General features: G+C 55.3%; 2 long non-coding RNA genes across 3 annotated transcripts; both read right to left on the reverse strand.

Moving 5' to 3' along the window:
* Positions 1–23,029: 23,029 nt before the first annotated feature.
* Positions 23,030–59,649, reverse strand: LOC141371076 (uncharacterized). Its single transcript, XR_012375702.1, has 4 exons — positions 59,220–59,649; positions 57,389–57,486; positions 23,874–24,073; positions 23,030–23,212 (listed from the first exon to the last, which is right to left on the reverse strand). It is a non-coding gene; the product is annotated as an uncharacterized lncRNA (long non-coding RNA).
* Positions 30,259–34,115, reverse strand: LOC141371075 (uncharacterized). 2 transcript variants are annotated; one of them, XR_012375701.1, is made up of 3 exons: positions 34,005–34,115; positions 32,797–33,031; positions 30,259–30,310 (listed from the first exon to the last, which is right to left on the reverse strand). It is a non-coding gene; the product is annotated as an uncharacterized lncRNA (long non-coding RNA). The 2 variants fall into 2 exon arrangements; XR_012375700.1 differs by lacking the exon at positions 30,259–30,310 and adding an exon at positions 32,149–32,310.
* Positions 59,650–70,435: the final 10,786 nt, after the last annotated feature.

Here is a 70,435-nt window from a genome sequence, read left to right on the forward strand (position 1 = left end):
TCCTGCTTCCCTGCCCAGTGGGAAAGTTCTCTGTAAACTATAAAGTCCCTAACAATGGACGTGGGTATTAAAACACTCAAGTCAAGGAGCACCTGGGTGGCTCAGTTGGTGAAGCATCTGCCTTTGGCTCAGGTCATGATCCCAGGGTTCTGGGATTGAGCTCCGCAATAGGCTCCCTGCTCAGCTGGAAGTCTGCTTCTCCCTCTCCTTCTGCCCCTCCCTCCTGCTCATGCTCTCTCTCTCTCTCTCTCTCAAATAAATAAATGAAATCCTAAAAAGAAAAACCCACACACTCAAGTCAAATGTATAGGCATAGTACAGTTTCCCAAAATCACATGGCACATGGAGATGGTTGTAGTCAACATTTCACAAAGGAAGTGACCTACTGTGTCTGGCAACTGTTATGTGCAGCCTGCCATGCTGAGTGGATCTCAGCTCTTAGCTATGACTGCCCCCACCTTACAGGTGAGGAACTTGACCCTCAAGCAAAGGAGTGCTGCAGTGGTGAGGGACAGCAACATCAGAGATCAGCTCTTTCTTCGATGCCTCCTGAATTAGCTTTCTATTGCTGCATAAAACATAACCATAGATTTAGTGACTTAACTAACACACACGTTTCCACAGGACGGGAGTCTGGACAGCTGAGTTACCTGCTCAGCGACTCCTAGTCAGGCTATCGGCCGCGCTGTGCTCTCATCTGAAGGTTTGATCGGGGAAGAGTCTGCTCCCAAGTGTCTTCAGGTGGCTGCAGAATTCATCCCATTTCTGTGACTGTGTGACTGAGGGCTTTGTGTGGCTGACTGCTGGCTGTTGCCTCAGGGCCTAGAGACCCCTGCAGTCCCTCGCCCTGTGGCCTCCCCCAACATAGCCATTTACTGCATCAAACCAGCAATGAGAGTCTCTCCCCAGCCTGCTAAGATGGAGTCATATAAAACATAACAATCATGGGAGTGACATTCCATCCCTTTGGCCATATTTTCTTGGTTAGAAGCAAGTCACAGGTCCCCCCACACTCAAAGGGTACGGATTATACAAAAGCACAAACAACAGGAGGCAGAAGTCATTGGATGTCACCTTAGGGTCTATGACTGATATACCCCAGGAGGGGTGAAGGGCACACCCAAGCCCAGTGGGATCGTCCCAGGCCAGGCTTCCAGAAGCAGACACCGAGACCAAGTTTGTGATGCAAGAGGCTTATTAAGGATCATGTCTATGAAGGGAGGGGGGCAAAGCAGGATTGGGCAGGTCTGACAAATCCTCGGCCATTCCGACAGGATGTGCTGTAGCAAGGAGGGCCAACTGAAGTCTCCCACGTGGGGCCGAGGTGGCCAGACCCTAGTCCCTTGCCTCGCTTGGTCTCCAGATGTGGATTGCCCCAGGAGACCATGAGCTTAGGAGGGCAGACCCTGATGGCAGCACATTCTCCCTCGTGCAGGATTGGGAGGCACCCCCCCAGCTGGGCCCCAGGAACCTTCCAGAGAGACTATCCACTAAAGGCAGAACTGCTTTTGCTTTTGGAGCTCATCTGTTTCTAAGAAATGCTGCTCTTCTTGGAAGAGCACTAGGTAATGTCCAGTTTCTCGGCCCCCACCCCAATACACACATCTCCCCCCAGCAACTTCCCCCAAGTGAGACTACATTCAGAGCTGGAGATTTTAAAGAGGCAGGAAAGGTTAAATGGGGTCATAAAGGTGGGGCCTGGATCTGGTTGGACTGGCATCCTTAAGAGAGGAACAGGCTCCAGGAGCGAGTCCACAGAGGAAAGGCCATGTCAGGACACAGGGAGAAGGCAGCTATCTGCAAGCCAAGGGCAGGCCTCAGGAGATGCCAACCCTGCCCACACCTTGCCTTGGACTTCCAGCCTCCAAAACTGTGAGCAATAATGTCCTGTTGTCTAAGCCCCCCACTCAGGGGGTCTTTGTTATGGCGGCCCTGAGCAGACCAACAGAGGACTCAAGGGAGGCAAAATGTCTGGTGAGGAGCAGGCCCTCAGCCCCATCCCTGGGAGCCTGAGTGGGAAGTGGCCAATAGCTCTGGTGAATGGCTGGTGCTGAGAGGCCCCGGGTGCAGAGTAAGGAGTGGGGAGGGGAGAGGAGGTCTGAGGCCAGGTCGCCCCTGGTTGTGACAGGGCTGCAAGCACCCCTCCTCTCTTTCTCTTCCTCAGGTCTCAGTTTCCCGGCCACAGGACCAGGGGAAGGGACCAGAAGTTCACAGAGGCCTTTTGAGCTCTCACTTGTGGTGGCAGAACCCAACCTGAAGCTTGGCCCGTGGCTCAGAGAAAGCTCCTGAGATAAGAGTCCAGGAAAGGAAGAGCATGTTATCGGGCCTTTGACGCATACCCAGGCAGAAAGTGGCCGGGGGAGAGGGTGTGCACTGGGGTGGGGGCCGGGAACCTGGGCATTTCCAAGTGTTCTTCCAAGAAAAGTACATCACATGTCCTGATCTCAAGCTATATTACAAAGCTATAGTAATCAAAACAGGATGGTACCAGCATAAAAACAGATGCATAAACCAATGGGACAGAATTGCGAGCCCCCCAAAACGAATAATCAACAACATAAAAAGACAACCTACAGAATAGAAAAAAAAAAACATTTGCTAATCAGAAGTCTGATAAGGGGTTGATACCCAAAATATATAAAGAACTCCTACCACTCAATAACAAAAAGACAACAAACAATCCGATTAAAAAATGCACAAAGGACCCAAATAGACATTTTTCCTAAGATCTATAAAAGGCCAACAAGTCGGTGAGAAGGTGCTCAGCAGCTCTGATCATCAGGAAATGCGAACCAAAACCACGAGATCTCACTTCACCCCTGTCCTCAAAAAGACAAGGAATCAGAAGCACCAGCTGGGAGGTGGAGGAAAGGGGGCCCTTGCTCGCTGCTGGTGGGAGTGTAAGTGGGTGCAGCCGCCGTGGAAAACAGGACAAAAATTAAACATAGAAATACCATATGATCCAGCAATCCCACTTCTGGGAATATATCTGAAGGCAATGAAAACACGATGTCAGGGAGATATCTCTACCCATATGTTCGTAGCAGCATTATTTACAATAAGCCAAGGTCGGCAACAATCGAAGTGTCCACCCACAGATGCGTTAAGAAAATGTGGTGTATCTAAATCCATAGGCAATGGAATATCATTCAGCAATTTAAAAAAAAAAAAGAAAAGGAAAGGAAATCCTGCCGTTTGTGACCACATGGAGGGACCTTGAGGGCATCGTGCTAAGTGAAGTAAGTCAGACAGAGAAAGACAAATACCATAGGATCTCTCTTATATGCGGAATCTGAAATAAAAACAAAACCCCCAAAAACCAAACTCATAGAAAAAGAGAGCAGAAAAAAAAAAAGAAAAAGAAAGAAAGAAAGAAAAAGAGAAAAAGATCAATTTTGCGGTTACCAGAGGCACTTTATTATAGGCCAGTTATATGTCAACAAAGCTGGTTTGAAAAAAAATAAATCCTGGGGGAGGGAAGGGTGGTCTCATCTGGGGTCAGGGTCCCCCCACCTCCACCCCAGTCAGAGCCTGGGCCTAGGAGGTTTCTCCAGTAGTCGGCTTTCTCCCTTCCGTTCTCTGGCTAGCATTTCGGCTTTAGGTAAACTGCCTTGGCCTCCCAGGGCTGCAGGGAAGGCAGCAGCAAGAAGCGTGAGGGAGGGTGACCAACCATCCCAGCTCCTCCAGACCAACGGGTTTCCCAGGACGGGCTTAAGGAGCTGGTGGCCCACGGTGGCCGGGTGGGCTGGCTTAGGGGAGTTGCTGGCCAAGGCCCACAGGGTGGGCACAGGGAGGCCACAGGAGTCCCTGCTGCAGCGGGAGGTGGGCACGCTTCGGGGAGCAGCCTCCCCAGGGAAGTCTCCTAAGCACCTCGGAGAAGCTCTCTCCCCTCCCTTTGCTGGAGCCCTCCTCCTCTGCCTGCTCCCCAACAGGACCCGAGCCTTGGGAACACCGAAGTCACCCTGCTGGGAAATGGCGGGGTTGGGATTCTAGCCCAAACAGCCACACTGGTAAGCCCTGCCACTCCCTGCCTCTTTATCTGACTGTGACCGAAATCAGGAAACAGGCAGCTTCATCACCCACCCGCTTCGTCACCTGCCACTCCTCTGGGGACCAGCTTTTGCCCTCAGAGCTGGGGGCTCTGGAGGAATTCCACACCCCTCTTGCCTCAGGAAGCCCCACTCTAATGGGCAAGATCCCGTGCCTCCCAGCAGCTGCGAGAGAGGCCAGGCCAGGGTTGCACCAATGCCCGTTCTGCTCTCCTTTCTTCCCACAGAACCCTGACTCCGTGCCTAGCCAAGATGCCACGTTTCTCTGTCTCTCTTGAAGATAGAGATAATCTTGTGACAAAATTCTTGCCCAAGACAGGTGAAAGGCATTGAGTGCTGTTTCTAGGAAAGCACCTTTGGAGGGAGGCACAGACTCAGATACACTTCTCCCTTCGCTCTTCGTGCCACCGAGGATGTAGACGTGATGGCTGGAGCAGTAGCAGCTATCGCAAGGCCAGGAGGAGACTCTGATGATGGAAGGCACATGGTAAGGATGGTGAAGAGGACAGAGGGGATCAGGTACATTAAGAATATCGTAGAATTCCAGCACTAGCCATGAACCTCCTGTTTGTTACATGCTAAACCGCTAGTTTGTGTACGCCACATTTGGAGGACAGGCTCTGTTACTCTGTTGCTGCGAACATGGTCCCTAACTGGTACAAAATGCTTTTTGGAAAAGGTAATGCCAGAGCTTCATGTTAAAGGAAGCAGGTCAGGGGCAGACTGAGCTCAGGTAACACCAGCACCTTTCTGGCCTCAAAAGAGCTTTTGTCCCGTTATCCCTGGACATCCTCATGAGGTCCCCTGAGTGGGAAACAGGGCAGGTGTTCCCATCCCTTCATGGGCCTGAGGAACCCAGGCCTCCTGCCTCCACCCAGCTCTCCCACCACCCTGCTGTTCCAGGCCCAGCCTCGCCCCTACGCCACCTGTCCCTGCCCTGTGGAAACCGATGCTCAGCTGCAAGCCCGCGCCCGCTCTGAGCCCTGGAGGAGTCAGGCCCTGCTTCCCGGCAAGCGTGTTTCCACAGCCTTGTTTACAGTTGTTGAACTACTTTCGTCAAATTAATTAAATACATGCTAAATCCTCTCCGATTTGTTGTGTGATAAATTAAGGATGCTGAGATTGTGAAATGCACAACAAAACCTGTTTATTCTGATAAAAGTCCACACGACAGCCCGAGTCAAACGTCAGACAGGCCAGAATCTGCTTCTGCCATGGCTTCATCGGAGCGGGGCCCCTCATGGCTACCCGAAATGGCGACTCGAGGCACAGAGGGAGGGGACAGGCCCCAGGTCACTGGAGAAGACGATGCACGGGGGCCAGGACTGCAGAATATAGAGTCTTTCCTCAGCATCTCCCGAAGGGCATCCCTCTGCTCCCCAGGGGCCGGCGCATGTGGGAATAGTAACAGCTCACATAGGCACCACTATGCACACAGGATCCTCTTCTAGCTCTGGCTTCCCGTCCCAGGCACAGCTTTGGCAGAACCAGTCACCACAGGCCAGACCCACACACAGAAACCCTCTGGGGTCCAGGACACAGCCTCCCCCCCCCGCCCCACCTACACTAGAGTCCTAGAGTCTGCCTCACTCTATCCCTGCTCTGGGCAAAATGTGCCCCGTGGGTCCATGTGAACATGGCAGGTCCCCTTTGAGAGTCCCCTTCACACATCCCCTTCCCTGCAGCTGCCTGGGAGAAAGAGGGCACAGGCATTCCAGCCGGAGAAACTGAGGCACAGAGAACTTTCATCCATCAACCAGTGGCCCAAACCCCCACTTTCCCAAGCATGTGGATATATAGATTCAAAGCGACTCCACAGCACTGCCCACATGGGTCACTCGGCCCACCCCCAGCTATGTTTTGTTATTCCCATTTTGTGGATGAAGAAACTGAGACCGGAGAAGAAAAGGCACTTGCCCGGCTCCCACTGAGGAAGGCTGGAGAGCTACGTTCAGACTCAGAAGAGCCTTAGCTGCCGGTGCCCAAAACCCAGCTCCCCACACCAGTCACCCTGGTCACCACCCTCACTCAGCCCAACCCTGTACTCTCGGCGTCTTGGGGCTGCTGTCGGCGGGGAAGAAGATGAGAACAAACTGGGGGAGCTCCAGGCTGGCCCCTCCTGCCAGGGAGGGTGCTGCCAAAGGAACACGTGAGCAGAGGGGACGCTGAAGCTGAGGTTTGGAGGGATGAGCTGAAGTTTTCCAGACAGAGATGGGAGGCTGGGGGGTGGAGTGGTGAGGGGGATTCGGATGGCCTGTCTGTAGGACACTGTTTTTGTCTCTCATTTTTTCCCAGAAAGATCACTGGTGGGGAGTGGGGGGAGCGTGGTGGGGAGAGATCTAGTGTGGTTGGCATAGGACCCAGGACAAGGAAATGGCAGGGACTTATCTGTGAAGGTGGTGAGGGCCAGGCCCTGCAGGGGGCCCTGACCCGCATAGAAGGGCCTCGGTCCCTTGTGCATGACTGAGAGCCGCAGAGAGATCTGGGGCAGAAATGTGAAGCCAACACGGGCCACAGCCCCAGAGCTGGACCAGAGCTAGAAAACTGAGTCTCGGATAAAATTGTGCAGGTAAGAGGTGAGAGGGGACTGGATGGGGCGAGCCTTAGCAGGGAGGGCATTGACTGAGGGTCAGTAAAGGGCTAGAGCCAACAGGATGTGGCCTGTGAGCGAGCAGAGGAGGGAGGGAGGCAGGCATCGGGCTGCCCCCCACTGGCTCTGATGTGGGTAACAGGGTGCCTATCGTTTGAGCTCAGTCAGGGAAGCAGAACCACTGTGAGTTTTATAGCACAGGTATTAGCCTAAACACCCCTGGGGAAGCGCTAGGATGTGAAGGTCCGAAGAAAGCAGTTTTATGGGAACCAGAGGGAACGCCCCCAGCCCTCTCGAGGCAGGCGTACAGGTGGAGCTTGTGGAGAAATCTAGAAGTCAGGCAGGTGGGGCTGCTGGAGTGGGAGGCTGGGGCCAGTGCAGACATTGACAGAAGTCTAGGGAAGGCCGCCTGGTCTTTGTCACCTCCCCCGCTGTGAGATCACCCCAAGCATCCGGTGGAAGTACCGGGTCCCCGGGTCCCCGTGGGTCAGCGGGGCCAGCAGTCTGGAGGAAGAGCCGGCCGTGGATCAGAAAGAGGACATGCAGAGGAAGGAGTGAGGACAAAGTGGCACGTGCTGACACCTCCGTGCATCTGTCCCTCCCATCTCCAGCCACGGGGTCCCCTGCCCCCCAGCACAGATTCGCCTTTGGGCTAATGCTAACTCATGGACCCATCGAGGGGAGGGGATTCTAGGAAGCAAATTTCCTGCCAGGCCACTTGACTCCGCACAAACCACCTCGGAGGGAAGATAGAGCCACTTGCTGAGACCAGGCACCCGGGGTGGGGCGGGAGGTGGGGGATGGGGGGTGGGGGTGGCAGGTACAAGGCCACGGGGGCAGTTTGTGTATGTTGTTCACTGCTCAAGCGCGCTTGGTGAAGGCATCGGTGGGAGCCGCAGCCCCGACCCTGGCCTGAAGCCGCTTCTACCTGGAGGAAGGGGCTAGGCCCCGGAGGGCAGGGCTAGGCCCAAGGGAATGGTGCTAAAGCGGAGAGAGGCCAGCCTACTCAGAGGGAGAATTTTGCTGTAGGCAGAGCTATTTCAGAGAGAACAAGCTGCCTTTGGAGGTGAGGAGCTCCGGATAGCTGGAGAAGTGTAAGCAGGGCTGGACAGATGCTTGGTGGGTTTGGTCCAGGGGATGTCATGAGCATCGGGCGGCCGTTCGGCTACCTGCCCCTCCCGGGGCTGTGAGTCAATAAGAAGAGAGGGCCTCTGAGCATGGGAGATGGGGTTCCCCCTAGCCCTCCCCAACCCTTCTCCCTGCTCACTTCTTTTTGGAACCAGCTTGGGTATTTAGAAGATTAATTTCATGTTTGTGCAAAGCAGGGGATTAGGAGGGGAGGAGAGTGAAGTTCTCTGTAGGTTGTTAAGGAAACATCATCTAAAAAAAGACTCTGGCAAAATTGCTGTGGATGGATACCAGTTACAGCTGAATACGCCACTTACCTCCAACAACCCAGGGCTTTTAGCTGGTAACTTGCTGTTGTTCCCTGCAGTTCTTGAAACCCTTGTGTTCTGGGACATTAAAAGACAGAGCATGGTGGGGGTGCCTCCTCCCTCAGAGCAGGAATCTGGGGGTGGGGCGTCCTAACACCACCCCTGTCTGGCCAGGGTCTGGGCTCCAGACCTCACAGAGAATTCGGCCATGGGGATTCTTGGCTTGTCTCCTGTATTACTTCTCAGCGCTCCTGGGGGCTCAGAGGGGGCACAGGCTCACCCCAGCACACACAGCAAGGGGCTGACTCTCGTCCAAAGCTGCAAAGCTCCTCCTCTGAGCTGCCACTTACACAAGGGTTGGAGGTGGGGTTGCTGAACCACGGCCAGCCTGTCCCTGCGCCTCAGGGACACAGCCCCAGCCACCTGCCTCCGATTTTTTTTTTCCCCGGCAACAGCTTTATTGAGCTATAATTCATGTACCTCACAATTCACCCACTTCAAGCATACAACTCAAGGGCTTTACGTACGTTCACACGGTTGTGCAGCCCGTCACCACCATCAACTGGAGAACATTTCCATCTCCCCAAAAGGAAACCGTGAACTTCACAGTAGGCACCCCCAACCTCGCCTTCCCACGGCCCCGGCAGACACTAATCAGCTGTCTCTGTGGATGTGGCTATTCCGGGCACTCCGTACATGGAATCCTACGCTCTGGGCTGCTCTCACCTGGCACGGTGTCTTGAGGTCCCTCTGCGTAGCATTTATCAGTCTGTCCCTCCTTTCTACGGATGAGTAATATCCCATTTTACGCATCTGCCATCTTTTGTTTATCCCTTCTGCCATGGACAGACATTTGGGTTGTTTCTCTTTTTTGGCTATTGTGAATAGTGCTGCAACGGACATGGGTGTATAAGCTTTTGTGTGGGTGTGTTTCTAGGTCCCTTGGGTGCTCCTATCCTTTCAAAGAGAAGAAATGAGCAGATGGGAAGTGTTCAAAATGAACCTGAGGGTGGCTGAGAAGGTGGGGCAGGAAAGATCACAAAGGGTGGGGTGGTCTTGGCAGGCTTCCTGGAGGAGGCAGCACTGCGCTGGGGGCTGGAAGGGAAGAGACAAAGGGGCTGGGAGAAGCATTCCTGGTGGGAGAAGCAACCTGAGCAGAAGCATGTAAAGGAGGCCATGGGGCCCCATCCTGATACCTCGGCATCTCCTGAAATAGCTGTGGACCCAGAACCACAGGAAGTGGGAGGTAGGAGGCCCTCCCTGCTCTGTGGACCAGTGGCATCAGCACCTCCTGGGAACTTGTTAGAAATGCACATTCTTGGGCCGCACCCTGATCTGCTGAATCAGAAATGCTACTTGAATCAGCAACCTGTGTTTATGGAGCCCTCCGGGGGATGGATGCTCTCTCAGTGTAGATGCTCTGGGCTGAAGGCAGACACCCAGATGGGAACAGCATGAAGGGAGAAGAGGAAGAGAATCAAGAACCCAGCTCTCAGGCTCTGACTCTGCCCACCCCGATCCGAACAGCTCCCAAGCCCTATCTTGGCCCTCCCCCAGGCCCTGCCAGCCTGCTATTCCTACCAGAAGCTTCTAGTCCCCCCAAAGTGTCCCCTTTGCAATATTGTCAGATCCAGAGAACAGCTAATTGGTAAACTAGGTTCTGGGCCAGCACCCCCGCTCCCACCTAGGAGCTCTCCTGTCTATCCAGGCATTGGGCTACCCCCTCCAGATATTCAGGCAGGTCAGATCCGGGTCTGAGCAGAAGGCAGGCAGAGGGGTAGGGAGGTGGGAGGCCTCTAGAAGGAAGTGGCTGAATGACATGGTGATCTCTATACAAGCCAGAACAGGGGATGCTTCAGGTGGCTGTCCCCTCCCCCAGCACCCCCAGCATCCCCAGCATCCATGCATGCCCTTCCTCAGCCTTCAAACCCTGCAGCTCAGCTCAGGAATTGTGTTCATTCAGTCACTCAACAAACCTTCACTGGGCACCTTGTGTATGCCGGGCACAGCACAGAGCATGGCCAGGCTTCAGCATGAGTGCAGCCCTGGATCATTGCCCTGTGTGACTACAGCACGTTTATAGGCACACAGGAGGGGCAACATCCCTTTATGGGGTTAGAGGGGGCTTTCTGCAAGAAGCAATGCCTCCTCAGGGGATAGGAAGACGAGCTGAACCTGGCCCAAAAGAGAAGAAAGAGAAAAACACTGGCACCTTCCGTATCAGCCCTGGGCTCAGTCCTGCGGGAAGAAGCGTGCACAGTGACGGGGAGGTGGACTGGGTGGCTGGTGGGTTCTAGGAGCAGAGCCCTGGAGACAGACCAGACCGTGGTAGGAAAAACAATCAGAGATCTTGAGGCTGGAGCCCAAGCGGCCAGATTTACATTCTTAAAAGATCACGCTGGCTACAATGTGCGGAGGGAGCTGGAGGGATGTGACCGAAGGCAGCAGGAGAGGCCAGCGCTTGGACTTAGGTGGTGACAGTAGACATCACAGAGGTTGCTAATGTTCACCAAAGCCACTTCCTTGTCTTTCGAGGCACACAAGTAAGTTTTCCAGTATTCCTTGCAATTAGGCGCCGTGTTCTGACGGAGTTCTGGTCAACCCAGGTGACGGGAGGTGATGTGCACACTTCAAATCACCCCCAGGCAGTTCTCTGCACTCTTCCTCTTTCTGCCGGCTGTAGGTCAACACCCAGGCTGACCTTGGGGGCGTCCAGTGGAAGATTGTGGAGTTGCCATGAACCCGTGAATGAGATGTCGGGAGAATCCAGAAACGTGGGGCTTTTCAGGGTTTGAAAAATCCAACTAGTTCTGGCTTTTAACTCCACATGTGTTATATAAAATTTACCCTGAAATAAAAGCTCTCCAAGGAAGCAGACCTAATTCAGGGGTTAGAGGATCATCTTAACAAAAACTCCAATTAACCGCCCCAGGGGATTCAATAGGAAAACAAAAAAGAACTATAGGAAACTTAAAATGTGTTTGCTAGAATTTCAAAAATATAATAAAAATTACTGATTAAAGTTGCAGGAGAAGGAAGGGAAAAAGAGAGAGAGAAGAGAAAAGGAAAGATTAAATGAAGGGGGTCAATTAAAGAAAGTCTGTGGCTAATATTGGGAATTCCAGAAGGAGAACACAGAATACAGAGGGAATAAATTATCAAAGCCCCACCAAAGAGAAGTTTCCAGAACAGAAAGGCCATGAAGCTTCAGATTGGACATGGCTGAGCATCCAGCACAGTGAATGATTCTAAAGCAAAGATATGTAGACACACCATGGTGACACCTCGGTAGGCACACCGTGGTCAACAGATGGTTCTTAACATTTCTGTTGGGCGGAGGCAGAAACGAGTCACCTACAGAGAAACTATGAACCGGCCAGCCACGGAACTCTCGTTCACAGCCCCATCTACCAGAAGATAATGGAGCAACGCCTTCCATCTTCTGAGAGGAAATGATTTTTAACGTAAAATTCTAGACCCAATCAAACCAGCAATGGAACCAGAGGACCAGATCACTTTTTACTGGGCATGCTAAGTCTCAGTTAGCTTATCACTTACCCACTCTCCCTCCTCTTCCCGTTCCTCCCACCAAGAGGAAAAAAAGTAAGTAAACCAAGAAAGAGGGAGAAATGGATTATAGGGCAACAGTGGTTCCAGCCCAAGAGGACAATGAAGGAAAGTTCTAGAATGCCAAATCCTCTTTCCCAGCCTCCCTCACGGCCAGGGTCAGGTTCGGCCCCGGCTTGGCTCAGCCAATCAGATGCATTCGGTTGAAGTGAGATTCAAAAGCCATGGGATGGAGAAGCAGACACCTCACAGATTCCGTTCTGGGGGGCCGGAGGGGGGGGGTGGGGGGCAATGGGGGGGCTCCCTCAGCTTCTAGAAGGGGCAGGGAGCACAGAGCAGGGTCCAACATTGGGGGTGCTGGACATACAGGCTGTAGCATCCAGGGTCCTGTGGGGGGTCTTCACCAGGCCAATGCTAAGGCGTGAACTGGGGGTCCCTTCACCCCCCTGGGATCTCCAGCCTCCTATTGATTTTATGGACCTCCCAATATGCTTCTAATATGTGCTCTCTCTACTTAAATTACCCAGAATTGGTTTCTATTGCCTACAACTCAGAATGATGACGATGCAAATGGTTATGAGCTTGTTCTTAGAGATGGGAAGGTAATCTCCAGGTAGAAGTGAAGACAAAATTGTCACAGGTACAGGGTAACTGAGGAGTGGTGCCTGGGCAGGGGGTGGGGGAGGGTCAGGGCTCCACTGCTTTTCCTCTTCTAAGCCTTTCTGTGTGATGCTTATCTCTAACCCATGTGCATTCATTAATCTGATTATATATATATATATATTTTTTTTTTTAATTTTAGAGGTCAAGTTCTAGCTGCTGATAAGAGTCAGGTTGTGACGGTGGGGGGAAGTGGCTGAGTGGTGCAGACAGGAAGCGCCGGCGGGATGTGACATAGGTGACCCACCAGGCTTGTGGCACGAGAGAAAGCCTGAGTGGGGGGGGGGGCAATGTCTTCACTGCATGCTGGGTGATGGGGGTAGTTGAACTGGGCCTCCAGGGGTCCTCAGAGCAACTGCTGCTGCAGGCCGGGGAGACCGGGCTCTGAACTTGGTCCACTGCCCCAGCTCATCTCCCTGCCCACCTGCTGTTCCCTCTCGCCTCACGTCCACACCCACTCCAATTCTGACAGAAGCCCCTAAGCAACACTCCCCAGGCCTCATAACATCCCACACCGGCATGTGCATAGGAGGGAGCGAGTTTGCTTTTCAGACAGGTCAGCAGTGATGGTGGGAATGAAGGGAGAAACTAAATACATTTCCCCGGAAGGAGAAGACTTGGCATGGGAGGAGGGAGGAGGGAGGATAGGGCTGCCGGTGGCAAACAGCATATCCAAGGAAGAGAGGTAGACTGTCTGTAGTCGGGGACCCCCGTGGCTGGAGCTGTTGGCAATGGGTGGATGCCAAAGGCAGTCGGACTTGGGTTCAGATAAGTCCACTTGGAGGAGTGAGTTCCCTGTCAAGGGAGGTGTGTAAGCAAGCAGAGGCCGCACCTCCACCAGGACTCCTGCATGGGATAAGCATCTCTGCCAGCACTGAAACTCTACAGTAAAGAAGAAGAAGAAGAAGAGCAAGGGGAGGGAGGGGAGAGCGGAACGAGGCCCAAGACAAGAAAGGAGACGGTACCATAGCAGCTGATAGAACAGCAGCTCAAGATGGAAACATGCCTTTATTTGCGAGGAATTTGTTTCAGCAAATGAGAGACAGTGATGATGCTCAGGCTGTCTCCTGAAATGAATACCATCTGGGGAAAAAAAAGACCAAATTCAACAGGACCGATTTTTTTTTTCCCCCACTAATGAACTAAGCCAAGTTTGGTGCCTATCCTGATGCATCTTTTCAGAAAGCAGCTCTTTATGACCGTGAGCTGGGCCGCCCTTCCGGCCAGATGAAGGAGAGGTTCCACGTCTGAGGCTCTTTGTAAAACGATGCTTATTGTGAAATATATTGTTCCAAATTTCAGGTTAATTATTCCCTTGCTTTTCCTTTAAACCACCCACATTTGTATCCCTAAATGACATATTGTTTCATTTGCTTGTCTGTGACCTTAAGATAAATGGACGCAAACTACATACATTCGTCTGTGACTTTCTTCTTTTGCTAAATATTGTTTGGAGGTTCATTTACATTGGTGTGTGTAGCTGTATTTAATTTGTTTTATTCTCAGTGGTATTCTATCTGGTGAATATGGATTTTTTTTTATTGACTTGGGGATTGAAAAGTTTTTCTGTTTAAATTTCCAAATATATACTGTCTTTTCAATTATCTATTTATCATCGATTTCTAAATTAATTTCGCTGTGGCCCTAAAATATAGCCTTATGATACACATCATTTGAAAGTTGTTGAGGCTAGCTTTATAAATGGACGTGATCATTTTTCATAAATGTTTGCGTGCTCTTGAAAAAAAAATAAATATTTGCCTGTTCCTGGGTACGATGTTCTCTGTATATCCACTTGATCGAGTTTGTGATATTTACTATTAAATCTTCCAAGTACTTTCTTATTTTTATCCACTTGATTTATTATTGTAAGCAGTAAGTCTAACTGTCCCATTCTAATATTGGACTTTCGTATTTCCTTTTATCTGTCAACTCTTGCTTTAAACATTTTAGGCTACGTGATTAATGTATAAAAGATGCAAATTGTCTAACTTCCTGTTGAATTCTTTTATTTCTCATTCACCCTCTTAATCTCTGGTAATGCTTTTGGCCTGAATTAAAGTCTGTTTTTTTCTGATATTCATATGGCTATCCCATTTTTTTTCATTTTCCTAGAACATATCTTTCTATCCTTTGATTTTCAATCTTTCCATGTCCTTATGCTTTTTTTGTGTATCCCTTATAAATGGAATATATATAACGGACTGGATTCTATTTTAATGTTCTTTGAGACTGTCTTTTAACTAGAGAGTTTAAGTCCATTTATGTTTTAGTGACTCGTGATCAATTTGGAAGGTTCTATTATTTTTTAAAAGATTTTATTTATCTATTGAGTATTTATTTGAGAGCGAGAGAGAGCGCATGAACAGGGTCAGGGAGCAGAAAGAGAAGGAGAAGCAGACTCCCCACTGCGCAGGGAGCCTGATGTGGGGCTCCATCCCAGGACCCTGAAATCATGACCTGAGCCGAAGGCAGACGCTTAACCGACTGAGCCACCCAGGTGCCCCAATAGTTTCTATTTTTTTTATTTTAGAAAAGATGAAATGAGGGATGCCCAGGTGGTGCAGTAGGTTGGGCGACTGACTCTTGGTTTCGGCTCAAGGTTGTGATCTCAGGGTGGTGAGACTGAGCCCCATGTTGGGCTCCATGCTCAGTGCAGAGTCTGCTTAAGACTCTCTCCTCCTTCTGCCCCTTCTCCCCACTCTCTCTCTAAAATAAATAAATAATTTTTTTTCCCTAAAGGATGAAATGAAGTCCAGAAGTGTTACGTGCCTTGCCTGGGGCTGCCCCATCAGCAAGTGCCAGACTTGGGATTCAAACCCATGCAACTGGTCCCAGGGCTGGAACTTGTACTACACTGATCAGCCCCCCCACGGTCTCCAGCCCCCAGGGATCTCTGTACGAGAGCTGAAATGAGAAGGGAAGGTATGGCCTTGCTCGACCTTCACAGGGAACAGGTGCATTGGGTAAATAACATTTTCACCAATATGTGAATATCCAGATGTCAGTAAAAGCACCATGAGCATGGACGTTGGGATTACAAATCAGTTTCAGCGAGATCAATTCATAAATATGGCAACCACAAATAAGGAAGCTTGACTGCATGTAATCTTTTATTCTCTGCTACAAAATCGACTCAGTCATTATTTGCCCATTTCTTTGCCCATTATTTGTACATTTCTGAGAGTGGCTGTGCTTGGCACATCTCTGTGCTCCAGGATCTTCATCTATAAGATGGAAAGAATAATACAAGTTCAAAGAACCACATGGGATCATGGACAAGTGCTCAGCAAACAATGAAGGGTTTACTCCTTGCATCCTTGTAACAGTCCTGAGCCCACAGTGCAAGGACAGCCTGGTTCCTCGCACCATTTCCAATTACTCCTACAGAACGGAAGTTTGTGTCGCCAGTAAATGTCCTAGGAACTGTCTGACCCCGCTCCACTTCTTTTGTTGCTCATTTAATAAACTCTAATTGAACATTGATTATGAGTCCAATGCAGAGGGGCCGCTTGAGTGCAGGAACTTCAGAGCAGAACTGAACATTCCATAGGGTGACATTGGGTCGGGGGTTGTTGCACTGCCCTTTGAAGAGAGTCTCAGAGTCCTGCCTCATACCCATTTCACAGCTGAGGAGACTGAGGCACACCAAGTATTATAACTCGCCCAACATCATACGGTATGGGTCCCCCGCAGAGCTGGGCCCAGGCGGTCTGGCTCCAGAGCCCGCCCTCTTTACCCCAAGTATCAGCCACAAAACTCTCTCCAGTCTGGCCTTCCTGGGTCCAGATCTTCAGGAATTCAGCTCCTGCCTTGCCCAGTCCAGTCCCGTAGGCCTCAGGCCACCATCTGAACCATCCAGGGGCTGTTAGAGAAGGGGAAGGTGTTGGCGACAGAGAAGAAACTGCATTTGCCTCTGGACACCTGGGTGGCTCCGTCGGCTAAGTGTCTGTCTTCGGCTCAGGTCATGATCCTGGGATCCCAGCATCGAGCCCCACATCGGGCTCCTTGCTCAGCAGGGAGTCTGCTTCTCCCTCTGCCCCTCCCTCCACTCATGCGCAGGCTCTCTCTCACAAAAATAAATAGATAAAAATTAAAATAAAAAAAAAAGAAATTGCATTTGTCTGAAGCAGCCCTAGAGGCTGTGTGGGAAAGGGGGAAGGGTTCAGACCCCCCATCCCTGGCCTTGACAGAGCCCTCTGTTGGGTTCATGTACCTTCCTGGTAAAATTTCATTTGAAATGAGGGTTGCTGAGGCAGGAAATGAACAAACCAAAAGGTCTGAAAACCAAAGGCCTCAAATTCACTGGTTTTGAAACTTGAACGTGATGAGAATCTCCGGGTCCTCGTTAAGTTGCATGTGGACAGGACCTGGGTACCGGCTGTATAGGAGGCCTGGGAGATGCTGGGGGGCTAGTCATAGACCCAAGTGGGGAGAACAGCGTCCTTCTTAATAGACCTTGTAGCTGGTGGTCCCTGGGTTCTGCTGGGCTCCCCATCCTGGCCCTGCCTGCAAACACCCCTATCTGGCCCATCATTGACCCGCACTCAGGCCTTGGAACCCTGGGGGGAAAGGTGCCCCCTAGGAGCACACCGTCACCCCCTCTGACCAGCCTGGCCCTGAGCTCTCTGCAAATGCTCCTCATTAGTGACCAGAAAGCTGGGGGGGGCGGTAAGGGGGGGAGGCCCCACCAGTTCCCTGGGCCTAGCAGGGGCTGAGAGGTTGTAACAGCAGCCAGCCCCAACTGCCTTCCAGCAATCCATCATTATCCCTTCCCTGGCCCGGTAATTCCATTGTTAATTAAAATCCTGCAGCCTTTAATAACATAGCTCATAATTGCTGTTTTTACCAATCCTGGATTGGCTGTGTAGGCTTTGAGGGGACCTGTGGCTTGGTTTCCCGGGCTAGGCCCTGACGAAGCTCTCTGGCTATAATTCGCCCACTTGCCCTCAGCCAAGAGCCCCCTGTGGGCTTCATAGTGGGGTGATGGGGCCCAGTGTCCCCCACCCTGAGGGCTACCCCTGGACCCCCTCGACGTCTCCAAGGAAGGAGGCAGGCTCTCCACCCCCCGGAAGGCGCAACCCTTGGCAACACAGTCGGGATGAAGTCTAGCTCCTGCACATACAGTTGGCCCCATGGAGGCTCTGGGGCCTCCCACTGACCTTATCTGCATGTGGCCATGCTCTTTAACACCCACATCTCCTTCTGATGCTCCCCATTGCTCGAGCCCCCCTGTGCAAGCGAGGAAGCTGGAGATCAGAGTGGGAGAAGGATTTCTCAAGGCCACACACCAGGCAGGCAACAGAGCTTGGCAGGCCCGGAGGCTCCCTCTGCCTCCACCTACCTGCACTCCCCCCAGCCCCTGCTTCTCTTCCCAAAAGTCCCCCTAAATTCTGAGGGATTATGCCCCAATTGCTAGGAAGGTGATTGCATTACCCTCTCTGAAGAGAGCTCCCCCATTGCCCAGGCCAGACCCCTTCCAGGAGCAGCCTGCGCCCATGAGCGCTGAGTGTGGGTCTGTGAAGGCCCAGCCCCAGCCCTGAGGTTGGCTGAGGTCTGGCTGTGAGGCCGGCTCTCCCTCTGACCCCTGCTGCTGTCCTTCCCTTGCAGGGACTGATCCCAGGAGCATCCCCGTTAACCATCCTGCACACAAGTCTCCATCCCGACCCCGCTTTCTGGGGCCCTGATCTTGTAGAGCTGCCCTAACCTTTGGGATTCCAGGTCCCACTCCCTTCACTCTGCCCACCCCCCACTCACCCCAGGGGCCCCAGACCCTCCCCACACCACTGCCCATTACCCAAGCTCCTTATCCAGTTCATGCTCCTGGTCCTCTGCTCCTTCAGAATGGAGAATACAGGCCACTCGGGCTACAAATAACCTCAGGTACCCCCAGGTGAAGGTCACTTGCAGGCCAAGGACTCCTTCAGTGTCCTTCTCACCTCTGAAGTCGGCTGTGTCAAGCCCATTTCGAGTGCTCAGCTCATAGCTGCCTTGGCCAGCCTCCTAAAAGACCCCAGGCCCCCACACTCGCTGCTGGCTTTGTGAGAAAATCAGTCCCCAAAGTCCCCAGCCCTCAGTGATGCCTTAGGGGGAGAATCGCGTTCAGAGAGGGCAGCTTTCATTCACTCCTGTCATTCACTCCATCACTCACTCAACAAATGTGCTTTGAGCACCTGCCTTGTACCAGGCACTGTGTTTGGTACCAGGGACACCTCGGTGAAGAAGATTCACGAAGTCCCTCTCCTCATGGAGCTAAAATTCTATGGCGGGAGGCACAAACTACACAAGATACAGAAGTAAAATAAAAATATAACAGGCTAGACCGCGGTAAGTGCTGAGCGGGGAAAGGGACATGAGGTGTCTGGGGTGGGGCGGGGGTGAAAGTTGAGGCAGGATGACCAGGGAAGGGCCCCTCTGCCCCCCGGGAAGGTGACGTTTGACTACCATGCGCAGGGCCCAGCCGTGAGCCCTAGGGCGGGGAGAGAGCCCTTGTCCTGGGCTCCTGGACCCTGCTGGCCCTGGGAGGTATCCGAATCTGTACGAAAGATTCACTGGGAGTCAGAAAGGAGCATTCTGCTCGCGACTGGAGGGCAGCTGGGATGAAGTTAAGCAGTACTGGGCAACAGTCACAAATTCACGAGAAAGAAAACTGACGTGGATGGAGCAGCAGGATCCCAAAGTCAGGCGGACATGATCACCCCCTTTTTCCTCATAAGGAAGGTGACGTTCAAGGAAACTAAGCACATTACTCAATGTGGGCATTCAAACCTACATCTTACCCACTCCCAAGGAGCATCTTCTGTCCAAGGGACAGCGCAACCCTCCCCCGTTCCCCGGGAGGCATGCACCCCCCTGCCCGTGGGGGCGCCCAGGGCTCTGACGCGGGGCCCTGCGAGAGAACCTGCCTTGCTTGGGGCCGCGGGCGAGCTGCCGGAAGAGCCGAGGACGAGTTTTGCTCAGAGCTATGGCCAGAAGGGGAGCCCGCCTACGGCCAACAGGGTCACTCGTCCCTCCCTGCTTTGCGTGTCTCCACCCCCTTCCTCAGGTTCCCAGTGGGGGAAGGGGGGTGCTCTCCCCTCTCTTGCCCCCACACTGAGGCCACTGCAGGCGCCAGCAGGAAACAGTGTGGAGCAGAGATGAGAAAGTCTCTGGAATCAGGCTGATCTCGGATAGCCCTTAATACTGTGCCATCTTGGGCGAGTGACGAAGTCTCTCTGCGCCCCATTGGACTAGTTTTCTCCGGCTGCTGTAACAAGTTACCACAAATGTAGTGGCTTCAAACAACGCATATTGATGATCCTGCAGTTCTGGAGTCGGAGATCTGACATGGGCCTCACTCCACTAAATTCAAGGAGTCAGCACGGCTGCGTCCCCCACTCTGGAGGCTCTAGGGGAGACTCTCGTCCACTTACCTCTTCCTCCTTCTGTAACTTTTGCCTCCCTTGGCCCGTGGCCCTCCTCCATCTCCAAAGCCGGCTGGTAGCATCTTCAAAGCACTAACTCCGACCTCCTCTTCTGCCTTAAAGGGCCCTGAGATGACATTGGGTCCACCTGGATAATGCCGGATAATTCTTACCTTAACATCAGCTGATCAGTGACCTTAATTTCCATCCGCAACCTCAATTCTCCCTTGCCACGTTAGGTAACCTATTTACCCAATCCAGGGATCAGAGAGTAGACATTTTGGGGGGGTGTTGGGGGGGGTTGTTGGGGGGCTGGGGCATTCCTCTGCCCTCTTTACTGAGTGGTGATGGCTTTTTATAAGGGCCCTAAACATAGCTATCATAAATAGATGTTTCACAAATGATGCCGGTGAGTATGTGTTTTTATGCTAATTGATTTAAATAAAAAACAAATGTAAGAATGTAACCCTCACCAAAGGGATCCAAAGCCTTAAAGGAGCCAGGGCAGGTCCTCCCTGCAGGCCCGCATGCCTGACAGTAAGGGGGTCCCTCCAGGAAATGCTCCCTCCAGCCCAAGACTTAGACCCTGGCTGTTAGGGTACCCCTTGAGAAGTGGGTTGTCCTGAATTGTGTGCCAGGATTTAATTAATTCTGGCACAACCACATCTCCAAAGCCAGACTCCGGAGCTGTACTGGAATCATCCACCCCAGACCTGGCATTTTCCCCCAAACAACCCCCAGGGGCAACTAGGCAGGGGCCTACCTCCCAGCCAGGCAAAGCCAGCTGGCTCCTGGCCTCTGGAAGTTTTAGTACTTGGGGTCCAATGAGCTTTCTGACTCTTCCTCAGACGTTTCAAAAAACCCTGGCCCAGGTGAATTTGCTACTTGAGGTCTTAATGCATTTAAGTGAAAATCAAGTCGTTGATCCCAGAGTCTAATGTCACCAGCTTGTCTTACAAAAAGATATGCAAAGTCCTTGGATCCTTCAGTTCTTTTCCTTGAGAGACAGGAAGTCAAGTTTCTCTTATGAGACAAGCCCCGAGCCTCTAAATGTCTAGCTACAAAGAAGAACAGGTCAGGCTGCTCAAGTCTTCAAGTACGGGGGCAAGCCTCCACTCCTATTTACCATGGGCAGTTGTGCGCTCTGTATACTGCACAAATACACCCAGCTGAGGTGTCAGGGGAGTGAGCATGGGGCCTGAGAACCAGCCCCCACTGCACTTACCAATGGCATGTACTTCCCCCAGGGTTGTCTCCTCCCAAAGAGGATGCACCGAAGGCATAGTGCAGGCTCCAACTCTGCTTCTCAAACTAGATGGTCATCATGGACAATATGTGGTCCCTCGGCACATGACCGGAATGCTGCTCAGGTCAAATGTGACACACCTCACAAGTTGACAATTGTATTGTATACTGTCTATTTCCCATTTGAAGAGCCAAGTGCATGGATCAAAGCTTGGCTGTCGTGGCAATGTCAAATTTCGATCCCAGTGTCTAGAATTGCTCTTTATTTGTGCTCATCTTGTACCAACCAGTTAGCTGTTTGCATAGCCCTGCTCCTTCCCATTGTGGGTCCCCCAGGGACACTCTGGGGCCTCTTGACCACACGTTTTGGGAGATGGCCAGAAACCAAGGGCAGAGGTGAGGTGTAAGCATGACTCCAGGTGAGGGAGGGCTGTCCAGAGGGAAGGGCAAGGAGAGTCTCCTTCCACAGGCCCTGGCTTTTCACCATATCTGCACATGATCTTGGTGGTGGCTTCTTAGCTGGTGTGGAGGGTTCATCTCAGAGAAGGATTTTCTGACGTGGCCTTGGAAGTCACTCGGTCACATCCAATACATTCTATTGGTGCATACAGGGCCAGCCCGTATTCAGGGGAGAGGGCAATAGGAGGGCATGAACACCAGGAAGGGGGCTCACTGAGGGGGCCGTCTTTGAACACTATCTACCACAGGGGGGTTTCCTACAGCAGGGGCAGCATGGGAGAACCAGGCCAAAGGCAGAACAGCCCGACAGTTCCCTCTGGCTCAGGGCTGAGCTGGACTTTTTCAGAAATGTTATCCCCGACTGATTTCACAACTATGCTCTGTTGCCTGCCCCAGTTATGACAGAGCACCAGCCCTGCCCTCGGGGTGCCTAGAGTCACCAACTATCAGGAATATAAGCGTCTTTTTCCTATAGGAAATCGTCCTTCCAGGTGGAGAAATGGTGTGAGATCTTCCTGGCTTCGCTACTCAGTCCGATCATTGATTAAATATCTATAATGTATTAACTACAGCCCACTCCATGGTCCAATTAGTTTAGAAATGCCCTGGAATTCTTTTTTCCTCAAGCACAGTCTCAAAATTATTTAACTCCCTCGTGGATTTTCAGCCAAACCCAGGAAGTACACAGCTCTATATTCATCTACTGCGTGATGCTGATCAAGCTTTTCCCCCTCCAAGTGTTGGTTTTCCTCTGGAAGGAGAAGGGTAATAGGAGGGAGATGAGGTTGACCAGATGACTGGACTCCAAGAGCCACCATTGTGACCAATGGGCTCCAGCTGTCTCTGTGGCCTTGGGCAAATTCCTACCCCTGCCAGGCTCTTCATCTCCCACCTGTAACATGGGAAGTCGGACAAGATGACTCTATGGGTCTTTCTAGCACCATCTGCCCCACTTCAGCACATGCAGGAATGCATCCATTGCCTCAGGACTGGGATTCAAGCCCGGCTGTTTGGTGCAGATTGCTATTCCCAGATCCAAGGCCCCTAGCATTTCAAACCATTGCAGACAGGCACGCGCAGCCGCAGAAAGTGATCTGCAATCCATTCGTTGGCCCCCAGCTGCAGCTAAGTGATGAGGCTGGGCAGCAGCCTGGTATAAGGAGAAAAGATTGAAATAAGAAGTCAGCCAGGCTGGGTGAAAATCCAGGCTCCTACTGGATGATGGCATTGACCTTGAGAAATTCCTTAACCTTGATGAGCCTCAGTTTCCCCACCTGGAAAATGAGGGTGCAAGTGCACACCTCCCAGGAGAGGCCCAAGGATTCAAAAGCGTATCTGAGTAAAGCTCGGACGTAGGGTCTGTTATAATTCAAACCACACACTGGAAAGCAACGTCTGTTTCGAAGGCAGTGGTGCTGATTCTTGTCACCGGAGCAGAGCCTTCCCTGAGATAATTTAGGAGGTCTGGGCTCGGGAGGGCTCCCCGGGCAGAGGTGCCACCTCCCCAGTCGGTCGCAGGATGGATGGGCCCCGCAGCCTGGCTGGAAGGGCCATCCGTGCTGCCGCCCCCGAAGATGTCCTGGGCTGTCACGCTTTCTGGCACGCCGTGCTAAAAAAAATGACTCCAAAGAAAAGTAAGCAGACACTCCAGGCCATAAATATTTCAGAGCCGAATGGATGTCCTTTCCCCAGCACTGACTTGCCATATATATTATTTATAAAACCATAACTTGAGTTGAAAGGTAGTCATCGAAAGAAGAGAGAGAGTCTCACTCAGATTCACTGGGTGATTGGAAAAACAATCTAGAAAGGGAGAAAATAGTGTTGGCTAGATGAGGTCACAGGAGGTCATCTGGTCCCACCCCCGGCTCCAGCCCGGCCCAGAGGGAGTGTGGCCGGAGTTAGCGGAGGGCACAGCCCAGAGAGGCCCCGGACACCGGCAGACTGCTGGGTCCATACAGCCCGGGGCCTCGCTGGCTTTTCAGGAAGTTTCTATCACATGACAAACAAAAGTCGAAGTGTTTTTTAAAAACCTTTCATTCCCCCTTTATAATGGGGAGCAGGGCTTGTCATGAGAAAACGGGCCAAGGAGGAGGGTGGCCACGGGCCATTGAGGAAGCAGAAAGAGCCCCCGGGCCTGAAATCAGGAGACAGCCAGCAGGTCACGGGGCCTTCCTGGACTCAGTTTCCCCATCCATGAAATGGAGGACCCAGCATTTCTGTCCTATAACAGATGCTTGGTGGCACCTCCCTCTCTCTCCAGAAATGACGTGAACTGACAATATGACCTATTCGCAGGTATAACTTTAAAAATCAATATAATAATGCCTTCACTTGTGATATCAAGGAGAAATAAAAGGAACGTGCTATATAATCAAACCACATTTTGAATTAAATGCTTCGGCACGTGTACCCAGAGGTCGAAGTGAAGGAGTGGAATTGGGGCACCAGCTCGTCTACTCACCACGAATGTGACCTTTCCAAACACAGGCTGGTACCGTGAGGCAACACCAGACACTCAAGTACCCCGAGCAGCCTTGCATCTGGGGAAGACGTGTCTGGGACAGTGGACACTCTCAGTAAGATCCTGAGACAGAACAAAAGACAATCTCTCCTCAATGTTCGCTGTGGCAGTGCGTCTTGGAGACTCCGTTTTTGTTAAGACTGTGCAGAAAGAAAAAAAGAAGAAGAAGAAGAAATGCTGTGTGTTATGTAAAACAGAGTCCAGTTCTAGGCTCGGACCATTTTAAGCAAGTTTTTCACCCATAGGAACGTCTGGCGGGACACCAGCGGTGTGTGTGGGAGGCGGGAATCATCTTTCACAGAGTGGGGCCACGGGGCCCACGGGACATTAGAGAGCCCCGGGCATCCCTGCCCACCAGGTACCAGTCCTCCATCCCAGCACTGTGACCACCAAGTGTCCCCCCCAACACACATCTGAGACACCCCCAGGGAGCCCCCTGGACAAGCTGCTCCCAAGGTCGTCCTGCATTGCTCTGACCGTCGGATGCCACCCACGAATGGCTTGGTGACAAACAATCACCTAGAGGTCAGGCTGGCCCCACGGTGGGCACTTCAGTTCCTGCCCCACTGTCGCACCCTGGTGACGGCAGCAGCGGGACTTTGCAGACACACCCAACACTGCTTGAACGGAGCCTGCAGCCAGGGTGTGCGGAAGGGATCCTCGCTCCTTCCCCTCCCCCAGTCCGCCCACTCAGGAAGTCAGGCACCTGCCGGGCACAGAGGGAGCCCAGCACCCCCCCCGGCCGGGAGCCCAAGCCGCCCAAACTGCAGTGCCGTGAGCACCCTAGGGACAGGGAGGGCTGTGAGGCCATCTCCCGGGGCGGTGAACACCCACACCGGCTACCCCTCACCACACCCCAGCTGTTGGCCTCCAGCACCCCGGCAGAGAAGATCCAGGTCTCTACGGGCCACTGTGCAGCCGCCTGGCCTCTGTCAGGGGACAAAAAGCTCCCAAAGTTCTGAGGGTCATGCCCAGCCCCCGGGCTCACAGCTGCATTAGGGAGGTGAACTCACCCAGGAAGCCACAAAGACACAGGTGGCCTGCACAGTCTCAGGGTGGCCTTGCTGCCCCGTAAACCTCAGTTTGTTCAGCTTTACAATGGGCGTAAAAGCCGTAACCACATTGTAAGCTCACTGGGAAGACCCACTGAAATGTTGCATACAAACCGCTCAAGGAACACTCAGCCTTGGAATTCTTTTTTTTTTTTTTTTAAGATTTTATTTATTTATTTGAGAGAGAGAGACAGCGAGAGAGGGAACACAAGCAGGGGGAGCGGGAGAGGGAGAAGCAGGCTTCCCGCTGAGCAAGGAGCCCGGTGCTGGACTCGATCCCAGGACCCTGGGATCACGACCTGAGCTGAAGGCAGACGCTTAACGACTGAGCCACCCAGGCACCCCTCACCCTTGGAATTCTTATGTCTAGCGTTTCCCGGGCCTCCCCAGCCAGTTCCCTGTAGTAAGTCAATCTCCCTGACTCTCAGCCCTGCTGATGTAGGACCTCCCTCCTCTAAACCTCACCCAGAACCTAGAAGCACCCTGGCGTGTCCCCTGTGAGTCCCCCGTTTTCTCTGCTATCAATGGCACAGCCATGCTGCTTTCTCCTTCCTGGCCAAGACCACTTGCCTGCACGAGAGCCCCTTCCTCATGGCCAGAAAGTAGGCCCTGCCTCCCAGGGCACCGCCATGCTCATGCTGAGCCATGCCTCCCTGTAACCCAGGCTCCAGTCAGAGGGACTGGTACCTCGGGATCCCACAGCTCCTCAGGCCCGATGCCAGCCCCAGGTGTTGCCTGCGGCCACCTCCCCATCGACCAGACCCCAGGCCAGGGACCCGGCTGGGCGCAGACTTCACCTTTGCCCTCTGCTCAGACTGCCCACCCTACCCAACATCCCATGCACGCTGGGACGTTTTTCCATGCCCACAGTGGACACGAACCTGGCACCTGGGACAGCATATCATGGTACTGAGCAATGGGAGGTGGGAGGAGAGTGGGGGAGTGTACATGGGCTGGGAACAGTTTGGACTTCTCAGAGACAGCAGAACCTAAGCTGGTAAGGCCTGGGCCATGACAGAGCCTGATGTCAACAGAGGAGTGGACCTCATAGGAGAGCCAGGACATGCACCCCGGACCACAACCAGAGACAGTGGTCGCCCCACAGGCCCCGGGGGCTGAATCAGGGCACACTCAGGCTCTTGAAGATCAAATACCTTTTGTATCCCCCAACATTTGAGGGGGAAGGAACATATGGCCTGGCTGAGAGGGGAAGGGAGCAGGGTCTGGTGTCACTGTGTCACTTCTCAGAGGGTCAAGACCCCTCCTCTGTGTCAGGGGTCTGCAATACCTCAGAGGTAGATGTATGAACATGAAAGCCCTGGGACCGCAGGCCGGGCCGCACTGTGCCTGTGACTGCAGTGTGGTCACTCTCACATAGGAAGGCCTGGCGGAAGCTTCCAGACTGGTGTCTTCTGGCACTGGGACAATCTGCCCCAGGAGGCCTGCTCAGGCCCCAGGAATCCTCCCCCACTTGCTCCCAGTGGGGCTGTTACGCCCTTCCAGTTGGTGGGCACAGAAAAAGTGTCCGGGAAACATGCTCAGGGGGTAGTGAAGTTCTTCCTCAAATATGCGTTTCCACCTCCCCGGGTCCCGGCAGGACCCGAGGCCACGTCAGCCTGCAGGAGCAGCGGCCCCCGCTCCCCCTGCTTCAGCCAGGACCCCACTTCCCTCCAAGTCTGTGCTGAGCAGCTCCCGGGGCCTTGTCGGAGCAGCTGCTCGGCTCCGGCCCCGGCCTCCACCACCCTCTGTTCCCAACCCCCTCACCCCTCCCCACATTAAAAAAATAGAAATAAAAAACTGGACGAGTTAATTTGCTAAAATGGAACAGAGGGCAATAACTGATTACATTTTTCCCCAAAGGAAACTTGAGTTAATTTGGCCGGTGACTCATATGCCAGGCTGCCAGTTACAACACACCACCCCAGACACAGCTCCTCGCTGGGCCTGGCTGGCAGCCGCCTTCCCCGCTCACTGCTGCGGGCCCCTGGGTCCCCCCTCGGAGAGGTGGGGGCCCCGCCTGCACAGAGCCCTCTGGGTCCCGAGCTGCTCGTGGCGCTTCTGAACGTGCGGGGCACACACCCGCGTGCGCACAGAGACACGTGCATCTGCGCTCACACCAGGCACTGACAAGCACGCGCGCATGCGCACACACACACACACACACACACACACACACACACACACACACACTTGGGACATCGCCAACACCACTCTGGCCTGGGCCAGTAAATCATTCAGTAGTAAGCTCTGCACACCAATCCTGGGGAAAATCCAATTAGAGTCCCTCATTACTAAGGCGTTCCTCTTTTTCCCAGCATCTTAAAGCTTCTGGGGAGCGGACAGAGGGGAAGGTGGGGTACTCATGTGAGCCCTGTGAGCTCTGGGTGGAAGTTCCCAGCCCAGCATCCCATGGGTGGAGGCCCCAGATGGGCTTCTTCATCGCCTTGGGGGTGAAGGGCACCTTGGGACCCCACTCTACATCCCATACTCCTCACATGACCACCTAGCTAATGAGAAGTGACACCCAGCTCTGGCAGAAGCCCCCAAGGCAGGCCTTACAGTCAAAAGTCACTCATATGCTGTGTGACTTTGAGCAACACACCCTCTCTGAGCCCCAATTTTTTCCAGAAAATACCTTCATCATCTGGTTGCATAATAATATGAATGTACCTAATAGCACTGAACTGTACACTTCAAATGTTAAGATGGTAAATTTTTTTTTTTTTAAGATTTTATTTATTTGACAGAGAGAGAGAGAGCAAGAGAGGGAACACAAGCAGGGGGAGTGGGAGAGGGAGAAGCAGGCTCCCCGCCAAGCAGGGAGCCCAACGTGGGGCTCGATCCCAGGACCCTGGGATCATGACCTGAGCCGAAGGCGGACGCTTAACGACTGAGCCACCCAGGCTCCCCAAGATGGTCAATTTTATGTTATGTGTATTTTAACGCAATTTTTTAAATTGAAAAAAAAGAAGAAAAAAGAAAGGCTTAAGCTTTCCCCCTTCTTCTTTCCTCCTTGCCACTGGCTAGGGTGTAGAAATGATGGCAGGAGCTGTGGCAGCCTTTTTGGACTCAAAGATGGAAGTCACCTTTGAGCATGGCAGTCCAGAGGGATGAAAGGACGCTGTCCCTATGACACTGTAGAGCTGCCAGATAAGCCCTGGACTGCTTGTGTGCGAGAAGTAAACTTCTATGTTGTTTTTAAAAACAGATATGCTCACACTTGAGACAACTAAAACCGTTTGGAGGGGTTGATTGGGACAAGGATGAGAGATATTTCCTAGGACCCCTTTCCTAGTTGTCCCCAGCAAGGGAACACGGCCCAGGGTTCAGGGTTCTGGGTTCTGGGTTCTGGCCCAACTCACCTGCCAACTGACGTGTGACCTTAGGTAGATCAATTTCTTCCCTAAGCCTCAGTTTCCCTACCTGTCTTTTGATACTACCAGTCTCAGTTTTTCAAATCTGGTTAAGGAGAGGCCCCAGCAGGGAAATTGCCTGGCAAAGGACTGGGAGCAGCAAGAATGAGATGCAAGGAGATCTGATGGAGAGCCAGAGCAGAGAGGGCAGAAGTAACCCCCAGCACCCAGCACTTGGTCCTCTCGCTAAACCCATCTTTCAGGAGAGGAAGCTGAGAAGGAACATGGAGGTCAGAGAGGCTGGCCAGAACCCGGGGGCAGCCAGGAAGAGCAAGAGGCCCAGGGCAGGAGCCGCAATCCCACAGGCCAAGCCCCCACCACAAAGGTACTGGTGGTCAGAGTTTTCTGGAGTCAACACCCTCCTCCCAGATAAGAAAGTAGAAGCAAAGTCCTCCCCTCCCTGGTCTCCTCCCCTGGTTCAGGACTCTGTGTGGCCCCTGTTAGGCCCACACTGTGGGTCTCCCTGGGGCCCTGGGGGAGGAGCTAGCCAATCTCTTAGGGGAAGACAGCGAGGACCCTAGGAGCCAGTCCCAGCACTTGGGGTGCAGAAGGAGGAGGAAGTTAGAGAGGGAATCGCTGGGAAGCGGGACGGGTGGAAAAAAAACGTTTGCTGGTTTCCAGGAGGGCCTCTTGCCTCCCTGGAGGAAACTGGGAGTTGTTATCAGAGCGAAGGACAGAGATGCCTGTCCCTGGATAAGCTCTAAGAAAGTCTCTCCCTGTGGGCTGACACATCATGGCGGGTGGGAGAACAGTGCTCAGAGGGGTAAGACCCCACTCCCAGACTCCTGCCAAAACCGAGAGCCGAAGGCCCAAGCACAGATCCGTTGTCCACGCGTGACACCCCAGTTGGGAGCGGTGGCCGGGTGCCTGGGCAACAGGCACCAGCTGGGGCCACTCTGAGGCACACCCAGGCCCCACCATGCCCCACCATGCCCTCCATATTGGTTGGCCCTCCTGCTATCAGGCATCTACACAGCCCTGGCGTCAGTCAAGCCAGCTCGAATCCTCCCTCTGTCACTTAGAAGCAGGGGGACCTTGGGCAAGGAGCTTATATAACCTCGCTGAGGTTCAGTCCCTGCCTCTGTAAGGAGATACCCACACTGGGGGCTGAGCTAATGGTCCTCAGCCAGTGGGAGCCCCCTCCCCCTCTGTCGTGGACATCTGTGGCCTGATCACTCCCGGGAAGGGCATCACATACGAAAGGACAAACAATACTTGTCACATTTGTGGTCACCATCCTCCAATTTCCTCCGCCATTACTGTTTCACGGGCTGACACGTCCCTTCCTCTCCAGCAGACAGACTCCCAGAGTGGGGTGCTCACGGAGCATGGGTCTCCAGGCCTCCTCCTTCGGGGTCTGGAGCATCAGGTTCTGGACTTTTCCAGGCCCCGGACACAGCAGAAGAAACACCCTCGTCCTCATGCACCGGACTTTTTAAAACACACAGCACATGGCTGCTGAATGTCCTCAGATTTTCCACCTGAAGAGACTGAGGCTGTGAAGCTGGGGGGCCTCCATGTCCAGCTGTAAGGAGTAATTTCCCTCAGCGGCCACAGCCCGAGCCGTGCTGACGGTGGGACTGTGGGCTGGGGCTGGGGTGGGGACAGAAGGGGCCCCACCTGGGAGCAGCTTGCTGGGGACATAGGAGGGCTCGAGCTGCCCCAGGAGGGGGTGCACGGCATGGAGGGCAGGCTCACTGCCCTACACACTCACACAGATGCACAGACACCACCACCATGCTAATGCCCCCAACATCATGAAGCAGGTGTGCACGGCCTTGCCTCCCACTGAGGTTCCAGGAGTACTGGGTTCCCGCTCAATCCTAGGCCCTTGGACCACCGAAACCTCCGGTGTTTCTTCCTGCCTGCCCTTCCGGACTTCTCCCTCCTCCGGCTTCCTCCACACGCTGAGCTAGGGGCCAACAGGAGGGACCAGCGTCAAGGTCAAAGCCTGCTTTCCTCCAGCTCTGCCTCCACTCCTTCCGCCCCTTAAGTGTCAGGTGTCACCGCCTGCTCCTCTGGACGAGGTGGGGGGGGGGGGACACTCCTCCTTTCTCTCCCCTGGGGGCGCAGAGGAACTCGAGGAACTTGGGACCCAGCCCGCCGGCCGGGATGAGGTCGCGCCGCCGCTTCCCCAGAGAGCCGCTAGGTGGCGCCGCGCTAACGAGGATCGGAGGGACGGGCCGTCGCCGGGGGAGGGTAAGGGCCGGAGAGCCCAGGTGCCCAGCCGACCTCTCCCAGGCGGCTGCTCACACCCGGGGCCCCATGTCCCCAGACCCCGGCCCACGCTCCCGTCCAGCCCCAGGCTCGGGCTGGGCCTCAGGGCACAGCCCCTGGGCCCCCTCCACCACCCCTACTCTGGCCCCTCTTCCCCCCTGGGTGGCTCCTTTGGCCCTCCCGTGGCGCAGACCCCACAAGACGACCGGGCTCCTGGGGCACAGCGCAGAGGTGGTTAAATAGGAAGCTTGGCGAGGGAGAAGAGCCTGAGAGTCTGGGTTGGGGCTTCCTCTCTCTGAGCCTCCGTTTCTCTATCTATAAAGTGGGATTGGTCCCCGTCCACAGAGTAGATGAGGTCAGAGTAACTCCTGGCACAGACCCTGTGCTCGGCAAGCAACGGTGCCTCAGTTTCCCCTTCATATCTCCCTGGGATCACCTCACCACTGCCTCTGGCCCCTCAGTTGCCGCGTGTTTGTGTCCCTCAGCATCCTCACCACAGCACGGGCTATAGCTCAGAGCCTAAAATGAGCGGCTGCTGGACCCCCCCACACCTGCACCCCCAGAACAGGAAGATCATGTTCCCTTCCTTGGCAAAATTGCCCAATCCCCACCCCTTGTTAATTCGATTCCTGTGAGGAAGAGACAGGGCATGAACAACACATATGGACCCCACCCTGTGCCAGGCACCGTGCAAAAAAGGCTTCTTTCCTATATTCTCCCAACAATTCTGCGTGGTTTACAGACCACAAGGCAGCCGGGGCTCAGAGAACCTGAGGTCACACAGGGGGTTGATGACGCCTAAGGTTGCCATGCTCCAGGGGGGCCTCGGACCCTCGCTGTCTGTGACGAGCCCCTCTTTCCCTGCCTGAGACTAACCCCCGAGGCGTGGGTGATAGGCCACTCCCAGACTTCCTGACTCTGGGCCCCACCTCTGTCCCTCTGAGGCCAGCCTTTGCAGGGGCTGATCATCCTGCCAGGAAAGATGTCTTTCCAGGCCTCGTCCCTGAAGGCCCACCTGCACCACCTCTTGCAGGAAGCCTTCCATGACTCCTCCTTAAGTGGAGGCTTCAGTGGACCCTCCATGGCAGGATGCCCTGAGCTTAACGCCTCACTTGGTCTGTGGCTCAGACACGTGTGGACTCAGCCAGCTGTCAGGGACCACACCAGCAACAGGATGCTGTTCCATGGGGGATCCTGCACCTCATACCAAACCCAGTTTACAGAGAAGCCTTTAGATGGACAGTTAGGGGATGTCAGGGCCTGAATGTGTCCCTCTAGCATCCCCAGTGCGGGGATGGTGGGGCCTGAGAAGTGATTAGGTACAGTTGGGGTGGGGCCTGAGATGTGATTAGGTACAACTGAGGGCATGACGGTGGGGGAGATCCCCCCCGCCAACCCTGCAATGGGATCAGTGTCCTTAGAAGAAGAGGAAGAGAGACGGAGCACGTTTGGCTACATGAAGACACAGCCAGGAGGTGGCCGCCTATAAAGCCCAAAGCGCCTCTCACAAAGAACCATATCTGCCTCCAGAACCATGAGGAAGAGATTGCCTGTTGTTTAAGCCGCTGGTCTGTGGCGTCTGTTCCAGCCGGCTGAGCTGAGACAGGGGAGATGATAAGACCGGACCGCAGAGGGGCCAGGCAACCCACACGGTCACACAGCAAACCAGAGCAGCGACGAGACTCAAACCAAGATCTGTGGACACACATAGTGAGAGAAAAAAGGGAGGACTTGAGGGGACCATGAATTTAAATCACACGCATGCTCACTCAGGGGGCCGGGCACGGTGATGTCGAATGCAGCTGGGAGGGAGTGACTCACAGCCAGAGATGTCCCGGGCTGGGCCCTGAGCTTTGTCACCCACCACATGGCATCTGTCATCACCTGGCTTGTGTAGCCAAGAAAGCTCGGCCTCCAGTCCCCGGGAGTAATGCCCCTGATCACCTAGGGGTGCTGATTTCGGTGCTCGTGCCCCCCGACCCCGTGCCCCTGGGCCCACCGGGCCACGCAAAGGAAGGCCACGACCCTCTGCCCTTCCACATGCTAGATTTCTTCTCTCCCTTACACGAGCACCAAAATCCATGCTGACTCCCCCCACCCCCTGCCCGTTCTCCCTGACAGGTGCCTCAAGCCTATCTGGTCCCAGAGCATCCCTGCAGGAGACAGTATTTTAACAGTCACCTCTGGGCCCCATGGGGACCATCAATAATGGGAGGGGCTGGTTTCTGAGGTTCCACGTAGGGAGATGCAGCCGCGAACTCAAGCCACAGAGAGTCTGTTCACACCGTCCCCGGCGATGGCAGAACCGATCCATCAGTCAGGTTGGAAGGCAGGGCCCCTCACGAATTCAGGCAGCCCCAGAATGGAGCTGGCCTAATTTGGACATGGGCTCAGCTAAAGCAGGCCTTCAAACACTCTAGAAAACATAAAAAAGGCCTTGCTAAACTCTACTCGGGATCGCAATGGAGATGCTTAACCTACTTAAGGAAGGTGATCCCCTTCAAACACACTTACTGCGTGCATTCAGACACACCAAAACCGATCCCCTGATCAGGGCCTGCCCTCTGTTGCTAGAGGCTGAGCCCCTCCTTAGCCCTACCCAGAAGTCCGAACTGGTGCCCTTGCTGGACATTAATAAAACTCCCTTTTAAAGAATAGCCAGCCAGCCAGCCAGCCGGCTTTCCTCTTTTGTTTAGCAATATCTACTAAATGGGGATTAGAGCCAAAGCCTGCTGAGTCCACACACTCGGACACTCTCCGTGTCCTACCGGCCCCGCCCTCCCCTTTGTGGGGTCTGACTGCAGAGGCCCTGGGATGGGGCCAAAGGTGCCCCCGGGGTGGGCGCAGCGCTGTGGCTGACTTCCCGCCGGAGCCTCGTGGCGGCCCAGTCACCATGCACTTGGCGAATGCGGACTGGTCCTGTGCACCCCAAGCAAGCGTCTGGCAGGGCGGCCTCAGGGGGCAAGCCAGTAACTGCCTGCCCTGAACCAGATCAGTGGCTTTGCATCAGGCTCCAGCAACCAAACCGGCTTCACCAGTGCAGTCACACACAGAACCCCAGGACGCAAAGAGGATGCGCACAGGGCCGTTCTGGCTGACGCGCGTCCGGCTGGCTGTCCCTCTTCCTGGGCCCTCTCTGGATCTCCCAGCTCTGCTGGCTTTGGTTTCCACTGAAACCTGCTTCTCCCTGCATCTGGGAACCCGGGTTTAGAGGTCACTCCAACCTGGGGAGTGTAAAAAAAAGTACAAGGAACAAAAACCAGGAGGTTATAGTAACAATCCCAAAACACTGCTTCCTGGGCTCCAACCTCATCTGCTTCGCCCTGTTCCCTCCGTGGATACTCTGGCTTCCCGGAGCCCCAGGATGGAAGAATCTTCTCGTTTCCCACCTGATGGGAGCCCTCGTCCCTCTACTGCTCCCGGTCACTGCGGGGATGATGTTTCTGGTCATAGCCTCTACCGAATCAGTGCCTGGAGTGCTGAGGCCTGCAGAAGACCCCACTGTCCCTGCCTGCACCTGGCACAGTCCAGGCCAAGGAGCCACACCCTGTGGCCACACAACTGACAATACATCACTCAGTCATTCAACAACACCTACGTGCCAGGCCCTGTCCTGGGCACCAGGGACACGGTGTGGCCTAGAGATAAAGCTGCTACCCTCAAGGAATGTGACATGGATACTGGGAGTTCTAGCCTGGAGCCCTATGTGTACTTAGGAGAGCAGGAGGGGAGCTATGGGGCACATGGAAGGAGCCTGACTCAATCTGGGGATCAGCGAAGGCTTCCTAGAGGAAGTAACCTCTGAGCTGATACCTGGAGAGTTAGCCAGAAGGAGAGGATGCAGGTGAAATGCATTTTGCCAACGAGAACCGCATGTGCAAAGTCCCAGGGGCAGGTGCGAGTTGGAGAAACCATGGGAGGAGCGTGGGAGCTGGAGTTTGGTGTGTCTTGGAGTGAGAGGGCCAATCAAGGTCCAGGCCAGGGAAGGCTAGAGAGGGGCCTGCAGAAGTGTGGACAGAGGCCCTGGGGAGGGTGGCAGTCGGCTTTCATGGGGAGCTAACCTTTTCAGTGAAGGTTGCACTGTGTGGGGCTCAGACAGGGTGGCTGTGGGGAAGCCAATGGCCTTACCAGGCCAGCTGTGCCTCGAGGAAGGACAAAGAAAGACTCACCCTTTGTGTTCCGGTGCCCCAGAGCCCTCGGGAAGCAATTCTGAGTCTGTACCTCCCTTCCCCGTGGGCCTCGCCTGAGCCTTGGGCACTCCTGGGCACAGCCAAGCAACAGCCCCAGCCCACTTGTCCACAAACAAGGTCACTGCCTTGATTTCCCTCACTGCCCCAGATTTCAAATGATGCCAGCCTGAGGGACTGTGGATCAGATCCAGGGGCCTGGGCCCTCTCAGCATGCGTTTTCTTCGACTGCCCCTGGCAGGGGACTGCCAATATGCCCCTGGGTTGGGAAAGTGTGCAGAACGCTGCCCTCCACCTGTCCTGGTGCCGGCCTATGGGGATGCACAGAAGGCCTTGCTCCCAGGCCTCAGTCCCTGCAAAGAATGTCTGTCTTCCTGCAGCTGCTTGGGGTCCCTAGGGCCCCGTGGATATGAAGGCTGATCCAGTTTCCCTATCTGCTTGGCCTACTAGGACTTTAGGAGTCCGACCGTCAGGCCCAGCAAGTGGCTCTCAGGCCGTGCGATAATCAGAGCAACATTATTATTTATTGACTGATCATTGGTCATGTTTTGAGTGCTCCTTATCGATCACTATGTTGCCTGCTTTCCAGGTTTCTTATTTGATCCTTGCGACAATCCAAGGTTCTGTGTTACCCCCATTTTATTTTAGTTTTTGAAAGATTTTATTTATTTATTTGACAGAGAGAGACACAGCGAGAGAGGGAATACAAGCAGGGGGAGTGGGAGAGGGAGAAGCGGGCTTCCCACTGAGCAGGGAGCCTGATGCGGGGCTCGATCCCAGGACCCTGGGATCATGACCTGAGCCGAAGGCAGACGCCCAACGACTGAGCCACCCAGGCGCCCCTGTTATCCCCATTTTAGAGATGAGGGAATGAAGGTCAGAGGTTATGGTCCCGAAATTCCAACCAGACCTGCAAACTGCTTCCTTCCCCCCCCCGCCCTCCCCCCACCCCCGTCACTTCATTTGGGTTCATTTCCTTTTGTTTTTCATCCTATTGTCTGCATCACTGTATACCTCGTGAAATTCCTTTCCAGACGAGGTCGATAACAACTAACCAAATAACCAAATGTAAAATGAAAATGACCTCCCCACCCCTACCCCCTAGCACTGAGCCGCCGTCCTCCGCCCAAAGGTGTGCGTCCAAAGGCCCAGGTGACTTTATTCCCAGGGAAGCTCCGGGCTCCTCCTGCAAACAGACCCTGGGCAGGCCTGCCCTCCAGGTCTCCACGTGCCCCACAGAGGGCAAGGCTTGGACCAAGCCGGGGTCTGGCTGCCCACAGCCATCCATTCAATTGTTCACTCATTCGTTTGTGCGGCACACACGCACACAATTGGTCCACGTCTCCACTGGGGTCCCCAGTCTGGCTCACCCAGGGGGGGATGCGGGTCTTAGAGGTTGGTGGATGGGGCCAGTGGGGTGGGGGCGATGCTGTGGGTCCTGGAGGTGGAGTTGCCCTGCGCCTCCAGGGCTGGGATCTGTCCCAGGGTCACACCCAGCAGCAGATGCATGCCCCCAGGTCAGGCCCCAGCACCGTGAGCCCTGCCCAGTGCAGGAACTCCCTCACCTGCTCAGGCAGCCCCAGGCCTTCCTGTAGACAGAATGTCAGCCTCCCGAGCCCCACACCAAGGCTCCATAAAGACGAGCTGCCACCCCGCAAGCACCAAGCCCCTTCCTCTCAAAGCTTCCCAGGCCCACCCGGACCTGGGCTCAAGGCACCTGGATCTGGGAGAGGATTTGGGACCCTACCTGCCTACCTCTGACTCCTCCCTCAAATTGGCTGCTCCTGTCCAGGATGAGAGGCAGCAGGAGAAGGGGAAGCCTCCATTCCTCCTTTGTGCCGACAGACAGACAGACAGACAGACTGGCTTGTCGGCACTGCGGGACTCCCAGGCCTGGCAGAGACTTTGACACAACAGGGTGGCAGGTTTCCACCGTGGTGGTGAGGACGGGGGAGTGGCCTCCAAGGGGCAGCACAAAGGTGGGGCGAGGGGGTCTCCTGTTCCCCACCCCCGGGCCACCCAGCCATCCCCCCACGGGGCTCCTCTGGCTGCTGAACTCTCCGTGGCTCCTGGAGAGCCCCTGCCCTCATGTTCCGGGAGGGCGCCTCACGGGCTGGGAGGTGGGGAAAGAGTGGCGCATTATTGTGCACTTTTTCTTAAGTCTGTGATAAGCTCCTTCTATTAGACTATAGATCTCGTCACATAAAATAGATTTGTGGACTCACAGCCGGGGAGAGCCACGTTCCTGAGCCGTGGAAATGGCTCATTTTCCCCCCTCTTCCTTGAGTAACTGATGGTCATGAATTTTTCACCCAAATGTCGCCACTAAAGATGTCACCAGCCTCCCTCCCCCGGAGGTTTTATGATCTGGCTCTAATAGGGTGGGGGTGGGGGGCGTGGGGGGAAGGGGCTGTATCCTGGGGCTGGAAAGGGACCTGGGAGTGTAGGGGAGCGGGGCCGAGGGCTGGATACTGGTGACAGAGCCCAGCTTACTGAGCAGTTGCTGTGTGGCCGACCCACTATCTCGTCTCATGTTCCAAGAGCATGGCGGGCGGGGTGGGGGAGGGGCGGGGAGGTAGCAGATGGGCTGGGACTCAGAGAGGCTGAGTAACTTGCCGAAGGTCACAAAGCTTGTGAAAGTCCCAGAACCACTGGCAAACCCAGCTCCAGGAGGGCTCCAGAGGCCGGGCTGTTGATGGCTGTGTTTCATTCACTGCCTCTGTCCCAGACTCGGGCCCTGGGTCAGGGGGTTCGCTTCCCCATTCTGGCTAAGGACCTCGGTGAGCGAGTTAGAGCGGTGGGGCTGAGCGGCAAGGCAGACACTTGCATTCCCGCCTAGATGGAGGCGTGAACTCTTCTGCAAGGGTCAGAGTCAAAGTCACATTGTAGAAAGAGCCTTTCCTCCTGCAGGGCTACACTCTGAGAAATTGAGATGCTCCTTGAGATGCAAGGTGTGTTTCCCTTTTGGGTGACATCCATAGCTGTTGTGAGAGAGGGGACAGAATTGGGACTGGAAGCCCCTGCCAACTCCCCCGTGCCAATGCCCGAAGACCAGGAGGGATGGGACAACAGCTCTCTACCCTCTGGGGAGGGCTGAGCTGCCAGATTGAAAGAGAGGGGTCTGGGAAGCACAAGGCGGAGAGAGCCAAGTGTGGGGAGCAAGAATGTGCTTGGGTTACAGCCCCCCAGAAGTCAAGGTCGGTGGGGCCAGCCTCCGCTTGGTGCAGGTGGTGCAGGGGGAAGAAAGGGGTCAGTTAAGGACCCACTCCCTGGTCCTCCTTCTCTGAGCCACATGATCAGAGTTAAATAACAGTGGTACCTCCATCACAGCCCAGTGTCTGTCTGGACTCCAGAGACTGCCTCCCAGCAGGACAGACACGAGTGAGGGGTTTCACCTGGGAGAGAGGATGGGGGCCCCGCAGAGAAAGAGTTGGTTATCCTGCCCCGGGTAACTAAGTGGAGTCCTTGCCATCACTGGCCACACTGAGCCAGGAGGACCCTCAGTCAGGTGTCGGGGGTCAGGTGAGTACAAGGTTCCCGGTCCCCAGCTCTGCTGTCTCCCCCCAGCTCTGCACTGGCAGGAACAGAGGGGGCCCTGTGTGCCTGGAGGTGGGGTGCCGCTGAAGCCTGGGGTAAAGGAAAGAAGTCTTTTTCTCTTCTATTTTTTTTTAAGAGCTCAAGTTTGTTCTTTCATGTGTGTGTTGATTTCTTCTCTTTTTCATGATTTATTTTATTTTTATCATTTTGTAAAATTTATTATGTTTTTATTGAAGTATACTTGACATACAACATTGTGTGAGAAAGGAGTTAAGTCTTCAAAGCCACCGCCAGAGACTTTCCAGGCTGGAAAGGACAGAATGGCATCAAAGGCTTGCATTTTTCTAGAGCCTCCCGGCAGGGGATCTCTCTAACTCTTGCTTTCACCCTACCAGTGATGGGGAACTCACCCCCTCCGAAGCTCAGTCCGTCTGCTTACAGCTCTAACTGGAGAGGGAAATGAAATCAGCCATCCCCTCCAGCCTCCTCACTGAGCCATTCTTCTGGGGACTCTTGGGGACCCTGCGGGGACCTGCAGACAGCGGTCATCCAATGATGCAGCCCTGCCACATACCAGAGCCAGCTTCCTGGCTCCCGGAGCACCTTCCTGCCCACTGTCTACTCAACACACCAGCCTTTGAGGCAGGCAGAAGCCCAGGCCCGGGTCACTGTCCCGTCTTTCAGATGAGGGTGTCGGGCCACACGGGGAGGCGGTGAAGGACGGGTCTGGAAGAGCAGGACTCTTGTCTCCTGCACTGGGATTCTGTGCGCCATCCTTGCCCCCTTCTTCTGGCCCCAGCCTCATGGCCCCTGCTCAGAACCAGCTCCGGCTAGTCTCTGGTCCTGCTGTGGGACCAGCCCTGACCCTGCTCTGAGCCCTCGGTCACACTCTGCCAGGACCCAGGACACTGGCTGGCGAAGCAGGGTTACCTGAGGAGGCCCCGCAGGGGGGCCCCTGCCAAAACCTCTCCATAGGTTTGCCTCCAGCCTGCAAAGCAGGAGGCCCCCGTTCTAGTCCCCTGTCCCTCCCCACCGCACCTCAGCTTCCTCCTCTGGAAGATGAAGGAAAGGGCTTCTTCTCCAACAAGATGAGATCCCCACACCTGCATCCTGGTGGCTCAGCACTTGTACATGAAAATGCTGGGGGCCTGAAGGTGGGGGTGGGGACATGCCAGCCGGGCACATGGGAACCTAGGCAGGCCTGGGGAGCTGTAGTGAGGTGTCCAGGAAGGAATGATGGTGGCCCTTCAGCTCTCCTGGACAAGGGGCCAGGACAGGTGGAGGTCTGGGCCCTCAGCCACTCTGCAGAGCCCTCTCCCAAGGGTGAGGAGGCCCGGCTGGGGGTCTGCATGGAGCCCGTGGGAGGCGGCAGCAAGGCTGAGGGGTGGGGCCAATGGGAGGAGCAGAGAAATCCAGCACCGAGACCCTAGAAGGAACTAGAAAATGCCCACGGACTGATTGACACTTTGCAAGAATCAGACACTTTGCACGTGGCTCCCGGGCTGCAGCCAGATTATTGCCCTATAAATGAGTAAGGAACATGTTGACTGATTCATGACCAGGAGGACTCGAGCCTGAGACGAGTAAACAGGTGATTATAGCGCTAATGGGCGCTGCAAGAGGAGGGTGCTCAGGTGCATGCTGAGCAAGTTGCTAACTCTGCCTGGGGGGTGAGGAGATGGCCAGGAAGACTTCCCAGAAGAGGCGACAACTCAGCTTATAGCTATTAGCGGCACTTAGACTGCAGTTCTCCTAGTGGCAGAGAGTGGCTGACACCCTGAGCGGGGTCAGTTGTGGGCAGCAGAAACCAGGTGCGTTGCAGAGGGAAGAGGCTTGGGGGCAAGCTCAGAATCACTTTGAAGCTTTCAAGTTTTATCTTGAAAATATATGCAAATTTTGCATTCTGCTCCACAGTATACAGCTTTAGTTTTAATAGAAAAACGCGTTTTCAAATTACTCACCACATTCGTGAGTAGTTAGGTCAAGGGGACAGAAAGCAAGCCTAGAAATACACCCCCTGCACACTGGAAGTTAGTAGGATGAAGGTGATTTCGGGGAGGTAGAGATGGGAGTTTTAGTAAATGGTGTTGGTACAACCGGGAGACCGATTGAGCTGCATCTATGCCTCACCAGAACACCATCAGGACAACCTCCAAAGGGATCCATGATTTAGAAGTAGAAATTAAAACCCTAAGGGGGCGGGGGTGCCTGGCTGGCTCAGTCGGTTAAGCTTCTGCCTTCAGCTTGGGTCACAATCTCGGGGTCCTGGGATCGAGTCCTGCATCGGGCTCCCTGCTCAGTGAGGAGTCTGCTTCTCCTCCCTCTGCCTGCCGCTCTGCCCACTTGTGCTCTCTCTCTCTCTCAAGTAAATAAATACAATCTTTAAAAAAAAAACAAGAAACCCTAAGGGGTGCCTGGGTGGCTCAGTGGGTTAAGCGTCTGACTTTAGCTCGGGTCATGATCCCGGGGTCCTGAGATCAAGTCCCGCGTCAGGCTCCCTGCTCAGTAAGAAGTCTGCTTCTCCCTCTGCCCCTCCCCCTACTCGTGCACTTTCTCTCTTGTTCTCCCTCAAATAAATAAAATCTTAAAAAAAAAAAAAAGAAATTGAAACCCTAAGACAATCAGAGTGACTCCCTTTATTAACCCGCGGCATGGGGACACTCTTCCAACAATGACTTGAAATGGAAAAGCCAGAAAACATGATAAATTACGTCAATAATAATAGGAAAAGAAATACAAGCAGCCCTTCAACCTATGAAAAGATTGTCCACCTCATTCCTGTGAAGAGAAATGCAAACACTCTAACAAGGATACCATTTCTTCCCAATCAGATAGGCAAAACTCCGAAAGTCTGACAATGCAGCCTCTTGGTAAGGCTGTCGCGCTGGGAAACAGACACTCTCCTATGTCGCTGATGGGAGTGCAAAATGATACAACCCCGATGAAAGATGATTTAGGCGTTCTTATCACAGTTACAGATGCACGGACCCCGGTGACCCGACAATCCCGCTGCTGGGAATTTACAGACACACGTGGAACACGTGAGGAAGGCTGTACATGCATGCGCTTTCACCACAGCTGTGGTGAACAGGAGGAGAACAGGACATGGGTATGCAAATACATACCACTTTATGCATTTATGTAAAGAAATACTGGAAGGACTCACAAGAAACTAAATGTTTCTCTAAGGGGCAGGGGGTTGGGAGGCGGGGACACGGATGGAAATGCAACTTGCTTTTCTAGGAATAAATAACTTGCCAGGTAAGTAAACATTGATGTTTATCAGGTATTTGTCTGGTGATCTGTTTATCCCTAGATACCAAGTCCCAGATCCACAGGACTCTGCCCCCCTCTATTTGGGGAGAAAGGGCTGCAGGCAGCGGGGAGCCACCGACGTTCTAGGCAAGGAGGCATTTGTGGGCAAGAAAGCCCACAACCCTGTGACCGGGGCTGGGGGTCAATGGACACACCTGCAGGGCAAGGGCACCCGTGGCCAGAGCCCTGGGGGCAGCTCTAGATCAAGAAGGGACCTCTTCGGTGCCCCAGCCCACACAACCCGCATGCCCCATGTCCCAGCTCCCTGGAATCAGCTTAGCACTGGCTCCTGCCTTCTGTGCAGGCTGCTTCCTGCTAAGGAGGAGGATTCCCTGATTTGGGGAGAGAAGCCATCTCAGTGAGCTCAAGTAAGCCAGCGGGAGCCAGTTTCTGAGCCCAGGGCCCAGTCAGCTGACACCTGGTTGGTGGCCAAGCCTCTGGTGCTCAGTGGGGACCTGGAGGGTGTCCCTCTCCTCCCTTTCAAAATGGCTTCCTTCCAGCCACAGACAAGGCTTAGATGGGGAAGAAGGAATTCCTAGATGGCTCTCCACACCCCACCTCTTTCAGGAAGCCCTCCGGGATTCATCAAGATGGTGGGACACCCCTTCAGACACCCTCGGTTGGGCCACAACCTATCCAGGGCTGGGACCCTTGATCCTGATGGCATGCCATCTCAGGACCCTGGGAGGGAATCAGCCCTGGCACGTGGGGGCCCTGACCCTGAGCGCGCAGCCCCTCACCGTCGTGCCCCAGCATGGGTGCGGCTCTGTCCACCAGCAAGAGCGCTCTGCAAACTTTAAAGGGCTCTGCATCAACAGTGTCTCCCTGGGGGAGGGAGGCAGGCGGAGTGGGGGGGGGGGGGGGGGGGCGTCTCCCTGTGCCTTACTGCCCCCCCCACAGGCCTGGGCTTTACTGCCCCACTAAATGCCGTGTTTGCTCGCACCCCACCCGGCAGCTTGTACACACCTGTACATGGAAGGCTGTAATTTCTCTTCATGAATCACAGGTAGGATCACACCCAAGTTACTGGCACTCCGCTCCTTAGGGCGGGCTGGCCAGGCAGTCGCCTTTGTCTTCCAATTATGCTGTGTTTTATTGCTCTTTTAACTGTAACAGAAACACCCGAAGAGGCAGGGTCTGGAGGGCAATTAATGACATAGGGAACAGCCACGCAAAACCACTGGATTTGGGACCGAAAGGAAGCTCTGGGTCTGACACAGGGGGTAGAAGGAAGCTGTGTTGGGTAGTGGCTCATGCCCGTATGTTGGCGTCCCACGGGCCGGCATTCAAATCTTGGCTCTGGTACTAACCAGCTGTGTGACCCCGGACAAGTAACTTCACCTCTCTGAGCCTGCATTTCCTTTCCTACAGAATGGTGCTGCTGGGAGTGGGGCAGATAAGCGAGCCGACGGTAGACATTCCATCAATGCTGAGTCCTCCGAGGGCCCTCCTCCAGCTCAGGTTTACAGGCAGACTTCCTCTCCCTCCAATTTCCTGTCAATTTCTACAGTCCCTGGCACACTGCCATGTTCGCCGTAGGTACACAGGGCTGCAGAAAGGAAAATGGCTTCAGAGTCCATTTTTCATCCATTCTGTAAATATTAACCAAACACCTTGATGTGCCGGATGCTAGTGATCCCCAGACCCAATCCCTGCCCTCGAGGGGCTCACAGTCCAGCCAGAGAGGCCCGGGAAGATAAAGCAGGCGACAAGTGCCACTATCAAGGGAAGCCCAAGGGGCACCCTTGCTCCCGAGCAGGCCCCAAACAGGTGTGGGGGCTCAGAAGGCATCCCTAGGGTGATGCATGCCTGACTCTGCGCCCTGGAGGAAGAGTCAGAATGAGCCAGGAAAGGAGCGGAGTGTCTCAGTCAGGAGAACATGTGCAAAGATCCTGGGGCGAAACACTGCTGGAGCCTAAAAAGAAGGATGGGGAGAGACAGGGCCCGAGGGAGCGCCTGAGGTGACATCCAAAAGGGCCTTTAAACCCACGCTAAAGAGTTTGAGGTTTGAGCTCAATCTAGAGGACTCGAGGAGCCCCGCGAAGGATTTCAAATACTCTGGTGCTCTGCAGTCAAGGGCGGGGACAAATGGGAATTACAAGCCCAAGGGTGGAGACAGGCAGTTCAGAGGCCAAGGCAGTGATCAGGGCTAAAAGATAGACGGGGCTTGAATCTGGGGTGACTTTGACGCCCTCCTCAGCCACTTACTGGCCATGAGAGCTCGGGTGAGTGATCCACAGACTCCTGACCACGGTTCCTCATTCCTAAATCTCAGTGGTGACGCCTAGTCCCCAAGGTGACAAAATTTCACCGGGAGGAAAAGCGGGACTCATCCACACTGAGAAAAATAAGGGCACGGGGACAAAGGACAGCCCTCATAAGCACAGAATGCCAATCGATACTGCAGAAGGAAGGAAGGAAACAGAAAATCGGCCCTTGAGCAAACAACCGGGTGATTACTGTTGCAAGGGAGATCCGCCAGTGGATGCTGAAATTCATGGACAACAGTTTAAAGAGAAACAGGAGTTGCCTCTTCTCAAAGTATCACTCCCCAGATATTTATCCACTAATGAGGGGAGAAGGACAGTAACTCTACAAGGAGACACACGGCCCGCACACGGCAGCCAAGCGATCGAAGCTAACGTAACAAGGCATCAAGCCACGATGCACCGAGGACACACCACTGTTCCCGTGGCATTGTCCCTAAAACGCATAACCTTGCCCCAATCACGAGAAAACTCAGGAGCAACCCAGACTGAGGGGGATTCAACAAAACACCTGATCGGGGGCTCTTGCGAAGTGTCAAGGTTATAAAGGTGAAGACAGACCAAGGAACTGCTAGTGAGCAGAGGAGAAATGACAGCTGAAGTTCAACGTGGGGTCCCGGCTAGGGTCCTGGGCCCACAGGGGGACAGTAGGGGACAATCAAGTGACATTGGAGCAAGATCTGCAGTTTACTTCCTTAGGATTGTGCCAATGTTAATTTCCTGCTTTGGGGCATCGCACTGCGGTTATAGAAGATGCTAACTTTATAGGGGAAGCTGGGTGAGAGATACATAGGAATTCTGCAACTGTTTTTGCAAGTTTTCCCTATGTCTGAAATTAGCTTAAAATAAACAGTTTTGTTGTTTTTTTGTGTGTTTTGTTTTGTTTGTTTTTCACAGGACTACATCAGTGGTTCTTAAACTTGGAAACACATCTGATTTGCTTAGAGGATGCTCAGCCCCCTCTTCAGACCAGCTGGATCAGCATCTCCAGGGGAGGAGCCCAGGCAGGAATAGTCTTTACAAGTCTCCAGGATGCCGTTTACGGCCCCGGGGGAAGGGTGGGCTATCTGTAATCACTTGGCCCATAGCAGGCCTTCAATAAATCATCATCTGCTCTCATAAATGCATTAGTTCATCAATTGACACCTTTGCACAGTCAACAACTATTAGTGAGTGCCTACTATGTGCAAGACACAGCAAGGATGCTGTGATGGGCAGGAGAGACAAGATCCTTATATTCTCATGGAAGAGACAAACAATAGATGAGGGAGATTATTACACGTGATAAGGACTCTAAGGGAAATAAGTGGACACGACGGAAAGTAACTGGAGGGGTGGGAGCTCCGTTAGATGGAGTAGTTCAGGATGGCCTCCCGGAGGAGGTGACATTTAATCTGGGACGATAGGAAGGATGGAGCCAGCAGAAGGGATGGTGGGATGGAGGAGCACTTGGCTACAAAGAGCCCAGCAAGTGCCAAGGCCCTGAGGCAGCCCAAGGGAAGGAGGGAGCATTGGAGAGAGGTCGTGATGAGCAGCCCCTTGGCCGCCCCTATGCTGGGCAGCAGAGCCACATCACCCTTCCACGTTCAGCCTCCTGTCTGAGCCCCACTGTCCCCCCAGCCAGAGCCGTCACGGCCACGAGGTCCCCTCCTGCAGAGGCACCCACACGCCTTCACATTACCACAAGCCCACACCGACCCTGGAAGTCACGCACGTTCTCAGCATCCTTAATACTGATGGGGAAACTGGAGCTCAGAGAGGGAAACGCAATTGCTCAACATCACACAGCAAGTGACATCCAGGACCCAGGCCGGGTCCCTGACTGGGGGCCCACCTCCTTCCTCTGAGCCAGGAGGAAGTGTCAGCAGAAGGCTGCCCTGGTGCTCTTGAGGAACAGGGGCAGGACTGACAGCCCAAGCTGGGCTGGGGCCACAGAGCCTGAAGATGGCAGCACTTTTTCCTCCAGGGTGTGAGGCCAGGCTCCCAGGAAAGCCGTCCTCACTAAGGTGTGAATGACTGATAGTGTGTGGGGACCCACAATGGGTTCCAGAAGCAGGAGAAACAGGAAGGCACTGAAGATCAAAACTTGGTCACCCCTCCCATTTGTACCCTCTTGGCAGCCGCAGCCCCTTTGGGGCTCGGTTATTAGCTGCAAACTCCTCCACTTAATTCCCCAAATCAACAACAGATGTAGGAGCTCAGCCTCTGGTCCACCCCCCACTAATGCTGCAGTCCCCTCCGCAGTTGGTGGCTGTCCCTCCCCAGGCTGGAACGCCTCCAGTGACAGGGCCTTATGCTTACTGAGGGATCTTAGGTCGTTTGACAAAAAGGAGCAGAAAGTGCCTTCCTCTGGGTGTGCAACACGCAGGTGTGTATAAAGCAAACACAGGTGGACCCGTCGGACTAAGACCCCGAGGCCCAGGGAGGTGGCAGGAATAGAGCCGGGATGCAAACCCAGGCGGGGCGCCTGAGTCTGGAAACCTCTCTAGCAGGTGATCGGCGGGGGCCGGGCCTGGCCCGCTGGCCCCACCATTTGCTCCCCCTCTGGCTAAAGGGTGGTCTCCCGAAGGCCACGGCAGGGCTGGGAGCGGGAGAGGGCACGATGCGGGGCACAAGCCGGAATCAAGACGAGGCTTCCTCTTCTCCCGGCGGGGAGCGGGGGTGTCTCGGGATGTCACTTCACCTCTCTGAGCTGCACTCGCAGCCAAGTAGAGCCCATATGGCCGGCTCCCCGTGGGCCCCGACAGAGACTCTCCCTCCCCAAGCCGCCCCAGCAGGCAGAGCACACGCAGGGTCCTCCCGTGGTGACTGTGGGACTCGGGGACAGTGGCGGTCAGCCCCTCCCCCTCCTCCTCCAGCAGGAGGCCTCCCCCACCTGCCCCTCCGCCCCGTTGCCACATTCCTCCAAGGCTGAACCAGCCCCTGCCCTGCTCTCACCGGGGACTCCAGGCCCCCAGCCCCCTCCATCCTGGCCCCCTCCCTCCCTGCAAAAGGCTGCAAACGCTTCTGAGGGCTGGAACATCTGGCTAATGACGGAGAAAGTGCTGAGACGACAGGTTATTTCAACACTGTCATCATCCGTTGGGTATTTCAACACTTAGTGCTTGTGCAAGAGACATAATGGGACCTGTCATAAACTCACGCTGTCTCAAAGCTCAGGCACGTCGCGGCGGGGCTGACGGGGAGTTGTTGGGGTTTAGCAATAGGCGCTGTCTTGGGGCCTGCAGCCTCCTTAGGGTTATTTTGGCTGCACCGTGGAAGGCCCTGGAGAGAAATCTCAAGGTGTCAGAGAAAACCCAGAGCAATTACCTCTCGGGGTAATTAGATGGTGGCAGAGATAGATAGGCCGCCTTCCTGCCTTCCCCTCCTGCCTGCCAGGGAGAGGGAGAGGGGAGGACCAGGCTGCCCCATCCCGCTGGGCCGGCCCCCGCCGAGGCCGGCCCCGCGCGGGAAGGAGGCCGCAGATGACCTCATGGAGGCAGCAGCGTGAATCATGGCCCCGACCACGTTCCCGCTTCCCTGGGGGTGGGCAAGTGTGTGGGTCCTCAGCACCCCTGGCTGGCCACCCTCCCGTCATGGCGGCTCCTCCAAAGAGCCGTGGGGGAGGCTTCAGGAACCTGTTGGCCTCCCATCAGTAGACCGGAGTCAGGACTTGGACCGGGACTCCTTGCTTCAGCTCAGCCCCCATCCAAGATTTTGCCGGAACCCCAGCCACCCCGTTAGGAGGCTAAGTGGAGAGCAGGGAGGTGGAGTGCGGAGGGGGGGCGGCTGCCCCCCGCACGGGGACAGCTGCGGCTGGGAGCCATGCTGAGCTCCCTGGGGCCAGCTCTCATGCGGCAAGCCCGGGTCACCGCCCCGAGCTGGCCAAGCCGGAAGGATGCGTGATCAGGGGCCCCCAAAGCCAACTAGAGCCAGGCCGAGCACGTCCAGGCTGAGAACCAGCCCCACCCTCCCCCTGACCCTCCCCTCCCTTCCATGCCCACCACCCCCAGCACACACATCTGCAAAGTGTTCTGGGAAAGAGGGCTCTGGCCCGGGATCTGGTGAGAGCTCAGGGAGGAATGTGGGGCCGAAGAGTAGGAGTCTGTGCTGGGACAACACGACACAGGCCACGTGGGGAACGCACAGATCTGGTCAAGGCCGGGGCCTGAGGCGGGGGAGCCCCAGGAATGTGGGTTCCCTTGGGTGGGCACCGGGGAGCCACAGAAGGTCTTTGACTCTGGGAGTCTAACCGCACCACAGGGCTTTGAGCCCTTTTTCTAGGCTCCATCTGGCAGCAAGAAGCAAGGAGAGAGCTCCAGGGGAGGGTACAGGAAGGCGGGAGGCACCGAGCATGACCGGAAAGCTGGACAGTAGCCAGAGGGGGACGATGGCCAGAAGGAGCGAGTGGAGGAAAGGCAGAGGAGGTGTGGGCCTGGAGGACATTTGCGAGCAGAACCCGAAAGATTGGGTTCCGTGCTGGGAGAACAGGAACGGGCAGCAGGCCCCTCTCCGAAATGAGCCGCAGGGGTGGGGAGGGATTCACAGGAGACTCTGGGGTCTTTGTGGGAGTCGGCCCCTACGGGGACCCCAGCTGGTCCCATGTCCCTCCACCAGCAGGGACACTAGTCCTCTGCTCTGATCAGACCTTCTGGAGCCAGTCGGAGACGCTCCCAAGGGGACACACGAGTCAAGAAAATGGTTTTAGGGGGTTGTTGGCCTCCACTCCAGGACTCAGACTCCTTCCTGCCCAGAGAGGCTTCTCCCTGCTGATCCCACCTCCTGGCCCACCTGGAGGGTCACCAGGGTGGCCCTTCCCGGCCCACCAGCCCCCTCAGCCGGGGCCTGAGGCAGGGGAGCCCTCAACACAGCCCACGCCTGTCCCTCCACGGTTTTGCCCATGCTCGCCCCCACTCTGAGCCCCACCTCCCTCCCGGGCTCCCACGGCAGCTCCCCCGCCCCCCCTCCCCCCCCCGCACCTACCCACCTGCTGGGGCTGCAGGCAAGTCCTGTCCACTCCCTGCAGGCCCCAAGCCTCTGTCCCCATCCAGCTTCCCCACAGGAAGTGCATCCGCCTGGCCCCAACCCGGCCTCTGGTGCCTGTCCTGGGGCAGGGACCCATCGGCAGGACGGTCGCATCCCCTCTGCCGGAGGCTGTTTTCCCAGTGCCGCGTATCACCACGCTCAGACACACAGAGGCTGCGCAGGAGGACGTGGACAGTTTCCTCTGACTGGCGCCTGGGTCTCAGTTGGGGCTCACGAAGGCAGGGACCATCATCATCCCATTCTACAGATGAGGGAACACGCTGCTCCCATGGGGCAGAGCCGGCGGCAGCCATCCTCCGCTCCCTGGGCAGGTGGGAGCCCCCCAGCCGCCGCCCTCCCCAACACCTCAGCCCGCCTTCCTCCCAGGCACCTGCTTGCCCTCCCACGTCCCAGACCTCCCTGGCCCCAAACAAAGCAACAGCCGTGAAGCAGGCAGGACCCTGGCCTGGGGCTTGGCAGGCAGGCACGGGGGCAGGCCCAGCTCTGCCCTTCATTTTGCCCCGTCATCTTGAGGAGGTTATTTACCATCCCTGGGCTCCTGTTTCCACCCCTGCAAAAGGAAGCAGTGACCTCGGTTTCTCTGGATAAGAGACGGCCTCATGGTAGAGTAGAGAACCGCCACTGAGGCAGTCCGGCCACCGGGATGGGCTTCTAGCTCGGGTCCCCCCACGGCTCCGGGCCGTGTCTTCCCATCTGTAAATGGGACATAATTAACATCTCTCTCACACACAGTCCCAGACAGGTGCAACGGGGGTACTGTGTGGTGTTTTCAGTGTGATGGTCAAGGTTCCATCTGGCTCTAGAACTCTCTATCGTTCTTTGACAGACTGGCCTCCCAGGGGACAGCTCAGCACTCTGAGGCTGGACCACCAACCCCTGGCCAAAAACAGGTCTGTGGTCTCAGTAAAGCCACAGCTGCCAACCCAGAAACGGGCCCATTCCCCAGAGGCCTTCGGGAGTTGTTGGCGCCCAGGCGAGGAGTCTCTGTGGGGGCTCCACACGCCCGAGGCCCAAGCCCGTGCACCTTGAGTGGAGGCAGACTGGCTGGGACACACTCTCATTCTCTCTCTCTCTCTCTCTCTCTCTCTCTCTCGCTGCCCCATGGACACCTCGCCAGGGAGCCCTCCTGCACTTGACACATCCCTCCCGGTGTAAGACACACTCACGGGATCTGAGGCTGATTCATGGCACAGGATAACCAACTATGAGGCTAGCCGAGCGCGCTGGGAACCCAGGGTGGGGAGCCGAGAAGGGGAACAGGAGTCCGCACTGGGGCAGGGACGGCGGCAGACAAGGACCACCACACTCCCTCTCAGAGGTCCCTGCTCCCCTGACCCTAGGAGCTACGTCCGGCCTGAGGAGAGGTCCCAGCCCCGCCCGAAGGGGCCCAGAGGGCCACCAGGTGCGGCGGGAGCCTGAGGAGGGTGGCCAGTGGGCCCTGCCGCATGGGCACTGAGCGGCCTCCTGCCTGGTGAGGGGCCCCCCACGAGACCAGGCCGGCCTCCCACTGTCACCTCCCCCACTGCTCTGCCGGATGGCACCAGCTCCTCATGCATCTGCCTGTTTACATTTCCCCCAACGAAAAGCAGCTTTGTTTATGGAAAAGAGCTATTTTGGTTCCACGGTTTCTCTCAACTCCTCTGACTTGCAGGAATGGTTGCTGCTCTCTTGAGGAGCTAAAAGAAGCCTGTCTCCACCTCCCTGGGGAAGGCGCTTCAGGGCTCCCACAGGTGGAGCGGGGCGCGGGGGGCCATCTCCTCCTGGGACGGCTCTAGGGAAAGGGAGATATGGGGACCAACACTCTTCACGGGCCAGGCAAATCTCACCCAGGTGTGAGCCGGTGACTCAGGACATCGCCCAGGCCCTTCCCCTCCCCCGTCAGGTGAGTCATAGCATTCCCATTATACAGATGAGAAACTGAGGCCCCAGAGGGGACGTGTTATCTCCAAAGTCACAAAGCTGGTGATACCCAGGGCTTTCACCTCAGATCCCATGCCTGTGGGCCACCAGGCCACCTGAGGATGGAGGAGGCTATGCATGTCTAATGGAGGGGGAATTGGGGGGACGTCCACGGTTACAGCTCTTTCTATAAAGAGCCGTGGCACACACTTCATTGCAGGCTCAGGAAACAACGAACAAAGCGCGAGCAGGAATAATGAAGTTCTACGATGTGGGTGCTTGCTTCTCCAGAGAGAAGCCGCCATTTTCCAGATGGGCACCCCAAAGCTTGGAAGCGGTAGGAGGAAACGAGTCATGGCATCCGTCTCAGAAAAAGCCAGGGGCAGGTTCCCCAGGCGCTATGCCCATGCCTCCTCACCACGCAGGAAAAGGAAGGGGCACAGGGCGGGCAGCAGAGGGTTCTCCCAAATGCTCATCACGGCTCTGGGCCGGGTGCCCACCCTTCCCCCGTGACCCTGCGCACTTCCTCCGTGGGATTTGTGATTTCTGGTGCACACACATCGCCTTGGACCGCCGAGGCAGGTCAACAGCTGTCACCATGACAACAACGAAAAAGAAAAAGGAAGGCTGATGAAGGTGGGACATGTGTTTGCCGGCAGCCCCTGGGGTCCGGAACCTCCCACGTGGCCAGGGCCGTCATGTGAGCTTGGGGTCACCTGCTCTGGAGCAAAGCCTCGGGGAGACCCGGCTTCCCTCGGGGCCTTTTGCCCTCCGGTCCTCCTGCCCTGCCTTGCCCGCCACACCACGTGCAAAGCCACGGAGGAAATTTTCGGACCCTTGGTGGGAGGACACATGGCGCCAGGGGGCCTTATTTCTTGGGCAGCTGACGCAGGCCACTCTGCCTGGCATCCCAAGTGCAGGCCTCCTACCTCGGTCTCTCCCACCAGACAGTGAGCTCCCGGGGTGGGGGTGGGGGTGGGGGACATGCAACGCAGGAAGTGACTCAGCCCAGGGGCCCTAATACCCAGCACAGGGCCCCCCAGAACGTGAGAACTGTCATCGACCCAATGAATGAGCGAAAGGACAAATGAAAGAAGAGGAAGTCAAGGCGCCTGTGGCCGGCCTTGGGGTACCCTTAACAGCAGGGCTCAGTTGGCGCTGGGCCCCCCTCACCAAGCACAGCCCTCCCCCTCGGCTTCGGAGAGTGCTCGCACACCGTTCCTTCGCCTGCCCAGCGCCTCTGGACCCTCCTCCTCCATCCGGGGAAATCCCCCCTTTTGACCTTGCACCTTCCCTCTTCTCCCACGGAAGCCGGCCGGCCCCCAGCAGCCTCCCTCGCAGCAAGGGTTTCATCATGTGACCTGGGCTCCACCAGCCACACATCTGTGGGACTCGGGGTGGGCAGGGGTGGCCCAGGAGGCAGGTGCCGCCATGTAGAATCCATCCTGGCTAGCGGGAGGCAGCGCCGTGACGGGGGTGGGAGCCCCGGGCGGACCAGCCCCAGGGAGCCCACCGCAGCGGTTCTGCCGTGGGATTCGGGTCCCCGCTCCCGGTTCTGGTGCATTCTGGCTGCCTCAGGGAGTCTGAGCAGAGGCTGCTTTGGATCCTGAGGTCTGCTCCACTGGTATGGGGGCATGGCTCGCCCCTCTGTGCCTTTGCCTATCCACAGCCCCCAACCACTTCGGCTAACTCCTTATCATCCTTTCAGACTCAGCTTCTCACGATCTTTTTCTGGAAGCTTCCAGCCCCACCCTTTCTGGGCTAGGTGCCTTCTCAGTGCCCCCAGAGCCCCAGGGGCCACATCTGACAATGCCCTTCCACGCTATACGGTAACTGTCCAAGGACACATCTGTCCGTGTCCCTACTGGGTGGTGACCCCCGGAGGGCAGGGGTCGTATCTGGTCCGCTCTGGGCATTCAGTGCTCTGGGCACACAGGAGATGCTCAGGGAACGTTTGCTGAGTGACTGAGGGAGTGGGTGGGAAAAGCCAGACGTCTCTGGGCTCTGAAAGCCAGGAGAGGGAAAAGCAGCATGGCCTTGGGGCTTGGTGGGCACGCTCCATCTACCGTGGGTTTCTTAGCAAATTCAGTGGAAAAATACCTCCCGGGAAATAAATCTGGAGTTACCGTCTGGCTTCGAGGCCCCCTTCTATCCCACAGTGATTTGTATCTTGGAGATTTAAGCCTCTCCATTTGTTTGTAGGGACGCTTGTTGTGCGGATGTCAAGGCCCGCGGCAGCAAGAGCGGTTTCCTGAGCAGCATTGAGAAGTCGAGTGCATCCCTTTGGACACAGGACATGGAAGCCCTTTTCTTTAGTTTCCATCCCCAACCCACTCATACCAGGCATTCGCGTGGGTAGAAGGCTTATTGACAGCTGGAGAGGCAGAAAGATCTGCTTTGCAATTATAGCAGCCTCATTAAAGTCTCACTCCCTAGATGTCTCTCTGCCGTCTCTGCCCTGGCCTCCCTGCTTCTCCTTCCTCCCCCTGCCCCTCAAATCCTGCCTACTGTCAAGGCAGAACAGTCCAGCCCCCGTCGTCCCATTTCCTCCCCGAGAGAGGCTGATCACCTTCCTAAACAAGGAGGAATCGCTTCTAAGGGGCATTAAGATGATGAATGTTCAGCCCTTTGGACAGACCCGCCCTCACACCCAACCCAGGTCCTGGCACCTCTTGCCTTCCAGGGACCCAGAAGTGAATGGAGCACAGAGGCATACCTCACGGAGTCCAGGGTCAGGGGGCAAGCCCTAAGGGGTTCACCACGGAGGAGCAGGTGGGGAGACACTGAGGGCAGGGCAGCAGGACACATATGGGTGAGGACGGATGAAGGGCAGCTCCCTCTACGTGGAGGAGCCAGGTAGGGCTTCACCAAAGACGTGATGTGTTGGGGACGCCTGGGTGGCTCAGTCGGTTAAGCGTCTGCCTTCGGCTCAGGTCATGATCCCAGGGTCCTGGGATCGAGCCCCGCATCGGGCTCTCTGCTCAGTGGGCAGTCTGCTTCTCCCTCTCCCACTCCCCCCTGCTTGTGCTCTCTCTCTGTCAAATAAATAAAATAAAATAAAAATTAAAAAAAAAAAAGACGTGATGGGCAGGATGGCCTTGAAGGGGTTCCATGGGGGTGAGAGGCTGCTGGACCAGACCCTTATCAGTACGTCTCTAAGATGCCCTGCTCAGGCTGCCCTGTAATCATTGGTTGTTGGGTCTGCCTTCCCCACCAGACTGGGAGCTCTGGAAAGGGATCTCCCTTCCAGGGCCAGGTTGAATCAACCTCAGCCCTGGGAGGAAGGAAGGGAGGGAGGTGAGCAGGGGTGGGAGCTGTGGCGGCATCTAGAGTCCGGGGGGTGCTGGTAGCCACAGGCCCCCCGATGCCGCACCAGGGACAAGATGCGGAGCTGGCCGGACCCGCCTCCTACACGCGACAGCGCATGTGATCACGTCACACTGAAGGTGAGCAGGATGCCGGACTGCGGGTCCTCGGGTCACTCCTAGGAAGGGCCTCTTCCATCCAGCGCTATGACCCACCAACCACGCCCTGTGCGCTGACAAGGGCCATGAGCTCACATGTGCCCAGCGCTCTACAGTTAGGAAGATGACTGACCACCCACGAGCTCTGTGCAATCAAGGTGTGGACCCTTCGTGCTACCCAGGACCCCCCGAGGGAGAAGATGGACCCAAAACACGTGGTAAGCCTGAGGCACTGTGCACCGTGTGGGGTTAGAGTAGGCTCCCCCGTCCCCTCGGTGTCCCTGTTCTTGGAGCTTCCAGAGAACGGAGAGTGGGCAGCACGCAGCGTAGCAGTTAATTACAGGCTGCCTTGCATTGTTCTCTGATTGCTGTTTCAGGCTTGGGAGGCTCCTCACCTGCACTGGAGCCTCAAGCACAGAGGATGTACCCTCTGCATCTTCTCTGCACCCACCACCTCCTGGAACCAGGCCCTCAGCACCCCTTCCAAAGCAGCAGGGGCAGCTGATTCCTCTACACACATTAGAATCACCTGGAAGGTTTGACACACCACTGATGTCCGGACCCCACCTCCAAGGAGACAGATTTAACTGGTCTGCTTTTTCTAGTATGCCGTGAGGGCTGCGACCCTCTGCTGTAGCATCTCATGCAGCCGAAAACAGCGCTCATGGGAAACAGGCACCTGGGAGGAAGAGGGGCTCTCGGTACCAAATTTGTCCCTTTTCAGAGCTCACCTGTCCCGATGGCTTCAGTTCCCCTACTGTGTCAGACGACTCCCGAATCTCAGTGTCCAGCCCAGAGAGGCTTTCGGCTCCAGAATACAAGCCCACGGGGACAGATGCGTCCGGTATGGAGCTCCGTCTGTACTGGGACCCCACCGTCCTGCTGAACAGTTACATTAGTCAGATGCTTTCGACTATCAGTGATGGGAAACCAAGTTGAACTAGCCTAGTCCATGGGAGGATTTGGGGTATCATCTGTAGCTGCGGGGCGCAGGGTACCAGCAGGCCCAAGGCGCATTCGGCTCTAACACTCACTAACAGCACCAGGGACTGCATCTCTCCACACCGAAACATCCCAGGGAAGGACTCTAATTGGTCCGGTCAAGGGCCCACCCTCCACTACTCAGCACAGACTGGAGCAGAGAGACAGAGGAACTCCATGGAAGCTCCCTCTTCCCCCGGGGACTAGCCATTCATAGTGCTGGGGACATGACAGGAGCAGTGAGAAACTCCGGAGAAGGCATTGTTAACTGGGTATATTTGCTAGGGACCTGGTAAGAAACAGATCTCGCACTCAAAGCGGGGATTGAAGAAATTGAGTAAGGGGACCCCGACAAGGGTGAGAGCTAAGAGGACCAATGAGGGATGGCGAGGCACCGAGGATCAGCTGCTAGTCTACTGAGGGGCACCGGGAGGCAGCAACACAACCCAGCCGCCATGGCTGGGCGATGAACGCGGCTATTGCCACGCTTGGAAGAGTGGGCACTGGGGGGATACCCTATTCTCTCTCTCTCTGCCTGTCCTGTGATCTCTTGCTGCTCTCTCATCGGCTGAACATACCTGGAAGCCAGAGAGAGGCCGAGGGATGCAATCCACTGTGGTCAGCCTTCTAGGCTCAGAGCAGGTGGGGAAGCATGGAGAACACATTTGCAGGAACGAATATGAAACACTGTGCACACTGGACGGCCATCCAGATGGAATCTGTCCTTGGCCTCACCCTTGCTTCCCCCACTGGTTCTCCCCCCGCCCCCTGCCAGAATATTCCCATCACCAAGTCCCACCGATGTCACCTCCCAAATGTTTTTGGAGTCTGGCCTCTCTGCCTTCATTCTCTCTCCCTTGGACTTTTGCAAATTCTCTCCTCCCCTGGCCTCTCCGTGTCCAGTCGAATCCACCCACCAAGATGCCATTGACTCGACCCACGGCCCTTCCCAGCCGAAACCCTTCCAGGATGCCCCCCTACCCCCGGCTGCCTTCGGGGTAACAGGCAGGCCCACGCTGTGTGAGTTGGGGTGAGACCAGCAAGGTTGGAGACAATCTGGCTAGGAAATTGGGCCTCTTCCCTTAGGCGACAGGAACCTAAAGGAGTTTTGAAAGCAAGATTTTGTTGCCCTTGTTGGTAATTTCTCATTCTGAAATAATTTCAGACTTTCCAAGAAGTTGCAAAGATGGTACAAAGAATCCCCATCTACTCTACCCAGATTCTCTAAATGTCAACATAGGCCACAGGAATATGATAAAAATCGAAAACTACTACTACCTAATCAATAGACCTTATTTGCATTTCCCAGATAGTTGCCCTAATGTCTTTTTTTCTAGTCTGGGATTCAACCGAGGGTCACCTTGCTTTCAGTTGTCACGAGTGTCTGGTCTCCTTTCATCCAGAACAGTTCCTCACCTTTGGCTTTCACGACCTTGACACCTGATGTCTGTGCTGGCCACTTTTTTCTAGAACACCCCCCTATTTGGCTTTTTGGGATGTCTCCTCGCCATGCAATCCAGGGTATGCATTTTGGGTAAAAAAAATCCACAGAAGACGGGTCGTATCTTTCTCTGCGTCATAGCAGGTGGCACACGACATCAGCTCGTCCCAATATGGTTGATATTAATCTTGGCCATTTGATTGAGATGCTGCCTGCCAAGTTCCTCCAGTGGAAAGTCGCTATTGTCCCTTCCCAGTAAGTATCCCGCGGGGAGGGTACTTTAAAACTGCAAATGTCCCACTTCTCATATATACTCTGCCCACCAATTTTAACACCTATTTAGGATTCTCACCGGAAATTATTTCTACCCCGGCATTTGCCAAATGGTGGTTCTCAAGCCCGTCACTCCTTCCACATTACTCATTGGAATTCCGTTGTCAGGAAGACAAAAGCAGGACCCCACCCCACAGAGGATGGTTGCCAGGAATCACAACAGCTTGCCTGAGATATTGCAAATCATATACCTGATAAAGAACTTTACCTGGAATATATTTAAAAAAAAAAACCCTTACAACTCAATAACAAAAAGACAAATGAGCCAGTGAAATACACGGGCAAGGGATCAGAATCTATGTTTCTCTAAAAAAAAATACTTACAAATGACCGATAAGTACGTGAAAAGATGTTCCACATAATGACTAGGGGAATGTAAATCAGAGCCACCATGAGAAGTCACTTCATACCCAGTAGGATGGCTGTAATAAAGAAACAGACTCTAACGAGTATTGGTGAGGCTGTGGACACCAGACCCCTCCCTTGCCGCTGGTAGGAATGAAAAAGGGTGCAGCTGCCTTGGAAAACAGTCCAGGTTTTCCCCAAAGGGTTAAATAAAGAGTTACTATGTGACCTAGCTCTTCCCCAACCAGGTGGATACCCAAAGAGGAATGACAGCCTCTGATCACATGAAAACTTGCACACAAATGTTCACAGCAGCATCATTCTTAGAATCCAATGCCCACCCGGTGATATGTGCATAAGATGTGGCCTATCCACGCGACACGCTATTATTGGTCAGTACAGAAGAATGATGTGCGAATACACACTACATCACGGGTGAACCTTGTCAACATGATGCTAAGTAGAAGAAGTCAGACTCAAAGATCAACAAGATGCTAAGTAGAAGATCAGCATGATGCTAGATCGACATGATGCTAAGTAGAAGAAGCCAGACTTGATGATCCCATTTACAAAATGTCCAGAATAAGCAAATTTACAGAGACAGAAGGCAGATTAGTGGTTGCTACAGGCTGGGGCAGGAAGGGGGAAGGGACTGCTAACGGGCTTGGGGTTTCTTTTGGGGGTGCTAAACATGTTCTAAAATTGTGGTGATGGGGGCGGCCTGAGTGGCTCAGTCAGTTAAGCGTCTGCCTTCATTCAGCTCAGGTCGTGATCCCAGGGCCCTGGGATCGAGCCCCGCGTCGGGCTCCCGCTCAGCGGAGAGCCTGCTTCTCCCTCTGCCTGCCCTCTGTCTATTTGTGCTCTCTCTCTATCTCTCTGTCAAATAAATAAATAAAATCTTTAAAAATAAATAAATAAATAAATAAAATTGTGGGGATGGTCGCATGACCCCATGAATATAGTAAAAACCATTAAATTGTACATCTCAAATGGATGGGTTGCATGGTATGTGAATTCTATCTCAATAAAGCTGTTACTACACACACACACACCAGCAACAACCTCCTCAGAGCTTCGTGGGAGTGGGAAGCCTCCACGTCCCCGCCCAGCCCAGCTGCCTGAGTTCCTGCCCGCAGGTGCTTTTTGCATGCAAAGGTGCTCACACCCAAGGGGCCAAGCAGAAAAACCAGGCAAGGCCAGGCAAACCCGGTGCCAACTCGACAGGGTTTCCCGTGATTGAGAGCGTGCAGATGATGCACGGCGGCATTTTGACCAGCTATCTCTCTACTCCCCAGTGACCTATCCCAAGCCAGACTGTGGTTTTGGGACTTGAGGCCCAAAGCCATGAATCAACACAATCTACTTATCAAGACCAAAGGCGGCGGTCACTGTGCCCGTAGAAGAAACAAGTGGTATTTCTTGGCGCCTTCGTGCCAGAGGGCCGCACCCTGGGGCCCACTGGGGAGCCGTGTCCGTGGATCCCGCTGGACTCACCCCAGACTCCGGCCGGGCCCCCTGGCTGTGGCTTTCTTTCTCTCCTGGAGACGAGGGGGTTACAAGGAGAAGCTCCCAGCCATAAAATAAAGAAGTCCCAGGGATGCCTTGTACAGCTACAGTTAACAATATCATATTGTGTATTTGAAAGACGCTAAGAGAATAGATCTTAAAAGTTTTCATTACGAGAAAAAAAAAATTTCTGTAACCACACTCCCAACCACATTGGCTCTATTGCAGCTTCTCCAAGTCTGCTCGTCCCCCTCGGCCTCCGGGCCCCCGGACAACCTTCCCGCCCTGCTTTTCGCACACCTACTTGATTAGCTCACCACGTCCTGCGATCTCTGGTGAAACCCCTCCTTCGAGAACGTCTTCCCCTGATGCTCCAGGACGCTCGCCCCTCCTTCCAGCACTGGTCAGCGTCGTCAATGTTGGTACGATGGTCGAATTAATGTCTGTCTCCCCTCACCAGGCCCGTGCGCCCCCCGAAGACAGAGTCCTCTCTGTTTCGCTCATGCTAACCCCCACCCCACCAACCCCCTGCCTCGAGCCTGGCACACAGCAGACATCCAAAAAGCCTTGTAGATGGAAAAACAAAGAATGCTGTCCTGAAGTCTCACCGGAGCCCGTTCCTGGGCTTTCAGCTTCCTGAATTATCCCATTCTCCCCAAACATAAATCAGATCATGGCCCTCCTCTGCCTAGAACCCTCCTGGAGCTTCCCACTGTGATTGTAACAAAATCCAAAATCCTTGCCTCAAGCGCCCCCCCCCTCCCTCTTATATCACTAGGGGCAACGCCTGGAGGGTTCTAAGCAGGAAAGGGCTTTGCCTTCTAAACTGCCACTTTGACCTCTCTGTGACCCTTGACCCAGGCAAGTGCATTTCTACCTCCACATTGTGCGGGGGCCAAACCAATCAGAAAGGAGAGCCAGCCCTGGGCACCACGCATGAGCGAAGAAGAACCAGCTGCCAGCCTCCCCGGGGCCTGTGCCCCTAGGGCACAGCAAGAGGGGGGAAGGGGCACTGCCCCTCCCCCGTGCAGAGGAGTGTTCTATCACTGACCTCATGTAGCCTCACCAGCACATAGTGATAATAAGGAGCACAGCAAACTCTAGATCGATTGTACTATTGTTATGAAATTCTCTACAGATGATGCATCCCCTTCCCGCCTGCGAGCAGGAAGGACCACGGGCCCCTCACCCCCCCTGCCCCCCTTGCCACGTCACTGCCCTGGGGGAGGATGCCCACCGTTGCTCCTCCTCTCGGTCAGGTGTGGGGAAAGGGAGGGTGCAACCTCACATTCACACCTTAGGGCTTCCCTGATTCAGGCATGGATTTTCTGTCCCTCCCTCCACATGGCTGGGCAGGTCAGGCATTTCCTGCCGGGGAGGGACGGAGGGGCTCAGTCACAGGGTGGGTCACGCTGCAGGAATTCAAGCAGCTCTGACAGGACAGGCTTTCTGGATTGGGGCTCAGGAAGGGCTATGGCTGCCACTTCGGATCTGTTGGCTTCCTCTGGGATAAGCATGGGCATTCTAGATCCTTCCTTTGAGCCTCCGTAGTGGTGGGGCTGCTGAGGGGGTCCGTGGCAGTTGCTGCTGATGGTGGGGGGCAAAAGCAAAACAGAAAAGTCTCTGAATGTTCTTCCTGGTTGTTCCCCTCGCCCCGATCCACACATATCTTACTTTCGTATCAGGGAGGCTGACTTCTCTGCATTTTTTGGATGAGTAAACTGGGACAAAGTTATAGCCCATGGGGAGCCAGCTGGTCAGACTCCAGTGGGGAGCTCCCTCCTGTGCCTCTGTCCCCCCCAGCAGGGATCAAACAAGGTCCTGCTTCATGACGCGTCAGGCAGTGGAAAGCGTTGTGAATTGTAAAATTTCACCAGAAACACCAGGGAAGGAAACCCTGGCCAAGTGAGCAGAGAAACCCTGGCCAGGAAAACCGCCGTCTGTTCCAGGTTCTGCAGGGGGATTCAGACAGATTCGGCCACTCAGATCCAGCCCTTGTTAGGGGCCTGCCGCCCGTCCCAGATATCAGCATGCACACCATGATGCATTCTGTCCTTGCCACCATCCTCGGGCGAGCACTAATGTGGTCCATTTTACAAGATGATGGAACTGAGTCTCCAAGAAAGGCAGTAACTTGTGTAAGAAAGGCCAGGAGCTTGGCCTTCCAGCCCAAGGCTGTTTTCAGGGAAAAGTGAACCCTGACCTCCCCAGCCCACTCCCATCTCCCAATCCCCCTCTGCCGTTCCCCACCTCCCACCCCACACAGACGACCCCCCGCCCCGGGTCTTCCCCATCTGCCTGCTGGTGGCTGGCTCCTGCCAGAGGAATCCCAGAACATTCCCCCATCTCCCCCCATCCCTGAATATTCTGTAAGAAGAAAGCGGTCCAGAACTTTGGGCCCAACATGAAGGACATTAGTAGGTGTTGGAAAAAAATAATCAAGTGTGTAATGAGTTCCTGCAATCACCAGGCTGGGGATCTTCATTTCACCCTCTGCCAATCCCATAGCTAACAAATCAGAGAGGGTGGCCAGGGCTGGATGCGCCACAACAGAGCTGGGGCCAGATCCACATGGAGCTACCAAGGGGCCAGGAGGGACTGCCACGGCCCCAAGCCTCTCCTCCTTATCTCCAGCTTCCTGAGCCTTCTGAGTTGGAGACCTTGCTCTTCCAGGCAGGCCCAGAATCTGGAATAGCCCCAGGAGGGGACAGTCAGGGCTTCTGGACAATCAGCCTCAGGGTCTCCACCAGTAGATACCTCTGCCCCTTGAAGAGTCCTCCTGAGACTTCAACTCTTCTGAACTGTATTCCCAGCTGACCGAGCCTCGCCCTGCTCCTTTTCACTGTAAGCCCAAGTCCACGAGGCAGGGATTTGGGCCCACAGAGCAGAAGAGACTTGTCTAGAAGCTCACCTTAAATTCTCTCCGTCTCCAAGCCCCAACCTGTTGGGTCCGTGCCTCAAGGGTACGTTTACGATCTGACATCTCGTGTGGGCATATGAATTCCATCCCACTGGCCCACCCAGAATCCGAGCTCTGGGAAGGCAAGGCCCTTGGGCTGGGCCTAATTTTTGCATGCCAGAATGCTAGCTCAGGGCCAGGCTGCAGAAGGAAAGAAGAAAGTGGGGAGGGGAGGGGAGGTAGGAGATGAAACAAGGCAGGTGCCATCATTCAGGACCTGCCATCTTACCCTGATGGGGCCGCCAGAGCGATGGAAACCATCCATGAAGCACATGTTTATTTGAGCACCTCTCATAAGCTCCGCATCCTTGCAGACACTGAAGTGACAGCAGAGAACAATGCAAAGTCCCCGTTCTCATGGCACTTACCTTCCAGAACTTTCCAAGGGCACAGCAGGTGGGATTTCTGGCTGCAAGTGACAGAACCCAAATGCGACAAGCTTAACCAAAAATGGAAAACCTATCCACTCCAGTGACCTAACCTCTTCCCAGGGAGGAGAACGGACTCCCCGGATTGGTGGAGTCTGGAGAAGAAAGTGACCGTGCCCAGCTTAGTCCCTTCTGGGCACGCTCCTTTCTAATCGGCCACCCACAGAGAGGGTCCAACTCCTGCAACTGTGTCAGCTGGGTTCTGAGCTTGGGAGGGGAAGAGGTTGTATTTAAGGGCCTCCCCAGACCCCCAACAACATGTACATTATCATTACCCAACAACACAGTTGGGTGAGTATTGTTACTGTTCCCGGGTTAAGGAGAAGGACCCTGAGGCGAAGACCACCCCGCTGGTCAGGGACAGGGCCGGGACTCAGAAGCCTGTGTCTCGGGCCTCCCTAGAATTCAGGCTTGGTGACTCCTGGTCCAGGTCTCTCCATGACACTGGGTCATCTCTCACAGAACAGGCCTCAGAGAAGGCCCTCAGACTGTCACCACCGCCTTCTGGAAGCTTGCAATGAAAAACAGACACGTCAACGAAGCTCTCATCAGAACGGACTGCAGGAGATGCGGTGTTCAGGCTTGCGTGAAAACAGGCTTCCAGCTACCCGCCTAGAAACGACCCAGTGTACCTCCCAGGGTTAGTATGTGCGCCTTCCATATAAAAGTTTACTTAGGATGCTGAGAACCAGGCATGGCATGCAGAAAACGCTCGATACCTCTGGTTCCTGCAGTTGCTATCTGTGTGACCTTAGACAAGTCACCTGCCCTGTCTGAACCTTTGGCTCCTTCATCTGCGTCACGGCCGTGGTGATGGCAGCCAGCGAGTGAGGTGGTCACGCGAGGGTCCTATGAAAAGGGCATGGAGAAGCTTCTGCAATGCGTCCAGCTCGGGGCAATGGCAGAGGGCTGGGATTCTCTCCGACACCCTCCCGGAGCCCCGGTGAGCGCTTCCCGATCCCTGACCCTAAGCCCGTACTGGCCTGACTCACAGAGGACCAGACGGCCACAACCTGGTAAGAAAGGGCGATTCTTGGAGGACGGAGCCCCGTGTCCTGGGCTTGGTACTCTGTGTCACCCATTCCCCAGCCTGGGCACACCAGCAGGCCAAGGAAGGGCCTCTGATTCTCCCCCCCCCTACCCTGTTTCCCCAAACCAGTGCAGGACACGGCACAGGGGAGGGCCTGGATGAACAGCTGTAGAGGGAGAACACGAGCGAGTGTGTCAGTCAATGAGTTAGATCCACAGACATTTACTGCGTGCCCGTTATGTGCCAGGCAGTATGAACTGCCAAGTGAGTGGAAATGGCCCCGTCCTACCATCACGGAGCCTCCGGTCTAGGGAGACATAAGACTGATCATGGAGGAGGCTTTGTGGGCTCTGGCACAGAATTCGAATTTTATCTTAAATCTCATTGAAAGCCGTTAGAAAGTTCTCAGCAGGGAGAGACGTGGGCCGTGGCAGCTGAGACGGGGGTGGTGGCCGTGCTGATGGGGGGTGCACCTTGGAGCTGGAACCCACATCATGTGATGTCCAATGGGGAGCCAAAGGCAAGAGGGAGGGAGGTGTTTCTGGCCTGAGCAGCGGGGTGGATGGTGGCAGTGTTTCTGGAGAGGAGAAACAGGCAGAGTTGAGCTGGGGACATGGGGAGTTGGGGCTGTCCTGGGGACATCCGGGCAGGGGTGTCAGGGGCAGCGGGGCTCCCGGGCTGGCGCTCAGAGATGAGTACCGGAGGGTGAAACGACAGAATGGGGGACAGATGGGTGAGTGGGCACTGTCGCGACAGCCAAGGGGCTTGGAAGCAGCTCTTCAGGGTTCCTAGGAGGTGGGACCCTGCACTGGGAGACCTGGCTGGCCCCGCCCCCCCCCCACAGCCCGCCCCCCACTTCTGCCGCAGGGGTGCACATTCCCGCAGTTTGGGGGACAGAAGAGGCATGGGTGGGAAGAGGGCATGGAGGCAGTGTGGGGCGACTCCAGGGAGCATGGGAGGAGGGCAGAGAGCGGGGGGGGGGGGGGGGGAGGCCTAGACGCCTCTTCCCAGGCCGAGAGGAGTCACTGGCCTGCACTTCATTCCTTCACCTCCAGGGGAGGCCAACTTGCTTGTCAGGGTCCTGTATGGAACCCGGTGACAGGTCCGGGCCCCAGGGACCCTCCCTTCTGTCACCCTCCTGCCCCCAGGCTCGGCCCTCCTCTGTTCTCCCTGACCCCAGCACAGCCTGTAGGTTCCAGTTCCCCCACCAGACGGTGAGCCGTTGAGGACACGCTGTGTCTCCGCAACTCTGCCATCTTTCAAGCTCCCAGCCCATGCACACTATGTGCTTAATCAACGTTGGGTGCTTTGAATTAAAAGTGCTTGATTCAGGGGCGCCCGGGTGGCTCAGTCAGTTAAGCATCTGCCTTCAGCTCAGGTCATGATCCCAGGGTCCTGGGATCGAGCCCCACATCGGGCTCCCTGCTCAGTGGGGGGCCTGCTTCTCCCTCTCCCTCTGCCCCCCACATCCCCCTTGTGCTCTCTCAAATAAATACTCAAATAAATAAATAAAATCTTTTTTTTAAAAAAAAGTGCTTGATTCATATTTCTCAAGCTAGGATTAAGATCTCTCTGTCTCTGTCTCTACCTCTCTGTCTCCCTCTTTCTCTCTCTGTCTCTGTGATAAGATGGTGCTCAGGGTGAGGGTAGGTGGCTTCCCCTGCTCTGGATGGTTGAGGGTGTTTTCTCTCCCCAGGCTCCAGACCTGCAACAGGCACCAACCAGCCCGTCTCCAGCAGGCAGCAGTAGTCAGCCGTGGCTGGAAAGAAGGGTGGGGACCCTTCACGGGGCGCTCACGGTGTGGCCGGCACTGGTGGGCACTGGCACTTCACCTGCATTAATCATGTCAGTCACTTCCCTCAATATCCCCAGGACCCCAGGGCATGGTTTAGGAGGTACATTCAGAAGGGTCTCAAGAAGGGCACTCAAGAGGGCCAAGTGACTTCCCAAGCACGCTCAGCAACATCCGGGTGGGCCCGTCTGGCCTCAGGGTCCCTGCTCCTGGTCACTTTGCCTCCCAACTGCCTCCCCCTCAGGAGGCCTCTCAGAAGTGACCCTGCAGAGGGACCTTGGCAGGACCCAGAGGCTCACAAGAGGAAGCGGCTTGACTTGATGACTCCATTCCCTGGTCCACCCCCCCCCCGCCCCGGCCCCCTACCCAGGTGCACAGAGATCTCTCCTCTGTGACTCCCCACAGCCCCAGTCTGGGAGCCAAAGGCGCAGTGTCTCTCACCCGGGACAGAAAGACACAACCCGCACATCAATGCCAGTAACGGTTTACCCACTTGGCTTCCTGTTAGGTTTTTTTCTTCCTTCCCTGTAGGGGTGTCTCTTATCTTAAGCTTCTTGGGGGGGTTTGTGCTGAGCTGTTTACCATTTCGTGACAGTTGGTGCCAGAACCAGCCTCTTGGGAAAAATGAGGAGGGGAAAAGCAAGCCCAGGTGGGCCCTGGGTCCAGACTGGATGGGACAAGCGAGCCCCGCACCGTCAATGTCAAAGGCGTGTCCAGCTGTCCTGCCAGAGTCAGGGTGCATCTTCCAGACAGGGCCAGCTGAGGCAGGTGGAAGTGATTCAGCTTGCCCTGAGCTCCTTCCAACTGCGGGGAAAAGGCAGGGGTTTGCAAATAATCCACCAGGTGGATAACTAAGACGTGGCTGGGTCTGCTGGGCTGAGGGGCTTGCTTTGGCCCCTGAACTGGGAGCTCTGGGTTATTCATAATGAATGCAAAGTAAGAGAATCTGCGACAGAAATTGGCCCTTCCCCATCCTTCCACTTCCCAGCAGTCTTCTAGCAACGAGCTCTTGATGCCCCGTGGTGTGAGCTCTGTCTGACTGGGTAGTCCGGTCCTAAAAAGTGTCTTACATCCTCCCGGGGTTCTCGAAGTTATAGCCTCGCCCCGGGCCCTGGGCCCCACATCACCCTGGGCCCCACCTTGCCCTTATCAGTCTGCTCAGAACGCTTGGCCGTCTGGGACCCTGTCCACACCTGCTCATGCCCACCCTGCCCAGACCCCAGAGCCCCAACCTCTGCTTCACTCATGGCTGCCAGGCTGCTGGTCCCTCCTCCTATCTGCTCCTGCCCCTACGTGTCCATCCATCCACTCCCACTCGAGGGACTACCTCCCGACTAAACATTTCTCTCACCCTGGGAGGGCGAGGGTCTGGACTTGTGATCACCAATCTCCTGTAAGCCAGCCAGCTCCCAAGCCCCCTGATCATCCCTCTGGGTCTGTCCGGGGTCCAAGTTCAAGGCTGACCCAGGTCTGGCTAACCCCAAACTTCTCTGTCCAATCTTCTCAACCTGTGCCATGTCTGGGCCAGGTAAGGAGCAGATGCAGTGAGTGAAGAGAGGGAGAGATGCCTTGAGTTCAACCAGGAGAAATGCTCCTACAGCAGCCCGGCACAGAGGCATGGGCTGGGGCTGGATTGACCAAACTCTGACCAGTGATGGCAAAAGAGACTCTCTTACCTGTTATCCAGAAATCGACTCCTACAGCCAGGTGAGGCTCAGAGAACCAGACTTTTGGATCCCAGACCTTAGTTGAGATGCCACAAAACCCAGGGGAATGGTCTAAATGGAATCCCACCAACCCTACTCAGCCGCCAGACTGAGATCTAGGAGGGAAGTCGGCGTTGAAGAGGGTCGAGCAATCTCTCAGACACTGCCTCTGGTCATGGTCACGTTAAAGGTGAGGTGTACAGGAAAAAGCAACATCTGAGGAGGAAGGATAAAATGTGAGAGCCCCAAGTGGCCATCCCCGTGGCCGTCCCCCGTGCCTGGCTGCCTGGCTGCCTGGCTGCCTCCCCTCCCCACAACCAGGCTGGGCAGCGCTGCCCGGAAGGTGCTCGAGGGAGAGCCGAGAAACCAGGGAAGGAAGGAGACAGCCACAAGTGCGGGGAGCCTGGTGTTCACACACCACCACCGTGAAGAGACACATGGGGACGGCGTGTGTCCGGGGCTGTGGGTAACATGGGGACACCAAGGCGCCAGGGAGTGGAGGGGAAACTGGCATATGTGCAAGTCTCTGAAATTACTCATTCATTCCCCATTCATTCCTTCAACAAATATTTATCGCCCTTCTTCTAGGTATGCAGTCTAGGACAGAGAAAAAAGCACAGACTCTGGGGCCAAATGACCTGAGTTCAGGTCCCTGCTCTGCTTCTTTTTTTAATTGTTTTCTAATTGTGGTAAAATACACATAACATAACACTTACCATCTTTAACATGTTTAAGTGCACACTTGACCGTGATCTGTGCAAAGGGGCTATCTGCTTTTGGCTCCACCTAACAATATTTTCCCAGTGCTTTCTGTCTCCTCGTGGGCCCAGGCTGCAAGGGACATAATATTATGGGCAGAAATCCTGGGCCTTGAGATTGCTCCCGGCTGTGCCTCTCCTGGGTAAAGTGGGGTAGTGTGTGTGTGTGTGTGTGTGTGTGTGTGTGTGTGTGTGTGTGTGTGTGTAAGGGATCCCCAGGGAAGAGAGTCCCTGCATTTCACTCTTGCATCTTTCCCCCCAGCCTGCCTCCCCTTTAACTTTGAGAAGCTCAGAAGCTCCCTGGAAGCCTGAGTCAGCCTGCAATGTGCTTTTACCCTGGAGTCAGGCGGGACCCCCCGGGAGATGTAAGGGTGGGGAAGCTTGGGGCACCCTGAAAGCGCCGGGGGAGGGGGGATGCAGAGCGCTGTACCGTTGGAGAAGGAAATCCCCAGGGGGAAGGTGGACAGATGGCGGGTATCAGGACAAAGGGGCTCTAGGGGAGACAGGGTTGTTTGGGGCCTGAGGGAGGGAGGGGTGTGTTGAAGGCCCCAGAGGTGAGAATGGCTGGGAAGGAGAAGGTTGGAGGGAGCGGCTCACCCCTAACCCTGAGAACCGAAGGCCCCTTGCATTCCCCTGCACCAAATGAGCAGTGACTGACTGGGAAGGTGGATCTGGCCCAGCTCAGGAGACAAACGCTCACCAGAAGACGTCATTGGCTCTGGAATGTAGAGACAGGGCTGGGAATGCAATGACAGCAGCCCAGCAACCCGCAGGACATGAGGAGGGCTCCTCCCGTTCCCCACCCAAGGGCCGGTCCCTCTCCCTCCGTCAGGGACGCATAGAGAACCACCAGTGACAAGAAGAGACTCTTGGAACATCCCCCAGTGGAAAAGCCCTGAAAAACCAGCCCCCTCGTTGTCCACACGGGGAAACTGAGGCTCGGAGGAGGTGTCCCCGCCCCCACCCCCGCGCGCGTCCCCGCTCCGCCCGCGCCAGGCAGGGGGCGCCCTTCCCTGCCGTCCGGGCCCCGCGGCCGCCGCGCCCGACAGGTCCCCGAAGGAGAGCCCTCTTAAAGAGTTTTTCCTTTCGCGTGAACTCACCGCCTCCATCCAGCCGCGCGGTCTCAAAGGTGAACATCACATAAATGCGTTGCAGATGTGCTTCCTTCCATTTTTGGCTACCGCGGGGCGCGTGCGAGCGGCGGCGGCCGCCCCGGCGCGATCCAGGCCGCGTTTTCCGTCCCGCCCGCCAACTTTTTCAAGCTGTAGTTATTTGATAATGATTTTTTTTCCCCCAAACCTCTCCCAATAATTGTTATCCTCCCCGCCCGGTCCTGCTCAGGTGATGGGCACAGACTGCAGACGCCTCCTTCTCCTCCGGGTACACTGGCGTCCGTCCCGGGGTGAGAAGCCACAGCCCAGGCACCTTCTGCAAAGCCAAGGTCGAGGGTCAAGGGTCCGTGTCTGGGCTAGCCCGGCGTGGCCGGAAGACCTCTAAGCACCCCCATGACCCCACGAGGCTTCTGACGACCCCTACCCCATCACCAGGCCACCTCCCCAGAGCCCACTCTCCAGGGGCCATGGCTGGCTGACGGACGACTGAACAGCATGCTGGGCACTGAGCTCCACACTACAAACATTTATTGGGCACCTGCTGTAGGCCCAGGCCCTGAGCAAAGGGCTGGCCTCAAGGACAAGCAGTAACAGCACCTGCCCCCCAGGGTTCCCAGTCCAGAGGAGAGTGGGACCACACGTCCCTTACGTGGAAAGAGGAGAGGGCTTCCAGGGTGGGATTCTAGGCAGAAGCTGCTCAGAGTAGCAGAGCTGGACAAGGCAGCCTTGGCCCCCCACAAGGCCCCTGGGTAGAGCTTCCACACTCTCCTCCCTTAACCTTCATCCCTTCCCCTGGCCCCTGCAAAGGGTCACCACCAGTGTGGATGGAGGCCTCTTCTAAGAAGCTACAGGGCTCAGAACTTTGGGTCACATGGGTCCAGGTAGATAGGCAGGGGCCCAGGCTGTTGGGGGTCTCTGAAGCCACCCAAGCAGAAGGCTGAGGAGCAAGGCCCCGTGTCCCTTTGGGAGTTCAACCCCTAAGGGAGGAGCCAGGTGAGCTCCTGCTTCCCCATTTGAGGGCCACTCGTGTTTCTGATGTTCAAGTACAGTGGTTTGATGGAGCCCTTTGCTCGGGGGAAGTGACACCCAACATTCTTTAGTTAAACCTGGTTGAATTTTGAGTTTTTACATAGATATATCTGAGGTGGAATCCAGGCAGCCAGCGGCAGGGGGTGAAGGAGAAGGAAGTGAAAGAACGTGGAGGGGCAGCATTGGGATGCTGAGAAGAAAGGGGGTGCTGGCTTTGAGGCCAGAAATCAGAAGGTTCTGCCCCTCCACTCCCCTCACTGCTGGCTCTTCCACACACCCTCCAACCTCTGGAAACATGGCGCCCACCACTTCCCCCACCCGGTGGACTGGCTCAGAGGTACAATGTGCTCAAGAGTGACCAGTCAATCCCAATAAATCCCAGGGTAGCTGAGGGGCAGCCTGGGGGTGTTGCACTTGGCTCTTTTGCAGACCTGCCAACTCCCTACCCCCCACCCAGTGGTGGGACCCCTCTTTGAGCCTTGGAGAAATCCCTCTCTTCCTGTCTCCCTGGGTCCCACGGAGGCCCTCACAGCCCTCCAGGAGGGGGCTCCCAGAGACACCTCCCCTCCCAGTCCAGCCTGGAGGAGGGGCGTCAGCTGCGGGGCTGGAGGCCCCTTGTCTGCAAAGAAGCAGGATTTATCTCAGTTTGGGGAGGTCCGGGGCCCCGGAGTCCTAGATCATCATTAGTTCCATCAAAGAGGCGGCT

This window comes from Callorhinus ursinus, unplaced genomic scaffold (genome assembly GCF_003265705.2).
Source record: "Callorhinus ursinus isolate GAN/ISIS: 27379988/994484 unplaced genomic scaffold, GSC_fseal_2.0 scaffold55, whole genome shotgun sequence".
NCBI lineage: Eukaryota > Metazoa > Chordata > Mammalia > Carnivora > Otariidae > Callorhinus > Callorhinus ursinus.